Source organism: Mastomys coucha, unplaced genomic scaffold (genome assembly GCF_008632895.1).
Source record: "Mastomys coucha isolate ucsf_1 unplaced genomic scaffold, UCSF_Mcou_1 pScaffold21, whole genome shotgun sequence".
Taxonomy (NCBI): domain Eukaryota; kingdom Metazoa; phylum Chordata; class Mammalia; order Rodentia; family Muridae; genus Mastomys; species Mastomys coucha.
Window position 1 is genome coordinate 42483848 of NW_022196904.1, and position 67706 is coordinate 42551553.

General features: G+C 39.1%; 1 protein-coding gene and 1 long non-coding RNA gene across 3 annotated transcripts; one reads left to right on the forward strand and one right to left on the reverse strand.

The window, feature by feature from the left end:
• Window positions 1-16332: 16332 nt before the first annotated feature.
• LOC116102283 lies at window positions 16333-18873 on the reverse strand. Its single transcript, XR_004123051.1, has 2 exons — window positions 18710-18873; window positions 16333-18201 (listed from the first exon to the last, which is right to left on the reverse strand). It is a non-coding gene; the product is annotated as an uncharacterized LOC116102283 (long non-coding RNA).
• Window positions 17780-60580, forward strand: Slc17a6 (solute carrier family 17 member 6). 2 transcript variants are annotated; one of them, XM_031386795.1, is made up of 12 exons: window positions 17780-18683; window positions 21287-21539; window positions 22890-23008; window positions 41190-41304; window positions 42368-42455; window positions 45450-45536; window positions 48741-48883; window positions 52004-52153; window positions 55904-56036; window positions 57038-57148; window positions 57537-57664; window positions 58489-60580. In XM_031386795.1, exons 1-12 carry the CDS (start codon window positions 18598-18600, stop codon window positions 58822-58824), a joined length of 1749 nt encoding a protein of 582 aa, XP_031242655.1. In that variant the 5' UTR covers window positions 17780-18597; the 3' UTR covers window positions 58825-60580. The 2 variants fall into 2 exon arrangements, with proteins under 2 accessions (XP_031242655.1, XP_031242656.1); XM_031386796.1 differs by lacking the exon at window positions 17780-18683 and adding an exon at window positions 20331-20703.
• The last annotated feature ends 7126 nt before the right edge of the window (window positions 60581-67706 follow it).

Below are 67706 nucleotides of genomic sequence, written 5' to 3' on the forward strand. Positions count from 1 at the left end.
TTCTGCTGTGTCTTCTAAATGGAATCTGATTTGAGCCATAGAGAGATTCATACATTCATAAATACATACATACATGCATACATAGATAGATAGATAGATAGATAGATAGATAGATAGATAGATAGATAGAGATAGATAGATAGATAGATAGATAGATAGATAGATAGATAGATAGATAGATAGATAGATAACCAGAGTAAGCTGAGAGCTAGTGATGCCATAAACTGAATTATGGGTTATTTTTAACAATTTTCCCACATGCGTTGGTGTTTTGCATACATGTATATCTATATAAGAGTATCAGATCCCCTAGAACTGGAGTTAAAGGCAACTGTGATCTGCCATAAGGGTGCTGAGAATTGAACCCAGGTCCTGTGGAAGAGCAGCCAGTGCTCCTAACCACTGAGCAACCATTTCAGCTCTTATTTTTAACTTCTCAGTATGTCATTGGACTCTGAGAATACATTTGTTTCAGAGACAACTTCTAAAATGGCATGGTGACTGGAATCTCCATCATGTAATTTTAGATGGGAGGGGGGAAGTTAAATCATTAAAACACAATTTCCTGGTGTTTGTGTGTCATTCATTGCAGTAAGGGACACCTGAAAGCTTTTGTTTCAATTTCTTTAGAAAGAATCCTCCCAACAAACACACATCAACACACACTGTGCACCACCCGGTAAGTAACTTCATACAATAAACTTGAACATAATAATGCCCACTATGTTCAGATGTACAAGTCTGTGAGCTATGGCTAGAAAGTAGATGTTAGGCAAATACATGAAACGACAACCACAATTCATTTTTAAAGTTTTTAAATATAATGCAATTCTCTCAAAGCTAACATAGTAACTCTGGGGATTTTGTTGAGAAAATAATTTTGGCACAGCAGCCACAGTGTAGAGTGTAACACAAAAGTCTACATCTGAGTTCCCAACTTAATTCCCACTACAGAGAAAAGCAATAGTGTATATATATATATATATGTACATATATGTATATATGTACATATATATATATACATATATATACATATATGTACATATATATATATACATATATGTACATATATATATATACATATGTTGCTATCTTGTCCTGCTTGCTATGAAGGAGAAATAAAAATTGGTTTCTAGTTTAACTGGCTTCCAGAAACTACAAAACTAAGCAATTCCTTCACCTTAATAAAAAATGTGTACTCTTTGGACAACCCTCCTCATAAAACCCTCTTATTGCAGACATGGTATCCAAATCTATGAGGAGAGAGAGAGATGGCATAGATATAGCGGATGTGTGGTTCACAGTTTCAGTTTCAGTGTGCATGAGAGCTGCAGTTCACCTTCTCTTAGTCAATTACCCTTGTGGTTCTAATATTCTATGGAAAATGATGCTGCTGTATCAGCGTCAGAACTTTTTTTTTTTTTTTTTTTTTTTTTTTTTTTTTTTTTTGAGACAAGGTGTCCAGGTGTTTCTGTTTATCCCGGGTGTCCAAGCTGGCCTTGAACTCATAGAGATCCTCCAGCTTCCACCTCCGGAGTGCTTATATTAAAGGCGTGCACCACTATGCCTGCAGCGTATTCTTGGACTTGAACAACATAACTCTTATGGACTGGCAACTGCATTGCACAAGCCAGCTCCACTCCCCTTTGAAGTGTCTTGGCTGCGATCCCTAGGCTTACCTCATGTTCCAGGGTACAGCCTGCTCCTCCTTCCGCTACGATTCTCATTCTTTCACAGTTCATGCCTTGGAGCACTACATGTTATAACATCGGTTATACACAGGAATTGAGGATGAGTCAATATCTCGTCTGATCATCTGGACACACAGCTCGTTAGTGTGTCAAGGTGGATGGAGTCTTATGTAGGATCTTCCAATTCTCTACTAGTTCCCCCCAGCCAGGAAATCAGGGAGGTGCTGCCCTGCTTGATATGGAAATCTGTAAGGCTGTGGGTGAGGTGCTGTGCTTAAGAAGGGTTGTAAGGATTGAAAACTGAACAAGAAATGCAGCAGAGGTCCTCCAATGCACTGTCAGAACTGGAAATTAGGAACAAGCCCCACTAAGAAGTCTCCTGAGACTGTGTAAAGCCAAACTCGGAATTACTGCACTGAGAGACAAGCAAGATCCTGGTGTGGTCCACTTCATCTTCACCGAGTGAAGATTTCATCAAGGGATGAAATTCTCGGCTCCCAACCAAGACACGGATGAACTCTGGGTGAGTGAGGCAGAGGGCGGGCATCAGGATACATGTTGCCTGTGCTGAGGCCTAGGAGAAGAAACTTAAGACCCAGGGCCAGTCAATCTGACTTTCCCCTCCCTCTTCTCATTTTATCTCCATCCTCCACAGCTGTAAGCAGTGAGTTTTCCCTTTCTCCTGCTTTGCTTTTTCTAATCTTAATTCCACCTCAGCTTTCAGTGAACCAAGCTCCCTTCATTGTTCACTGGAAGCATTCTTTGGTGGCTCTGCTATATTCACCTCTTCATTTGTTAAGACTTGAATGTGTTTGCTAATGAAATAATGGCCTTATTGAGATAAAGAATATGTGCCACAGAAATTACCCACTTAAAGCCATTTGACTATTATAAAGACATCTGATTTAAAGATACATGGACACAATTTTGCATGAGCTCAATTTTTATTTCATTTCTTTGGAGTATATACTGGGAGGTGTGATTGCTCCTTTTTGAGATATATAGCTCAGTATGGCATCAGAGTTTTGATCTGCCTACCTCAGAATTCTGAATGCTATTATATCACATGCAAAGAAACTGAGTGTCAGATATGAGAAACCTTTCTTAAATCTGTAGTCCTAGTGAAGATGTAAATAATACCTATGCCTCCTCACAAGGTCCCAATGACAAACCAAAGTGTCATTTTACCAATGTTCATGCTATAGAATCTATGAGTTTCAAGTACAGGACATGGATGACCCTAGCAGCCATATTGGAAAGTCTTCAACAAACATGAATGATGCCCCTCCCCATTACATCATACATGGAGCATCTTTCTTTAGCCTTCTCTCATCTATATACTCTAGTATCTCCCTGAGCCACCCTACCCAGGCTATGTGCAATCAGTACTAAGTTCTGTCCATGTGTCTAGGACTGGTGGTTAGACACTCTCTAAGGTGAGGATCCAATGACTTTCTCCATTCTTCTGTAAGGGAAGGCCAACAGTCCACAGGATAGATGTGACTGACTCTTGCAAACCAACACAACCAATCTGATGAAGATAGTAAAGGTGATGCTGTTTTGTTGGAGGAGAGTGCTTCACAACTGTAACAATGGAACAATAGTGTTTTCCATTGCACACATGAGCTAATAGCAGCTGTGATCTGCACAAAATTGAGCTACCCAAAACCTACATGTAGATAGGGAAGGGGATCATGATCCAGCTGAAAGCTAATGGAGGAGGAAATCAGGTTTCTTGAAGGATGCCCCTAAAGGACTACCCATGTCTCCATTGATGGTTCTACATGCAAGCAAGTAAAGACAGCATGAAATGAACTCTAGCTGAGAGAGAGAGAGGGAGACAGAGAAAGGGAGAGAGAGACACACACACAGAGACACAGAGACAGAGAGAGACAGAGACACAGAGACAGAGATGCACAGAGAGACACACAGAGAGAGAACGCACATGGGGTTTGGAGTGGAAAGCATTGCAAAGGATAATGGAGGAATTGCAATATTTTCACCATCCTTTCTTCTTATGACTTTACAGTCTGAGTGTTTGCTTCATCCTTTACCAACTTTGTAGTGTATGAATCTTTCAATAAGGCTTCAGATACACAAATTAACTATTGCTGCTTTGGATAATGGTATACTAACATATGATAAACAAATACTATTTTTAAAAATTGCTCAACAATAGAACCAAGTAGCTATTCTCTAGAAGTAGCTTCCATGGCTGGAAATTCCATCCCTGTGATAATTATTTACAAAGGCTGTTCTCATAGATATGTGGTGTGTGTTTACCATCCTGAATTCTGACAAACACTACACAGTGAAGAGATGGGATACAGAAAGCCAGCTAAGAAAGAAGTAGACATACCAGCAAGAGACTGAATAGTGAAGGTGGCTCTAGTCCAAGTAATAAATAGGGGTCCCAGCAGACCCCTATTGCAAATAGATTATAGACAATAATCCCAAGAGAATAGGAGCTAGCAGGTAGACCATGACATCTACTTTACTGTTGCTACAGATGGATTTCAGGCTGAAGGAAACTTGGCCAGAAGCACTGTGCCCTGAGAACATCATCTTCCCTTGACAAAACATTCTTTCTTAGAACACAGAAGTCACCTTGCATTTTACAGAGTCACTGAACTGAAGGGAGGAAACAATAAAGTAAATAAAAAGACCTTCTAAAAGAATAAGTTGACAAGTAGGGCCAAGGCTCATTCCAAGTCACAGGCTACCCTGGGATGCCCTGCTTTTAGTCTGAGAACTTCATTTCATTTCTTTGTCATTGCCTACCCTTCACTATTGGTGCCAATTAACTGTTTTATTCTTTTATTCTTCATCCATTTCTTTAGTTCTTTACCCATCCTCTCCTGATCATCTAAGCCACTAAAACTTCAACCAACTAAAAACTGTCTTTTCCCCTATTTGGAAGAGGTTTTTAACAAGGTATTCTGACTGCTTTTTCTATGACCAGTTCTTCAGAGTTACAACATAATCAAGAAAGAAATGAAGTAATTCCCAAGTTCCAAGTAACGATGAGCTTTATAGAAAGCGAAAAAACTTCCCAGCAGGTTTTACACATCATTTTATGTCCAATGTTCACCTTGAATTGTATTCTCACATTTTATCCAGTAACTTCTATGACACATGAAAGGATTAGAAAGTTCTTCAAAACACAGAACAATTAGGAAAGATGTGCAAGGCAATGTGGAGTTTGCCTTCCTAGAAGCCATCAGTGACATCCTTGGCAGAAAAGTATGAAATTGATTACTACTGAGTGATGAAAAATGCAGGTCACATCATGGCTGCTTAACTTAAGCCAGCATGATTCAAGAGAGTTTAAAACCTCTTGGCGGTTTTCCTAAAACCATACTCAATGATGTAAAGCCAGACATTTATTTTCTTGGATTAAAAGAAGTCAGAGAAGGGCAATGCTTGGACATGTTCATTTCTTCAACGTTGTCTCTGTGTTGGTTGGCTTTTAGTCAATTGGGCACAAGCCAGGGCCATCTGAGAAGAGATTGCTTTAGTTGAGAAATGTACCCATTAAACTGGATGTAGCCTGGTCAGTGGGGCATTGTCTTGATTAGGGATTGATATGGGAGAGCCCGGTCCACTGCGGGTAGAATCATCCCTGGGTAGGCGACCCTGAGTTGTGTAAGAAATCAAAATGAGCAAGCCATAGAGAGAAAGTCAATGAGCAGTAGGCACTCCTTCATGCTTCTGCTCTCATTCATACCTCCAGGTTCCTTCATGACTAACTTCCCTCAGTGGTAAAGAATAACTGGAGGGCTGTAAGCCAAAATAAAGTCTTTCCTCTACAAGTTTCTTTGTAGAGTGATGATGATCTTTTACAGCAACAATGGAAACCAACTAAAACATCCAGAAATAGTACAGCTCATTGTTTCTTCTCACTTGCTTGTTGTCAGGCATATGCATTGATTTTCACCGTCCAGTTTTTATTTTGGTTTGGGGTTTTTTGTTTGTTTGTTTGTTTGTTTTTTATTATTTTATGTTATTTTGTTTTGTTTTTGAGAAGGGTTTTTCTATGTAGCTTTGGCTGTCCTGCAACTTTCTTTTTTGACCAGGCTGCCCTTGAACTCAGAGATCTGCCCACCTCTACCTCCAGTGTGCTGGGATTAAAGACATGTAACACCACCACCCAGTTCACCCTCTTTTTCTATCATTTGATGCCACATGTGACTATTCCAACTTCAGGAATCAAGAATGAACTGGGGGAGAAAGATAATGGATTGGTTAGAGGCATTTAGGTGGAAGCTACATGCTTAGACGTATTACTATCTGCCAACTCAAAAAAACTACTGAAAACATGGGAGTAAGACCAAAAGCTCAGCTTCTGGGACGAAATAGCCAATACAGCACAAACTGCAATAACTGTAATAATTAAAATTTTTTCTCACTGTCATCATGAAGCACTAAATCCAGGGACCTGTCTCCACTGTGCTATAGAGTTGGATATCGGATAATGTTATAGTGGCTTTTATATCTGAAGTGCATGTTGAAAGGGAACCTTCATTGTGAGTTATAAAGAGAAGCAATGGGGACCTTTAGGAGGCTTTTGGGCTCTGCCCTCATGAATGAGTTCATCAGTTCATGTGATTAATGGTTAGAAAGCCCTAACTTATCTATTGAACAGGTCTCTTCCCAGTTTCATCTCCTAGCCTGCTGTGCCATCAACACAGTCACGACTCTGCCTACAAGAAGGCAGCCTTTCAAATTTGGATCAGAACAAACTCTGTTTCTCACCTTCTGTGATAACATTTTCAAATGGAGAAAAAGTCAACTGAAATGCACCGAAGCTTGTTTACTATCAAACTTGCTTCAGGATATCACCCTACTTGTAGGTAACCAAATGTCCATGCCTCTCTGAGGTTACAGGGCTTTCTAGGGACATGACAGTTTTGATGGTAAAACAAGAATCGCCTCTGCAAAAACAAACAAACCAATAAACAAGCAGGATGAATCACAAGTCCCTTCTTACCACCACCAAGGAAGCACTACCATTTACCAGAGCTTAGCACCATATTTCTGGGCTTTTAACAACACTCCATCACCTTTTCCCTAAATACACTTACTCCTGTGTCTTTTTCATGAAGTATATTTGAAAGGTGGGCTTAGATAGGAAGACTTAATGATATGGTCCTGACTTCTCCCTAGGCAGTTCAAAAGGCCATGAATACCCAGATGCTTAATGAGCATTTTCTCCTAAGAAAGAGAGTACAGTGATGACTTTTCTTGCCATTTTCTGTTTGATGATCTTTCTCTGCAGTCTAGATTTCTTGAAAAGCACTTCTGCCCAACTCAGCCTAAGGAAGAGTCTCGAATGATGAGCTCTGCCTTAATGATGTTAGTCTCTACAGAACAAAAGAACTCACAAGAGAAGTGAGTTGAGAATGTCCCTGGAGGACTCCACCAACATGGTCAGCTGCAAGAACACATGTGAATTTTTATGTTTCCTACACAAGCATCGAGTCTTGTTTGCATGGGCACTTTTGTTGTTATTATTACTGGGTTTGTTTTTTTTTTTACTTGATTTGTGTCATTATCTGGGCAAAATAGACTAATCTCCCCTTTCTCAAACGCACCTGCTGAGACTTTCCCAGTATCTGAAGTGGAGTGCTTAGTATTTTGACTTGTGTCCCAATAGTGACACAAAAGACAACTTTCCATAATTCTATATATCACTATGTTCTGGACATCCACATTCAATGTCATATCACACGCAGGTGCTCTTACGTGGCAGAGATACTGTTCTAGAAAGTCATGCTTATACAGATCCACATGAGGTCATTCCTGCTCTCAACTCTGTAAACATCTTGAAAATGAACAAAAGGAAGGAAGCAGTCATAGTAAAAAAAGAAAGAAAAAAACTGTGACTAAAAACCAGAACCAGCTTTAGAGTGAGCAACCTGTTCCCGCCTGAGAGCACTGCTCCCCAGCCTGATATTCCAGGCTGTGTGGAGCAGAACAGATGCTAACCCTCTGAACCTGCTCAGCAGTCCCTTGGTGCTTTGCCCGCTATGAGTGCTGAGAAGACAGGATTAGACTATCACACTCAATTTTCATGTCTATATAAAGAATATTTATCTCTTCCCCAACTTATACAATCAGGAAAATGGACTTTGCAGTCATAGCAATGGACATGCATATATTTGGAAGTATGTAAATATGAATTTGAGCCTCAACAGTAGCAGGCACTCAGGGATCTAGAATGAGAGCCCTGAAGGAAATAATGACCTAAACATGAAAATATGAATGTATGGCAAGAACTGGTCCCCAGCCCCTTTTCTCTTTAACTTCCAGAAAGCTGCTTGCCTATAGTCTAATTCTCTCCATGAAAAGGACTGGAAGATTTGTATAGAGGGAAGCTAATCAATGAAAGCCAAAAGGCATTCACTTGCTGTTACCCACTGGGGCCCACCTGAAGGGCTTCAGGAACAATCTGGTTGACAAGTCTTATAGGCCAGCCTTGCCTTTATCAAAATGGACAAAACGAATAGCTAAAAATTATTAGATGTTTGATTTAAAAAAAAAATCCTGAAATAGTCTAAAATAATTCAACAAGGGGAGATCAGTGGAAGTGGAGGTCTAAGGATACATCTAAATTGTAGCAACAAATTTTAAATTTTTCACAAAAAGGAGAGAAGGTAGTACCTCCTTCAAACAAGAATACCATGGAGGTTCAAAGAGTAAGGAGGTCTTGAAATAGAAAGACATAGGCTTTAAAAATCAACGAGCCTGAAAAGAAAAGAGGAAAAATCAGGCTAAACACATCAGAAAGAAAATGATCATTTAAACTCAAGATCAATTTAGTGTGGCTGATATCCAACACACAGAACTTTAAGAAAGAATGGGGGACTCAGAGGAAAGGAAATTATAAAATAGATTGTGACGGTTTGTATATGCTTGGCCCAGGGAGTGGCACGACTAGAAGGTGTGGCCCTGTAGGAGTATGTGTGTCACTGTGGGTATGGGCTATAAGACCCTCATCCTAACTACCTGGGAGCAGTGTTCTGCTAGCAGCCTTCAAAGGAAGAGGTAGAACTCTCAGCTCCTCCTGCACCATGCCTGCCTGGATGCTGCCATGTTCCCATCTTGATGATAATGGACTGAACCTCTAAACTTTTAAACCAGTCCCAATTAAATGTTGTCCTTATAAGAGTTGCCTTGGTCATGGCATCTGTTCACAGCAGTAAAGCCGTAAGATATAAATTAATGAGAACATCTGAGATTTGAAGAACAGGAAGCAATTTGCCACAGAGAAAGAAGTAGAGACTCAAAAAGAAAATGATCCTTTTAATAGTTTTTTTTTTTCTTTTTGAGACAGGGTTTCTCTGTGTAGCCTTGGCTGTCCTGGAACTCACTCACTCTGTAGACCAGGCTGGCCTCAAACTCAGAAATCCATCTGCCTCTGCTTCCCAAGTGCTGGGATCAAAGACATGTGCCACCACTGCCTGGCAGCCAGCCTTTTAATAGTTTTATGAAACTGTAGAGTGTGTCATAAAATCTCAGGAATCAAAGTAGTGTGAGGTTACTACCAACAACGTAGTAGAAAGCAAAGGAAAAAGGCCATAATTACCAGGAAAATACTGAGCTTGGAATTCACAAACACAAGGAAACTAAGTGTGAAAGCAGAAAAATAATCAATTTTCAGATACACAAGTTCCCAATAATTTACCCTGCTCAATTTTCTGTTCCAGAATCTAGCAAAAATGTCATTAAGGAAAGTTGTAGTAAACAGGCTACAAAGAGTTGTTTTAAAAAAAAGAGGTGCATGATCTCCTAAGATTGGCAATGACTGGGACCCCAATTACGTAGTTGTGTACCCCAACTAATGAGTGTTTGATTTGTATTAAAGTATAAGAGAAGAGCATCCAGAGGAAAGTGTCTAGCGGCCCACATGGAGCTGAGAGCATCAAGTCTGACCACACTGGAGAAATTTTAATGTTCTATTGGAGGATGAGGGCACACAGAAATGGTATAAAACACCAGCAGAGCATGGCATGAAGCTCAGGGCAAAGGAAACACCATGACAACTAAGTGACCTGTCTTAGCAGTCAGGTGAGGTGGTGAGCAATGAGGACTTTGCAGGGCTAGAAATTTTAATTCTGCCATGGAATCATGTGACCTTGAGAGTAGTGTAGCATTAATTGTTCTAGTCAATAGAGTGTAGGACATAGAAAATGTGTGTATATAAAAAGAGGAAAAGACAAAGACAGAGGCAGAGAGAAGGGAGGGGCAGGGAGAGATTTAAGTGCATCTTTCAGAGGAGTGAGTACACAATCATCAAAAGTTTAAAACCAGCCAAACATAGCTATCATATAACTAACTTATGTGGTACTTATTTTATACTGTACACATAAACCTACACATATACGCAAACATATATTTACACATGCCTGTATACACAAAGACACACTTATATACCTGCATACATACACAAACATGCACATACACATATACAAACATACACATATACACACAAATATACATATACACAAGCACACACATATATACACATACATATAGACATATATATATATATACATATAGACAGAGATATGATACATATGCACAGACATAGACAATCATATACACATATACAAACACAAGCATACACATTTATATACATATATATATGTATATGCATACACCCAGAGAGACACAGACACACAAACACATGCACAAACATATACACACATGCATCTCTATACAAGCACAAACATAGAAACATATATCCATACATATGTACACATGAATACAGATACACACACACGCACACACACTCTCTTTTACACAAGGTGTAGCAGGTGTCTCTAGCTTAGTTCAAGTTAATAATAAAACTAACCAGTATAGTAATCTATCAAGATGACCTACAAGTAAGGAAAATCTAACTCAAATAGAATAAAATACTAATTAAAAGACACTCATTGTCTCTGTTCAGTTAAAGATCGCATTTCAGCATCTCTCTGCCTCTACTTCTGCATCATGAATGATTAACAGGGCTGTCATTCCTTATTAAAATTGTTCTTAAAAAAAAAAAATTGTTCTAGTGCATTGCCTGTTACTTCAGTCTTCAAAGCTGGCACATTTGTCTCATGGGCAGATAGTACCCTAGCAATGGCCCACCTTATTTATTGTGACTTATTGATGTGTATATTCGTGTTTTTAGGACAAAATCCTGCATAAAATCTTAGCATCCCTGGAAACTTGTTCAATCGTCATTTTCAAGTAACTTCACTTCTAAAGCCAAAGTAATCTTTTTATTGCCACTAGAGGGCAGCAGCTAGAGAAACATGACTATTGCTTATCTATTCAGAGACCTTGTTTTCTCGTTTCCAAGTATAGTTAGAGAATGCTTAAGCATGGTTTAATATTGTCTGTTCTATAATAAAACCATGTATGCGGATCTTTGGTTTGGGAAACATCATGATAATTATTATAAATTGGGATTGCTGCCCACCCTGTTTTTATAGTACATTCATTTATTTATTTTGATGACATGATTTTCTTTTGAGAATTTCATACATGAGTGCTATAATGACATCTTGTATGCCCCCTTCTCTCTGCCTTTGAACTCTTTATGTGTTCCCCCAACTTATTCTCAAATTCATGACCTCTTCTTTCATTATTGGGCTGTGTGTGTGTGTGTGTGTGTGTGTGTGTGTGTGTGTGTGTCCATGTATAGAAACTTCTGAGTCCATTTAGTGTTGCTCATATGCATGTATATATGTTTAGAGCTGGCCATTTGCGACTGCATAACCTATCAAGGCTCAGCATGGAGAGGACTCTTTCTCTCTTGTGTATCAGCCACTGATTTCCTATGGTTCTTCATCTAGGAGTGAGGCCTTCTGTAATTTACACATCCACACTTGCACGTCAACTAGTTTCCTTATTGTTCAGGTCTTGGCTTGATAGCCATATTGAAAGATTCATAGATGCAGGTTCCATGAAATGTATAGAAAATACTGACTCATAAGAGATGTCTTGGTGCTCTGACTCTAACCATCTTCCTGCCATCCTTCCACAGTGTTCCACTATATTGACTTGGGTGTAGGTGTCGAGTTACATTTGTTTCAGTTGCCCACTCTGTAGTCAGTTGCTGTCACAGAAATAATGCAAAATGCAAAATTATAGACTGTTGACTAACATGTGGAAGTTTCAGTAATGTTGGATAATTTCTTTCAGGGAAAATAGTGTCTGTCAGTATGTGATGCTGATACATAGTAGAGAAGAAAGAAGCACAATAATCCAGGACAGAAAAAGAACAAAATCATTATAGAATCTAGAGAGAAGAAAAAGCATGCCCAAAGCCCAGCACATCATTTTTTGTCATTCATTCTCTATATGAATCTGTGAAATACCATAAGTACCAAGCACAGTCGCACACACCTTTAATCCTAGTACTCAGGAAACAGAGGCAGGTAGACTTCTATGAGTTCAAATCTAGCCTGGTCTACATAGTGAATTTCTGACCAGCTAAGGCTATGGAATGTGACCCTTTCTCAAAAGAAGAAAGAATGAAAGAAAAAAAAGAGGGGGAGAGAAGAAAAGGAAAGGATAGGAAAGAAAAGAAAAGAAGAACCAGAAGGAAAGATCACAAGCCATGGTTACTTCTGCATTGGCTTCTTTAATAATGGGAATGTGTTTATTTTATATTCATATAGCTTGTACTACTTTTTAACTCTTATTTTTCACAAACCAATGCTTATGTGGGCAGAGCATAACTTTTCCTTTAAGAAGATACTTTTTATAGTTTCAAAGAGGCCAAACACAGAATAAGTTTTCTAGTTCTTTTTAGTCATAAATACAGATTGGGTACATACTAAAAGGTATGTAATTATATACATATGTTTTCATGTTTATAATATATAGCTGAGGCAAGAATGTATAATTTTTAAAGATTTATTTTTAATTATGTGTGTGTGTTTGTGCCTGTGTGTATATGCATGTGCATGCAGTATATATGCATGTGTATGCGGATTCCTGTAGAGACCAAAAGGTGATGTCAGATCACTAGGTGGTTGGTTGTGGAATGCCTAGTGTAGGTGCTGGGAACTGAGACCCTCTAAAGACATGCAAGGATTGTACTGAGCCATCCTTTCCAGCCCCAATAACATATACTTATTTAACACTCACAGCATACATACTTTTATTAAGGTATATGACAGAGAAATGAGAGGAGATTTTATATTAGACCATAAAACACAGCAGCAAAGTTGTATTCTTTACATGCAATCCAAAATGAATTATATCTTTTATTTCTGTCACTCAAAAAAATTGTATGGTGGTAATTTATTTGAAAAGTCTCTGAGGATAACACTGCAAAGTAAAATCAAATAAAGCTTAACTAAAAACTGTCCACTTAAAAACCCTTGATAAGAAAAGAGTCAAGACGAATCCTGGAGCTTACTTGGCCTAAACCTGAAAGATGTGTGGGGTTATTACAGTGAGCATTTACTTAAGCATCCAGACATAAATAAAGCCATACTATCTATCAGAAAGCATGGGAATACATTTCTCGCTTTGAGAATATGCACTTCTTGCCCTTCTCACTGAATTCACAAGGTTACTGTGGACCAGCAAAGGGTGAAGCCAAAGAGGAGCCAAAAGTCTACAACAAACAAAATGTTTTATTCTAGTTAGGTAGAGAATTGATAATTTTGATTTGTGATAGCAACACCCCCTAGGAAAAATATATGTATGACTTTCAGTATGATACCTATAATGCACGCACACACACACACATACACACACACACACACACATACACACACAGAAGTAAGACACACACACTGAGAGAGTGAGAGCAGACAGTGGCAAAGACACAAAGGAGGGAGGGAGGAAGGCAGGGAGGGAGCAGTCACACACACTGAGAGAGAGAGCAGTCTCTCTCTTCTCTCTCTCTCTCTCTCTCTCTCTCTCTCTCTCTCTCTCTCTCTCTCTCTCTCTCTCTCACACACACACACACACACACACACACACACACACACACACTCACACGCCAGCGTGTGCATTTGTTGGGGCAGGCAGACAGTCAGACACACACCCACAGAAATGTGTACACAATATGGAAAGAAGCTCAGCTTACAAGAGAATCATAAGTTAATCTACTGTGGAGTCATATTTGAAACAATACCCCTGTATGGCTAGCTGGCATTTCTAAACCTCAGCATAGTGAAATTTCTTTTGTATTCAAGTGAGATTCTTAAGCAATCAGTGAGTCTATAATAGAAATTTAGTAAACAATTTGACAATTACATACACATTGCCCACAAAAAAGACTTTACACTTTTAGGTATAGATTTTATTTTAACTGATACTAACAAGGAAAAGGGTAAGAATGAAAAAAACAAATAAACAAAAAAAAGCCAGTAGCTTAAGTTACATAATTAAGGGTTAAAATTCTTTGTAAACCTTCCACCAGAGGGCAACATTTGCAAGACATTTAAATAATCCTTCCAAGTATTTCCTCACATAAATATAAACTGGCTTCATTGCTGTAGGTAATCCCTTATATAAATATCAAGGTATCCATGCATATGGTTATTTGAGCAATTATATATAAAACATCTATCTAGTCATAAAAAAGCAGTAAGTATATATAAGTAGACAGAATTTTCAAAAAGAGACCTGCTTTCGGAAGCTTTTTTTTTCTGCTGCCCTCTCCTTATTCTATCATTAACATTAAGCTTAAATATTGAAAACACCTTAGTACTGAAGGAAATAAAAAGAAACGGTTCCCACGAATGGAAAATAAAAGCTGTGTGATTTCACAAATGTAAGACATGTTAGAAATAGCTTACTAGGAAGCTTTCTTTGTACCAATGAGGAAATGGAAATTTATTCATGTAAGGTCATTGAGCCTGTTATGACAGTGATACTATCTGAGCCAACCCCAAACCAGCTAATCTCAGCTACATCTTCCAAGATACTGGTCTTCAAAGTGCGATCTAGGCAACAATATGTCCTGGAAACTTGGTAAGTTTGCCTCTCCTGGGGCTCTGCCTGGACCTCTTGAATTATTTTCTATGTTATCAGGATCTCTGTCTTTGGGAAAGTCCTTCAACCTATTCTGCTTCCTCACCATCATTACCAAGTACAAAGTTTATTGCAATTTGTAAACCTCTTTCTTCTCTAGAAAATGGAAATGAACTGTCTCAGTTCAGAGAACTGCCAGGGATGAGGTCACCTGAGTGTGACTCATTCATAAGCTGTAATCTGTTATGCACATGAATTATGTGAATGAAACTATGTTAGGGAAAGGGGCCATGCTTTCAGAGGGAAAGCTGTCTAATGGTGGAAGAGAGGAATTGGATAAAATTAGATAGACTATTTATTTAGAGGGAAAAGGAGATTCTCCATAGAAATCAAGGCTTTTACAACTATGTCTAAGTCATTTTCATAATTATTGCCATATATTTGCCTAAAGATAAATCTAATGAATTTACTAGGACCCAAGGAGTTTGTAGTCTGTATTTAAGATTTTGGACCACATAAAGAAGACTGAAGAAAATCTATTGGGTTGGTTAAATAGGTGTGCTATGGTGAGACCAGCTACTCACATAGGCAGAGCCTTATGACACCACCAAGTCTCTGGGGGCTGAGTAGCAATTCTCATAATTTCCCGTGTTCACAACTTCCTTTCATTCATGACTATGCTTTATTGTGCCACTGATGGGAATGTTCTCCAAGTATCACAAGCTCTCTTTGTACAACCTACCACTTCTCCCCACTCTCTGGGCTGTCATCATTTTCTAGGCTTAAGTTTCTTTTAAAATATTAAATTACCTCCTAAAATGCTTCCTGAATACTTTTACACAGAGGTGGGGCTTCTTATCATGTCTAATTTCATCTACAATTATTTCTAAGGATATTTATGTGTATCTACCCTGTGACTTGTGAGATCTTTCAAGGGATTGTTTCCAGACCTAGTACATTTCTCGGCTCTAAACAAATATTTTTAGAGTGAGCAAATCAATATTAGCTCTTATTTCCATTCAGACACTCAGACTGTTACTGGGAAAGGGGGGAAAACTAGATAATATTTCTCAATGCAGATGAATGTAGTTATTTATTCTAAAAGCAATCTATTCGTGCCAGAGTACTATTACATGGAATACATATGAATGATGCAGCCATCTTGTTTTTCAGTGGTTTTGACTTCTAGTCAAACTGGAATGGAACTTAAGAAGAAATGCTTAGCAAAATCATTTTTGTATCATCATCATCTCAGGCTCAGATATTGAATGTAACTTCCAGTTTTACCTAAAGTTCCACAATGGAAAAAATCATGGATATTCCTAAGTGAATTCATTTTAGTAGCTTGAGTAGCTAAGGAAACCTGTGAAACCTGTATTTTAAAAAAATACCCTTGCCCCCCCCCCAAAACTCTCAGGGACTAAACCACCAACCAAAGAGTACATATGGGGGGATCCATAGTTCCAGCTGGATATGTAGCAGAGTATTGCCTTATCGGGCATCACTGGCAGGGGATGTGGAGGTCCTGTGGAGGCTGGATGACCCAGGGTAGGGGAATGCTAGGGCTCTGAGGCAGGATTAGGTGAGTAGGGGAGCACCCTCATGGAGGCAGGGGGAAGGGTGAGGGTCTAGGTGTTTTTTGGAGGAGAAATTTGGAAGGGAGATAACATTTGAAATTTAAATAAATAAAATAACCAATAAACAAATGCCCTTGTGAAACAACTCCTAAGGGGCTTGAAATTTTGTGATGAAACAATTTGATAAGTTTTTCCTTTATACCATATCTCCTATGGAAGTACATAATTTTGTGGCTTTCCAGGGATATTTTTGAAGATGGCTTCCTGGTTTTTAAAATATATCTTTAATATAATATATAACATTCACATAATGCATATGTCCCAAAATAATAGAAATATGCTCTTGGCAGTCCTGCTCAAGCATACTTCCTAATAAAATACAATCTTATAGGCACTGGATTTAACAATTGCAAAAAGGCTTTAGCTATTTGTGATTTTTTTTCATCTCTCTATTTTAGGAAATTTTTCCCACATATCATTTGAAATAGTCAGAGAACATTCTTATTTGATTTAGGATGTACCTCTGGGATGTAATCCACTAGGCCCTATGTAAAACCCACTCCCCCGGTTGGTTTAGCTAGCATCCAAGGTTTAACCTTGGGGATGTAGCTCAAGGCCAGTCTGTTTCATAAGCACTTGCCTGTACTGCATCTAAGAAGATTATGGTCCATGTGAAAGGCATTAATAATTCACATTAATTCAGCACAATCTAATTGTTTTGCTTAATGAAATAAGTTCACTGATGTTATATACAACTAAGATGGAAAACCTTGTGTGACCATCTCTCAAAGCAAACAAGCAACAACAGCAAAAATAACCTCCCTCTTGGGAAAAGGTGTCATAAGGGGGAAAAATAAGATTTAAGTGGAGTGTAAATATATTGAAATACATTTTTAAGACATTATCAATTACTCTTTACTAACAAGCTTAGTTATAGGTACAAATTTTACCTGTGATTAGAAATAATTCAGTATTGTGTTGTGCATTAGTTAATTAAAGAAGCCTAGAATTCCAAAGAATTCATATTAGACTGCCTGTCCTTTATTTGGAAAGTGCACTAATGCTACAGCTGTCATTTTATTTTCTCTCTGTCTCTCCTCCTCTGACCCACCTTTTTTTTTTTTTTTTTTTGTCTTCTTCCATTTCTCTCTCTGCATCTTTTCTTGTTCATCTTAGGGGTTGAATCAAACACACAAGCAACATTAGTATGCATCCCATAAACATATGCTTTATATCAGAGGGGAACCAGGTGTTCACCTGTATACCACACACCTACAGTAGAAGCTACTGCAGTGTTGCTTCCTCACCCTGCTGTCAGAGCTGGTATGCACATGCTGGGCAACGGGTGGCCAAGCAGAGTAACTTGTCAATGTTTAATAAAGCCCTCCTCCCTTGCAGAGCCAAATGCAGCTTTCCTCCTGAGAACTCTGCGGACGATGACATCTCCCCGCTTGGTTTCCATAGCATCCGTTCCTGAAGAGCCCTAGAAAGGCCCTTGGTCAGGGCGATCCGCCCAGCTCCCCCAGGAAGTTGGCCAGCTGGTTAGCCAAAAGCAGCATCCAAGGTTTCTCAGCTTCCTCTGTCCGTGGTGCTGAAATGATAAGCTGCGAAGCGCGCACGGAAGCGAGTGGTCAGGTTTTACGGAAGGTCTCCCCTGACGCTGCCTAAATCACAGCTGTGTGTCTGTTATTCACTCACGTTCTCAAAAAGCAGCTAACATTCACAGTCTTAATTCCACTCTGCCACTCTGCCGCAGAGCACAATTACGCCGGCGCGATGGGAGGAGACCATGTTAAGGCAGGAAGCTAACAGCAGCAGCTCACCTGAGGCCTGGGAAGCTCCCAAGGGAGCTACGAGCTCTGATCAGCAAAGTCACCATTTTAGACAGTAGGGTTCTTTTGCTTTTTCCCTTACACAAGAGTTCGATGACGTTTCTGGTCAATCTGATTAAAAGACAGCGGATTTGATTGCGATAAGACTTCAAAACCGGGAATTTACGTTGTTTTTCGGTGAAGTGACTTCTAGAACAGGGACACATCAGCACCCGCCCAAATACCACGGCACTGCGCGCGCCCTCGGCCACCGGATCCACCCCTTCCAATGAGACTTTGTGACTGTGTGTACCAATTCTCCTATTAGGAAACCCGTGGGCTGCATGCAGCTATTCTGTTGTACTCTCTCGCTCTCCCTCCCCTCTCCAACTCACAGCCTTGCTGGAAAGCTCACCTCTGCTGAGAAGAAAAAGCTCTACCTTAGCTGATTAAGACTATGCGCAGAACTCGCCTTTCATAGCCACTACAATTTAAATCTGGTAAGGCTGGACACCAGTCTTTACAAGAATGGAGTCGGTAAAACAAAGGATTTTGGCCCCGGGAAAAGAGGGGATAAAGAATTTTGCTGGAAAATCCCTCGGACAGATCTACAGGTAAGAGAAGGCACCAGCACGCTTACCTGGGGCTCACCATGGCAGAATCTGCAAAGCCATTTCTGTAAAGCTTGATTACTTAGAAAGATTGTAACATGGTGGAAAGTCCTTTTGTTGCTCATTGCTGAAGCTAAGGTTCCACTGGAAACCTGCTTATGAATGCAGGAATGTGGCACGAAAGGAACCTGTCTGGTGTGTGTGTGTGTGTGTGTGTGTGTGTGTGTGTGTGTGTGATTTTGTTTCATTACCTGGGGATTCTCATGTGTTCCAATTCAGCATTTTATCCCCCTTTGCAATTCCAAAACATTCGTTCAGTACTTGTTCATAAAGCCTGTCTTTTTTTTCTTATAAATTTCCCAAATAAAATACCTTTGATCCAAACAAGTGAATAACAAAAGCCAAAACCCTTTTTAAAAAATAAATTCCAAAGATTAATGACAGAAAAGCAATCTATACCTCAGCTGCAAAAACAAAGTGAAGAACTCTCTCTTGGGAAATTCTGTATTGAATGAAACAGGATCAAAATATATCAATAATTGATCATTGATCTTTCTCTTGAATCTAAGACATTGTATATGTATTTTTGCTTGCTATTTTTTTAGGAGTCCGTCTCTTGTGTAGGAAATGTCACAGTGATTTAAAAAAACAGAATAGTAAACTGCAAAATTACTTTAAAAGTAATAGAAAAAACTAATTGCTATCCTTCTTCTAATTGCTACACTAGGCATACTGTGCTTTGCATGCATTCAGGTCCTGACAGATGTATTATATCTTTTATTAATACTATTTTTTTGTCAATGATACATGCAAAATCAATTAGACAGCAAACAAAGTAGGAAAGTGGATATTGAACAAAAACATTCATTTTCACATTTGGAAACTGAAGCCTTGGCTATCCATGAGAGTTGTAAACAAGATGGCCAATGTACATATCTCTTTTTTTCAAGTTGCTTGGTGCTGGTGGGCTTCAGTAGGCACCATCACGCACTTCTGCGGCAAAGGATGCTGCAGCAAGCACCCTGCAGTCCTGCAGCTGCTTAGAGGCTGCTGTGAGGTGGGGGACTCAGGTGCACAGTTCAACTTTGCAAATCCAGGTATCTAAAGCCAAAGCAAAAATGATCAAATTGGTCATATGTCTTCCTTGTAAGAAAAAGGAAATCACTGCAGTGTTCCTGGTACTTCGGTTGTATGTCTGTGATAAACACACAAAGCATAGCCATACTTTAATGACCTTATCTGCAGTAGAATTTGAGAGAATTTGGAAGATAGATTCAAGTTTCTTGGCAGCCATATTCCATGCTATATACGCTTTAAATTGATGTTAAAATTCCATAGGCTTCGCCTGTGTGTGTGTGTGTGTAAGCAATTTGTGTGCCATTTAATGGTATGTACACGATTAATAGTAACTACAAGATGCATTGAGAAAATGTTTGTCTATTGTAAGTGAAGACACTGTTTAAATATCAAAAAATACCAGTCTTGTTGAAAGGTAGCTATTACCTTCTACCCTGTTCTTTTATAAAAATAGACATTTTATGGATGTGCTTATATGAGAACAGCACCACCATTTATCAAGTCCATTTGATTATTCCAAATCTCTTCTCCCTCCTCCCTCAAGGATGAAAGCCTAAAGGGAATTGATTGAGAAGAGTTAAATGTTATGATTTTAAAAATGAGATCTTCCTCTTAGTGGTACACACTGCCCTGTAGGTGCCCCTCGGTAAATCCAGGAATCTCATTTTCTGTGTCTGGAAATGGGCCGGCGAAATTTTTCAGTGTGCTGTAACTGAGATAGTAATGACGCAAGATTGTGAATGATTAATTATTCATGTTGTAGGAAGGAAGCTGAGTTGTCAGCCATATGCCTTTGTGTCTAACAGGAGTAAAGAGAGGAGAGATTGAGAGAGGGAGAAAGGGAGAATGGGAGAGAGAAAGAGAGAAAGAGAAAGAGAAATGAGGGAAGGAGTGTTTAAATGGCACCCCAATATAGAAGATAGAAGATTGGGAAGTGTTTGGCAGGGTAAGGAAAGACATTGCACTTTGCAGACTGGAGTCTAGTGAGGGGAAGGATCGAGATGGTGGTCTCCAAGCAGCTGCACCTGGGTAGAGTTGCCTCTTATCAAACTATGAGGTCCTTCTCAAGCCCTTGATAGACTTAGATAGGTGTTGGAAAAGACCCTCAGTAACCTGGAGTACAGCACCTAGGAATCAGAATGGCATCTTGCAGAAGGAATTCCTCTCCCAACACTGTCCCTCCCTCGCATCCTAATGACCCTAAAAGTTAGGTCCAGAGGACCTGTATGTAAATTGCGACATAGAGTGCCAGAACTGAGGTTCACTGAGTTAGGCCTGAGGGTAATAAGGTGAAGTCGCTGCTGCCTAGGGAGGAGGGTATAGAATTTCACATGATGTAAGAGGCCCTAAGTTCTATATTGCTCGCACTCTTTAACTCTTCCAAAAGAATGAGGTCAGGGCCCAACTCCCCAGAGTCTAAGAGCTGAGGAAATCAAATGCCTGGGCTTAAGGCATCTTTGTTCCCTACACCTCAGAAAGGGGGTGGGAGGTGCCTAACCATAGGCGTCCTTTCTCCTTAATCTGAACAGGGTACTGGAGAAGAAGCAGGACAACCGAGAGACCATCGAGCTGACAGAGGACGGCAAGCCCCTGGAGGTGCCCGAGAAGAAGGCTCCGCTATGCGACTGCACGTGCTTCGGCCTGCCGCGCCGCTACATCATAGCCATTATGAGCGGCCTCGGCTTCTGCATCTCCTTTGGCATCCGCTGTAACCTGGGCGTGGCCATCGTGGACATGGTCAACAATAGCACCATCCACCGCGGAGGCAAAGTTATCAAGGAGGTGGGCACTGACCTAGCTCTTATGGGTACTCCCTCTCTCGCAGCCACTCATCTGTCTAAGCTCAATTTTCCCACTGAAAGAGGAAGGCTTGCGTGCCCATCTAAGCCTTCCCCAGTCCTGTCATCCTAGAATGGACAACCAGACAGCTATTATCTCCCTTTCTCGTTCTGATCCCGCCTTTCCTCCTTCGTTGCAAGGCACAAAACAATGTCTGGCTCCCTAGACGTGTGTAAAGAATGACAGCTGAGAGCTAGCAAAGTCTGCTAAATCTAAAACGAAACCTTTTCCTTGTAGTAAAAGGGAGTAACATTCTACGCACACGCCCTGGATTCCTCCAGATCCTCCCGCCTTACCTGCACCTCTATGAAATGTCTTTAGTTATCAGAACAAACAAACAGAAAGCCCCGCAATCAAGTCAGTGTGTACATATCAGGTTTGACTAAGAGGCGTTTTAGAAGGCAGAGTTCCCAGGCTGGAAGAGAAGCTGTGGAGTAGGGAGTCAGCTTTCTCTAGAGCGCACGCTGCGGTAACTTTACAGAATGTGTTCCGCAGTGATGCCTCGTGGGCGAAGGTGAGCTGAAGGGCACAAAAATCTTTCTGGGGAATGTAGTAGAGCTGCTTGATTTGGTCACAGAATTTGGGAACACTCTGAAGAGCCGAACTGCCTTTCCTGAGCCTTCTGGGGCCCAAGAGACCCAGGAAAATTTCATTGCAAGAGAGAAAAATCGCATTCCCGGTTTCCTGGGCAAGGCAAAACTTGGTATTTTACAGTAACGTGCAGGTATTTGGCTCCCGTTTCTTGAGAGGCATATTCTGTGCTGTGGCCCAATGTGGTCTGGGTAGTAAGGCTTTGACATTTTATACAGCACCTAAACAGAACCTTAAACTGTGCACCCCACCACCACCACCATATAACTTCTCCAAACTCATGAGAGACTATCCCTAAACCTTTTTGTTCTATCCATTCAGATTTAAGGAAGACACCATTTCTAATGCCTGCAGCAGTTAAAAGAACCTTAACCAATATTCTTTTCCGAGAGTCCGAATTCTTAGACGTCGCTTCTAAAATTCCTCCAAGTGAGGTCCCAGGTTCGCTGACCGCAGTACAATCCGCAAGAAAGCCTGCGAACCCATACTTCATTATGAACTACAACACCCTTTTAAAGAGTCCCTCTTGTCAGAAGCAATTGTTATGAAACGAAAATTAAGGCCCTGGCCTCAGTATTGCAGTAAATATTCTGCGTGTTCAAAGGTCCCTGGCTCCCAGACCACTGAAAGTGACTTGTGTGCACTGACTGTGTCATACCTAACCCCTGACAGGTTGTTTGTGTTTTCCCTCTATTCTTATAGAAAGCCAAATTTAACTGGGACCCCGAGACCGTGGGGATGATTCACGGATCGTTCTTCTGGGGCTATATCATCACACAGATTCCGGGAGGATATATCGCGTCGCGGCTGGCTGCTAACCGGTAATCCTATGTGTGTGGTTGGGTCTCCCCGCTCTTGTTTGTGCCAGTTCTAGACCGCCCTGGGGAATTTGGAAATTCCCTGAAGGCGTTTCCTTGTCGCTGAGCACGCCTTTCAGGCCGCAGACCCGACTGCGGTGCCTTCAGTAGCAGAAAGGGCTCAGGTGCTCCAAGATTTGCTCAAAGGAGTCCGCCACTCTAGGCCATTCTAATCAAGCTTGTTAGAGAAGTGGCCCCTGTGCCTTCAAGTAGGGCGGGGAGTGGGGAGGGGAGTGTTGGTGTCTGTGTTGGATGCTGCGAAGATGGGGGAAGATGGGGTAGTGCTTTAAGATGCACAAGTCAGAAAGAAAGGGAGTGGCCAAATAGGGGTCTGGTGCTGCAGACCCACGATAGGACACGTCAAAGGCTAGCCCCTGAGCTAGCCCAGATGGTATTGTGAGCCTGAAGGATTTGTTTCTATGGACGCAGCGGGATCCAGGGCTCTCGGGGTGCGATTCCACCTGTTAATGAGCTCTGTGCTTAGCGGGCGGGGATGAGCTGAGCCGCTCAGCTGCGTCGCTCGGCCTCCGACCTCCAGTCCTGCCGCAGTGGCTGGAGCCGACGTCCTAGAGGCAGCTTTCTGGCGACACCCCTCCCCCAAGGTTGACATACAGAGACACCCCGAAGCATAAAGACTTGTGGGTGGCGATACTAAGGAAAAGGGCATGACTATCGAAGGACAAGAGACATTTCTGTTCGCTTCATTGAGTGAATTTTAATGAAAAATAAAATAAAAAAAGCTAACCCTAGTTCTTGGAATCTGAACCGAGGCTGAGCATTCGTCCCTCCCGACCCCACCACGGCTTACAAATCACAAATAAAGACTTGGGGCCTTTCTTCAGACTTTTGACGTGTAACTCCTCCCCTCCTCCGTTATGCCAGCAAACGTTTTTGAGACTAGAGGGCGACCGCTCCCTCAGGTCAGCTCCTAGGCCGGTTTTCAAGCTTTCTTCTTAGCGCTCACCTGCACCTTCTGGCCGTATACCCTGGCTTATCTTTGGGTCCTGCGGGGGCGAGGCTGACAGGTCTCCAGGCCTCTAAAAGAATTCTTGGAATTTTATCTTAGGCGTTTACATCGATGATTGGAGATTTCAGGGCAGCTGATCAAAATGTGTAGGGAAGCACAATAGATAGCTTAGGATATCTTTTGCGTATTATCTACGCCAAGGGGTGAGGGCTCCCAGCACTCGGACCCAGCAGATGCCTTTCTTCCATACAATAAAAGCCAGTTTTATGGAAGTGATAAGGACAAATTTAATATAAGGAGGCATTTTTTTTAAAAGAAAACATTAACTTCGTTGACACTTAGTGATTAAGAACACATAGCAACATTCTTAGTTTTCGAATCTCTAACAAATGGTTTCTTCCCCCCGAAAATTATTGCTTAAAAAAAGATACATTTTTCCAAAAGATACTTTAAGTAGACATATATAAAGTATTTTTAGAGGAGGGGAAAATTAACAGAGGATTCACCAACAAATAATTCCAAGTGATAGCGAAAATCTCAAGTCGATGTCATAATTATGCTAGTCTGGCCTTTAAGGGTTGTGATGGCTGAGCACTCCACTTGCCAAGAGTTAAACTGCTAACAGGGCTCCTGCCAGGAACAGAACACCAAGGACTGCAGTCTTACCTCTTTGTGACAGTGGGGAGTCAGAAAGACAGGTTTTCTTGATTTGTTTTTTAAGCTTATTGCAATTTTTGGTGTCCCGTTGAACAAGGATGAATGGCTGACTAGGTAGCTGGCTTGCTTTCTTCAAAGGAAAAAAATCTTCAAAGCTTTAGTATTCTAATTTGCACCCAATCCTTTTTACCTTTAAAAATATTTTCAAAAGAGACTCAATATCTCTAACCATGATATTTTAACTTCTACCAGACTGAGAAAGTTGATAAATGTATTAAAGTAATGTGAAAATTCAGATTTAGAGAGACACATATATCAGTTTTATAATATAAAAGCCTTTCTAAGCACATATTAGCTTCCTGTGAAAATACTTCAAAGTATGTGGACATTTTCTTTTCTGCTTATAAAAAAATCTTTCTTGCTCAGTAGGGGTGGGGGGAACGGGAACGGGACTATGCTAAGGAAAGATGACCAAAATTATAAATAATTCAGTCACCCAGAAGTGCTTGTTTTTTAGCATGTTTCAATGTTCAGCTGGTGCTAGAAAATGCACTTAGGATTTTGTCCCTGAAAGCTTCCTACACAGGAACACCTAAGACTCCTGTAGAATTGATTGATGAAACAATGAATATATCCTGTTATATTCTTTTTTCTAGAAATAGTAGACCACGCAAGGCAGGTCTCTGCCCTAGAGACTTGCCTGTCTGTTCATTCACAGCGGCTCCTCCTTGTAGGCTGAGATTTCCCTGGGGTGGAATCCAGGGACTTCTCTTCCGTCTTGCTGTGAGGAGGCTTCTCTGGACCGGCAATGTTTGCCATGGCTCTTGGGGAGGAAGGAGGTGTGGAGACAGTTCCTAGGGGGAGAAGAATCAGCTATGCTCTCTGCTGATTTCTCAATGGGAAATAAAAAAGCACATTGGACTTTCTTCACTTTCTTAGTAAGTCAAGACAGCTTCACTCTTGGTCAGGATTCAGACTCTGGATCATTTTATTAATCAAATTATAAGCGTTAATCTTTCCTGTTTCTTAAGAGGAGTTGCTGAGAGAGTCAGGAGGGAAAACATTCAAGTCACCAGAATGCTTCTTCTCCCCATTCCTTTGTTTTTCCTTAAGGAGTCATTAAGTATTATGGGAGGAAGACTTTAGTCACCTCTGTGGAGGAACATAAGATGGGATTTCAGAGGACCATTCCTTTTCAAATATGTATGTTCTAAGGTGGGGTCATATTTAAAACAGTGATAAAAACGTTGGAGCAGGTTAATTTTCTTTTAAGTAGTCCAGGACACATGAGACTCAGAGCAATTTAGATACCTACACATGTAGAGTTGCCCAGCAGTGTGCTTGCCCTGCATTTGGGCTACTGTAAGGGAACATGGCAAAAGTTTAATTACTGGGACATAATTGAATTGGGATTTTTGCAAGACACACATAAAGAAGGCCAAGGAAATGTAGTGGATTTATTTTCAATGTATAACAATGTAACTGTATGTGCCAATATAACTTAAACATCTGTTGCAAGTTCCTCTAGCTGCTCCTGTCCTTCTGATTTCTCAATGCATTATACCAACCAGCATGATCACAAAAACTATCTTAGCTTTCTCTTGGTCTAATGCCTTCATTTTCTAAGAGGTGTGAGCTGCAATAGTCTCATCTGTGCTTCTTTTGTTTGTTTGTTTGTTTGTTTGGATTTTCATGGTGACATTGCTACCATCTTGAATATTACCTGGCCATGATACATATTTGGCTAAAGAAATAAAACAAGAAGTTTTAGTCTCCAAAGCAAAACCTTAGGAGTTCAAAATCCCAAATATGTTACTTAATAACTTAGGGGCACAAAAATCTTACTTGCCTGGCCTTCTTGTCTAAAGCAAAGTGCCTACTTCATTTCGCTGTCCTGATAGCTACACAGAGGCTGAATATGGATATAAGGAAGTGTCTGGAACTATGTAATTGTTGGCTTATATCCTTTGTTATTGATATGACCCTAAATTTTAAAAATGAAAGAAATAATTTATGATCATGATCTTACCCATCTTAAAATTCACTTTTAGCAAGGTAAATGAATTATTTCCACTGTGATAGTAACATCCATGTTCATGTGTTGTGTTGTATTTCTGCTTTAAGAACTGATTTTTCCAAACTGATTATTTAGAATTAAGTTGTTGTTCACTAAAATTATACAAACCTCATTTGAAAACTTTAAAATTGTTATTTTTAAAATGGAAGTTTTGGTCAAGCATGCAGAGAGTGGTGGGGATCTGGTGTGTGTTAGCTTTGAGCTCTAGCCTGGTAAACGTACTGGAGAAATTAAAACTCAAGGTTGGACTTCTGTGCTGAAAACTGTAGTCATTTCTCCCTGTTTTTATCCTCTAGCTAATAACGAGCATCACAGTACATCATTTTGTTTTTATCTTTCTTTTTTTTTCAGGCTTAATTCTTGTCTTAATAACTGACTTTTGCTTGAGGAAAAGAGTTTTTAATTTTTAAAATGTTCATTTGGTTAAGAGATTGTGCGCCATACTTATTTGCAGCATAGTCTTCTTCAAAAGGAGCCCTGTTAAAGCTGGACTGGTGTCCTCTGCCCTAACTCTCCCACCTCACAGACAGATACTACCTGATACACAAACTCAGAGAGGTGGTGGCATTCCCTAGGTTGCAAAGGAACCTCATCTAGAGCTCAGGCTCCTATAGTGGAGGACTAAGAGCTAATTCTAAAAGAGTGTAATATTCTACATACCACCGTGTGCTCCACTGTGAAGTTCACTTACAGCAGCAGGCTGAGCCATCTGCTCCTTGAATGAAGGTCTCTAATCTGCCTGTCATGCCTCAAATCCAGGGGATAAATCCATGAATTAGGCATCACAAGCCCAAGGGACCATTAGATTTGTCTTTTTGCTCTTTGAGAAGAAGAAACACACTGTATGTGTGTGTGTGTTTCTGTGTCTGTGTGTATATCTGTGTTTATATGTGTCTGTCTATGTCTCTCTATGGGTTTCTAGTCTCTGACTCTCTGTCTTTCTGTCTCTGTGTCCTTTCTGCATCTCTTCCTGACTCTCTCTCTCTCTCTCTCTCTCTCTCTCTCTCTCTCTCTCTCTCTGTGTGTGTGTGTGTGTGTGTGTAGTGTTTGAGTCTTAGATTCTAAACTCATTTGCAGCAGTGTGATTCTGTTCTTTTCTTTCAAGAGATGGACTTCATGCTTGACAATGACTCAGAAGATGGTTGAAGTTGTCCTGCAGAAAAGTGGCATTTAGTTCTTTTCCTCCCCATTCATGCCCTTGTCTGTCTGGGTTCCTGGAAGATTGCAGAATGACTGCAAGAAATTTAGACCTTTTATATGCAAAACAGAAAGAATCCTTTCTTGGGATTCTAATATAACTCAATTTGTTTTCCTCATGTAAAATATACAGTAATATCTACCTAAAACTGAAACACCCAAATCCATGCTTTAAAACTCTTTTCTAATGTGGATTTTTCTTTATAAAAGTAAAATACTTTAGGTAAATTGTTTGGCTTCCCTGATCATAAAAAAAAAATATTTGGTTAGTTTGATTTTTAGAAAGAGAAGAATGACATTTTTAGCATTAACAACTACATGTTGTCTCAGATCTAAACTGAACAATTTGTTAGTTCTTTTTGCTTCTAAGAAATCAATCACAAAGGTGTGTTAATATATTCAATTAATATATCAAAATGGTATCTGGAAATGAGCTCCAGGTTTCTGACACCAAACATAAACACTCACTGTAACCTATATATCTATCTATATATGCATCTACTGGGATCTATCTTTGTTCTTTCTCTCTGCCATTTCTGTCTTTCACCCATCTATCTATTACCTATGATCGATCTATTAATATCAATGTACCATATGTCTATGACCTATCTGTTTCTCCCTTTCTCCATGTCTACTTACCGTTTCATCACCTCCAGATGCAGTTTCTTAGCCCTCAGTGAGAAATATTTTCAATCTCTTCTGCATGAGAAAATGTTTCATATTCCAAGCATAAAGCTTGCTGCAGGGAAGGGACCACCATCCTCGGTTGTGGAAGTGATTTCTAGGTATCCAGTCTTTGAGAACCAGAGGTTGCCTTTTCTATTCCATTCACTTAGTAGCCTATCAAACATCTAGCTGCTTTGCCATTGTGGGCCCAATAGGTTAGGTATCTGGGGTAATGGAACCCTTTTATTATTTTTTCTAACAAAAGAAAATACCCTTTACCGCAGGATGACTGATGAAAAGATAGGCTGGAGGGGGAGGAGTCTCTAAGGACCAGCTCGAGCTTTGCTGACAGAGGCTTTTTTTTCTTTCCTGATTCTATAAACCCCTCACCCCCTCCCAGCTCTGGTTTCTACATCATCATTCTGCCAGTGCACTGCAGTTCTGGGTGGGGGTAGCAGGAAAGGTTTTTCAAAATGTCAGGTAGGCAGCTGGTAGGATAATTCTCCTGCTGCCTTATGCCACCATTGGGCCAGTCTAATTTCTCTGTCGTGAGTGATGAAGTCATTTTTACAACTTAATGATGTACCAAGGGACTCAGAGGACTGCCTCCAGCCTGTGCAATTCTTTTTTTTTTTTTTTTTTTTTTTTTTTTTTTTTTTTTTTTTTAATATGGGACAGGCATCAGATGTGACAAAGGGATGTGCCTGGGCCTTGATTTGATTAGATTAAATAGATTAAAACTGCCTGAATCAGTCTATTCTTGCAAACTCTGCAGGAGGGGATTAGTCCCACACCTGCAGTGAGAACAAGAGTCTCCTCTTTAAGTGACAAGCCTTGCCCAAATGGCAGCAAGTTGATTGACTTAGGGAAGACGGATGTCCTCTGCATGGGTGACAAGCCACCAGCTTCTGTCTGCAGGGCAAATATTTCTGGGGTGCAGGTAATTCTCCAGGGTGTTGGGGTCCGGAGATTACAGAAATGTGCATAACTGAAAATTTTACATCTCCCTGCTGGCAATCGCAAGGCATGTTAATTATGCATGGGTACATCTATGGTGTATTGTCTGCATATCCCAATGTTTCCATCCTCCTGAGAACATTATTCACAAGCCAGTCCTGCACATGACTATGGAATGTATGATCATTTCATGAATAAGAGAAAGTGGAACATGGGGGAAGGGCTTGGAGGAGTTGGGGGATGAGGAGGAATATGATCAGAATGCTTGGTATGAAATTCTCAAAAATTAATGTTTTTTAGAAAAGAGCAAGAACATCAGTGTGTGTGTGTGGTGTGTGTGTATGTGTACGTGTGTGTGTGTTGTATGTGTGTTTGTGTCTGTGTGGGGGGGCACTTGTGCATTTATGTTCACATGCTTACCTTGAAAGTGAAAAACAATAGAAATTATTCCTTCATTTAAAAAAATCCAAAGGGTTCATTTGGTCTCTGTTATTTGAGCTAAGGAAACAATGAGGAAATCAAATTTAACTCATTTTCATATCATTTATTTTTTTTGAAAAACAACTTCAATAAACAAATGCACATCATTTATGTCAAGTTTCTCATCTTGTTCTTGAAAAATTAAGGGCTATATGTTTCTAATGCTTTTGCAGAGCAAAGAAAATAGTACATTCTTTAGTTCATTGTTGAAATGTGTACTTCATTTGGAAGCTTTTATTTATAGTTTAGATATTCCAGCATATACATAAATATATGATAGTAACATAAATAGATTTTTACAATGCTATGGAGAATGAGTTTTACAATTCAAAAAATTAACTAAATTGACATTCATTTTGGATAAATTTTCTCACTTTAAAAAATACTTATGCTTATTCTTCACCTTTACAGAAGAAAAAAGCCTGACCTTAAATTAATTTCTTTACTAAAACGGGACTACCTAGCAAAACGAAAAGGAGAATTAAAATATTTTATATAAATCCAAATCCAAAGATTAATTTTGTAAATGTGTAATTAGCTAATGAAATTACCTTAGAACTCTTCTGTATCACAAATTCATTAAAATATTTTCAGATAAACTACCTTGTTTTCATGTTATTATATACATGGATCTATGGAAAAACATTTAAAGTACACCTTAAAGAAATGATAAAACACCAGGATTGTGTAAGTTGGTATATAAACACCACAAGTCCATGCCTAAGCCTGAGGATGCTCAGTGGTAAACAATGTAAACAATGAAGAAAGAAAGGGACTTCTCAATCTTCACAGTGTATTAGAAAATATAAATAAGAACCTACATTTTAGGAACCTAACGGGAAGAAGAGAGCGAGGGGAGTCTCAGAAGTTGGAAGCACTTACTGTGCCTGCATGCAGAGTGCCTGGTTCCCAGCACCTAGTCTGTGCACATCAAGATGGCCTGTAATTCCAAGGCTTTTTCTACCTCTAAGGGCTCCTGCACAGATGTCATGTACATAAATCTATCTTTAAAAACAATCTAACTTTTAGCCAAAACCAAGCTGACGGGAAGTCAGTCCCTCTGAGTAGAAGCACAGTAACCTTGCAAAGCAGAAGGAAATGTGCTTGCCCAAGTAACTTTCCAGTTATGTGACTGGCTATTTACCAGTGGGATTTACCTTCTATGCAGAAAGGTTGTAGGAGGGTAAGAAGGGAAAAGAATGTTGTTTACAAAACACCTTTATAGTTGTTATGCTTCTCCCCCAGAGGAGCATATAAGATTAGAGGCAAACAAGTGTACACCTAACACTACTGTCTGTGTTCTTACTTTCCTTCCCCACATGGCCTGCTATGCTGAGAATCTTCACACTTCCCTTGCTCATGAAAGAAAGGAACAAAGCTAGTCAGTGGCTCAAGCCTTTAATCCCAGCACTCAGGAAGATCTCTGAGTTGGAAAACAGCCTTGTCTAAGAAGAGAGTTCCAAGATGGCCAGGGCTATTCTGAGAAACTGTGTCTCAAAAGAAAACAAACAAACAAACAAACAATTTAAGCACTTTAGGGGCATCTTTCTAAGGAGACCAAATGGAAATCCAAGTGTGTGGTGGGGTGAGAGAGAGAGAGAGAAAGAAAGAGAGAGAGAGACAGAGAGACAGAGAGACAGAGAGACAGAGAGAGAGAAGGTGAGAGAGAGAAAAAGTGAGAGAGGAATAAATAAAGGAATAAGATAGGTGAGGGTTACAGGGAGCTCTCCATTTTCTAATATCATTACTTATTTCTCATCCCGTATCTTTGAGGGACACCATGAGGCACAGATTAAGAGTCTAATGGATCTTAATCAATCCAGTGTTACTTAATGGGAGATAGTATTCCCAATACATTTGTTTCATGCACTTTAAGCTTCTAGAACCTCAGTATGACATGAAACCACTGTGTATTTGCAGTCATAAAAATAACATTATCTAGTGGGGTAACATTGTTATGGAAAGAACAGGTGGAGGAGTGATAATTCTTTGAACATTCTATCTGAGGTTAAGGCACTTTTATGTTAGTGATTATATTCATAACTATTCACTGTGATGCAAGCACAGTCCATAACCTGTTCATTTCATCTTCACGGTACTTTCATGGAGTTTTAATATTGACATTTACAGGTGGAAAAGGTGAGACCAAGAAATGTAAGTGATGATCACTCGCCCAAGGGCATGCTCTTGAGGAACGAAGTTTGTATATGAATTATTTCACTGTCACTATCAAATTTATGTTCTTTTAAAAGAGATATGTTTTTGTTTGTTTATGTGGTCATGTGAACACTCGTGCCTACATAGGTTAGAAATGCTATCGGATTCTCAAAAACTGGAGTTATGGTGCTTGTGAGCACCAAGATAGCTGCTGGGTACTGAACTCAGGTCCTCTGGAAAAGTAGCAAGTGCTCTGTACCATTGAGTTGTATCTCCATATCCTTTCTTAATTGGCACAATGTCATGTCATATAAACGCCCTTGAGCAAAACAGGTTTGCTATTTAGCCATTCTGAACAGCAGCATCAGCAAAAGCAGCCTGAAAATTTTGGTTCTTGATCCTTATGTTAACTTTGCATCTGGAAAATGCTTGCTGCATGAAGCAGGAAAGATCTGTGTTTGATTCTCAGAGTCCATATGAAAATGCTAGGTGTAGCCTAGCCTACATGGTGAGTTACAGGCTGTTTCTGTCTCATGAAGCATGATGTCTCCTGCATCAAGGACATCCAAATTTGTCCTTAACAACATACATCTGCATGCACAGGGGCTCACAGGGATACAAACACACACAAACATGACATCTTTCATTGCAGCGTGTGCATCTGTTTTCTCTTGCTTCTGCCCTCTGTGAAGAAAGAAAGCCCTGTACTGTAGATCTTCCACTATATGGCCTCCTTTATGTGATGACTTGGGAAATCCCTGATATTGCTAAACCAGTGCATCTCAGGACAGAGCAAGCAGGATCACTGGAGTTGTGAGAAATACAGTTCTCAGTTCACACATTTCCACAGAGTCTGGAACTCTGAGCCTCAGAATCTATTATAGTCAGCTTTTCACTCATCCTTGGTGTAGTGTAGACTCCACAGTGCTAACCTGTTTTGTGGTTTGCAACTTTCTTTCCCACTCAGCTCTACAGCGGCCATTTCTTTATTGACACCTATATCTGCTTGACAAAATTATTGGCTCCCCCGATAATGACTTCAAGATGTTTTTAGAACTATTGCAGGGAAGGTTCTCCGTGTGTGTGTGTGTGTGTGTGTGTGTGTGTGTGTGTGTGTGTGTCAGGGGCTGGGGGATGTGGAGTGGAGAGTTGTTGTATGTGGGAGGGCATAAGATACTCTCTTATCCTACTCTCCACCACCTGCTATCATCTATCACTCAATATGGCTATTGTTTTTCAAAGGTTTTGCTAATTTCTCTGGGCTTCTGTCAATTGTGCGTATTAGTGCACTATTGCTGCTCTTATGATACAATTGAGTTTAGTGCTGGACTATCTGAATTGTACAGCCAGACCCAGTGAGTATTAGTCATTATTCTCAGTTTTCTGTCTTTATTAGCTTGGGAGCTGTTGAGGCTTCCTATATATTGGCTACACCATTTGGGCAAGAATGATAGAAGCAGCAGCTTTCTTAAAAAAAATAAAATAAATAAAAAATAAAACAAAAAGCCTGATTGATTATTTGCAGAGGAGTGTACCATGGGTCACATGTGAAAAATCAGATCACAACTTATGAACTTCGGTACTCTCTTTCCACCATGGTCCTCTCAGGAGTTAAAGTCAGGTCCTCACACACATAGCAAGTGCCTTTACCCTCTGAACCATCTCTATAGCCCTAGTAGTAGCATTTTTTTCTTTATTGTTTTTTAGATATTTTCTTTATTTACATGTCACATGATATCTCCTTTCCCAGTTTCCCCTCTGAAGAAAAGAAAAACATAAAATAACAATAAACAAAAACAAACACACACAAAAAATAACCCTGTTCCCTCCCCCTCCCCCTGCTCACCAACCCACCCTCTCCTGATTACTGGCCCTGGCATTCCTCTACACTGGGGCATAGAACTTTCACAGGGTCAAGGGACTCTGCTCCCATTGATGACTAACTAGGCCATCCTCTGCTACATATGCAGCTGGAGCCATTAGTCCCATTATGTGTACTCTTTGGTTGGTGGTTTAGTCTCTGGATGCTCTGAGGGTACTAGTTAGTTCATATTGTTGTTCGTCCTAAGGGGGCTGCAAACCCTTCAGCTCTTTGGGTCCTTTCTCTAGCTCCTTCATTGGGGACCCTGTACTCAGTCCAATGGATGTCTGTGAGCCTCTACTTCTGTATTAGTAGGGTACTGTCAGAATCTCTCAGGAGACAGCTATATCAGGCTCCTGTGAGCCAGTACTTGCCAACATCCACAATAGTGTCTGGATTTGATGAGTGAATATGGGAAGGAATCCCAGGTAGGGCAGTCTCTGGATTGTCCTTCCTTCAATCTGTGCTCCATAGTTAGTCTCTACAACTCCTTCCATGGGTATTATGTTCCCCCTTTTAAGAAGGAGCAAAGTATCCACACTTTGATCTTCCTTCTTCTTGAGTTTCTTGTGGTTTGTGGATTGTACATTGTGTATTCCGATCTTCTGGGCTAATATCCACTTATCAGAGAGTGCATACCATGTGTGTTCTTTTGTGAGTGGGTTACCTCACTCAGGATGATATTCTCCAGATCCATCCATTTCCCTAAGAATTTCATAAATTCATTGTTTTTAATAGCTGAGTAGTACTCCATTGTGTAGATCTACCACATTTTATGTATCCATTCCTCTGTTGAGGGATATCTGGGTTGTTTCCATTTGAGGCTATTATAAATGAGGCTGCAATGAACATAGTGGAGCATGTGTCCTTATTATATGTTAGAGGATCTTCTGGGTATATGCCCAGGAGTGGTATAGTTGGGTCTTCTGGTAGTACTATGTCCAATTTCCAGATGAACTGCCAAACTGATTTCCAAAGTGGTTGTACCCGCTTGCAATCCCACCAGAAATGAAGGAGTGTTCCTCTTTCTCCATAACCTCACCAGCATCAGCTGTCACCTAAGTTTTGATCCTAGCCATTCTGACTGGTGTGAGGTGGAATCTCAGGGTTGTTTTGATTTGCATTTCCCTGATGACTAAGGATGTTGAACATTTCTTTAGGTGCTTCACAGCCATTCGGTATTCATCAGTTGAGAATTCTTTGTTTAGCTCTGTACCCTATTTTTAATAGGGTTATTTGGTTCTCTGGAGTTCTTTGAGTTCTTTGTATATATTGGGTATTAGCCCTCTATCAGATATAGGATTGGTAAAGATCTTTTCCCAATCTGTTGGTTGCCATTTTGTCCTATTGACAGTGTCTTTTTTTTTCATGGTTGAGGTCCACAACAGGAAGAACTGGTTTTTTTTTAAGACTTATTTATTATTATATGTAAATACACTGTAGTTGTCTTCAGACGCACCAGAAAAGGGCATCAGATCTCATTACGGATGGTTGTAAGCCACCATGTGGTTGCTGGGATTTGAACTCAGGACCTTCAGAAGCGCAGTCAGTGCTCTTACCCGCTGAGCCATCTTTCCAGCCCCAACAGTGTCTTCTGCCTTACAGAAGCTTTGTAATTTTATGAGGTCCCATTTGTCAATTCTTGATCTTAGAGCATAAGCTATTGGTGTACTGTTCAGGAAATTTCCCCCTGTGCCCATGTGCTTGATGCTCTTCCCCACTTTCTATTAGCTTCAGTGTATCTGGTTTTATGTGGAGGTCCTTGATCCACTTGGACTTGAGCTTTGTACAAGAAGATAAGAATGAATCGATTTGCATTCTTCTGAATGCTAACCTCCAGTTGAGCCAGCACCATTTGTTGAAAATGCTGTCTTTTTTTCCACTGGATGGTTTTAGCTCCTTTGTCAAAGATCAAGTGACCATAGGTGTGTGGGTTCATTTCTGGGTCTTCAATTCTATTCCATTAATCTACTTGCCTATCATTGTACCAGTACCATGCAGTTTTTTTTTTTTTAATTGTAATTGCTCTGTAGTACAGCTTAAGGTCTGGGATGGTGATTCCACCAGAGGATTTTTTATTGTTAAGAATAGTTTTCACTATCCTAGGTTTTTTGTTGTTCCAGATAAATTTGCAAATTGCTCTTTCTAAGTCTGTGAAGAATTGAGTTGGAATTTTGATGGGGATTGTATTGAATCTGTAGATTACTTTTGGCAAGATAGCCATTTTCACTATATTAATCCTGCCAATCCATGAGCATGGGAGACCTTTCCATCTTCTGAGACCTTCTTCAATTTCCTTCTTCAGAGACTTGAAGTTCTTGTCAAACATATCTTTACTTGCTTAGTTAGAGTCACACTAAGGTATTTTATATTATCTGTGACTATTGTGAAGGGTGTTGTTTCCCTAATTTCTTTCTCAGCCTTTTATCCTTTGTATAGAGGAAGGCCACTGATTTCCTTGAGTTAATTTTATATCCAGATACTTTGCCAAAGTTGTTTATCAGATTTAGGAGCTCTCTGGTGGAATTTTTGGGGTCACTTAAGTATACTATCATATCATCAGCAAATAGTGATAATTTGACTTCTTCCTTTCCAATTTGCATCCCTTTGATCTCCTTTTGTTGTCTAATTGCTCTGGCTAGGACTTCAAGTACAATATTGAATAGGTAGGGAGAGAGTGGGTACCCTTGTCTAGTCCCTGATTTTAGTAGGATTTCTTCAAGTTTAATGCCATTGCAATGGTTACATGATAATCTACAGCTGATTTACACATGCTCTTCGATAACTGACTGGCTCATATTGATGTATACATTTTTGTATAGCAGACACCTGACTTTCATTCTGAACAGCCCTAGAAGCCACATTAGCACACTGATTCCGCACTTTCCTTGTATAAGCTCACAGTCCTTAAGTGCTTAGGATGTGCTCAGAACACTTCTGTTCTGTGTGCTTTTATATAACAACCCGCAGATCTATACCACTGAACCTACTAGCATTCCTGGTTTAAAGACAGTGTATCAGGCACAGGACTTTTCACAAGCTAGTTTAGATCTCTTGTTGGCAATGATAAAGGGGACTTTAGAACCCAGATCATGTAGGTTTGGGTTGAAGCTATCATTGTTCTTAACTATGACCTGGTGCTGTTGCTTTTATTTTACTCACTGTATATTTCCTTTATAATTTTTTTAATATGGTTGCTGAATACATGTTAATTTCACAAGTACATTGTCATAGCTATGAATCTCTATACAAGCATCCATTGTGCTTTGATACTGTTCAGCATGCCTTCTACTCTCTGCCTTCTGTTATCTGTGGCTCCTCCTCCTCACTCTTCTGTACATTTATTTTTATTTCTTCAGAGTCCTTTGTACAGCATACTTAGATCTTATTTATCCTTTCCTGCCAACTCCTTTCCAGATCCATTACCCATCCAGATTTCTGGGCTTTTCTTTTTTTTCACTCCAACTCATTAAGTGCAACTTGTGCTGCTGATCATATACCCAAGTATATGTGGCCCCCTGCTGGAGTGTGGCCAACCTAATAGGGGCCACATTTTCAGAGAAAACTGACTCTCCCTCTCCAGCAGCTACCAAATGCCAGTATCTCTTCAGTTAAGACAGGGGGTTCATGACCAACCCCACCCCCATGCTGAAATTTTGTCTATCTTGAGTTTGCACAGATCTTTTGCATGTTGTCACACTTGCAATTAGTTCTATATGTGCAATTACCCTGCTGTTTCTGGAAAACATAACTTTCTTGTAGTCACCTACTATAACACATCTTTAAAATTTTTGTTTTCATATAGTCAAAACCCTGGATCAGTTGCTTGCTTCTCCCATGCCTGCCTTTCTTCTCTTAATTTTCCTGCAAGTGACATGATTTTGGTTTTCTTTATGGCTGAGTAACATTCCACTACATAAAGATCATATTTTTTTCACATTCTTTTGGTTGATGAGCAGGTAGACTAAGTCTGAATCTTGGCTACTTTTAATAGTTATGATAAATAAGTGTTTGCAGGTGTCACTTTTGTGTGCTGCCATCATTTCCTTCAGGTCAGGAGTGGTATAAGGTTCAATTCTTGTGATAGGCAAGGACTCAGAAGCCAGAAGGTAATCAGCTTAGCTGTCATAGAATTATTAAGTGATAGAGACAGAACATTACAAACATTATGTACCATATTATGCCAGTATTAATTCCTTCCCCCTACTATCATTGGGTTTGGTCATTTCCTTCTGTGAAGTGCAAATCTGATCATTTTTGACCTACTGGGCCATAGATCTCCTACCCTTTAAGTTTAGCAAACTGTATACTCATTTCACCTTAATCATCAAACAAGATGATTAAGCTTCTGTATAAGCATCCTGAGCTATATCATTTTGTGATGTGAGAACCTTGAGCACTTCCCAAGCCTCTGCCTTATCCATGTTCTTCAAGCATCTTCATTCATCATCTGTTCCATTTTTCTTGGTTCTCTAATACCCTACATTACATGACCATTCATCTTCAACAATGCCCTGTTTTCTGGTCTAGCTATGTATACAATAGTGATGTTTCAGTTAAAGGTAGATTACATCCTGTTAGATTACGTTGACTAGATATTTAGCCATTCTTCATCGGTGCAGACATGCTATGTGTTTGTAGGATGATGTGCCAAATCATGCAGTTCACAGATGTCATCTACTAAGCCAGGCACCACACAATACATATATAATACATTAGGTACAGTTGCCCATATTGCAACCACTTCCAGTTTTGAACTCTTGTGGTTCATTCCTCTGTTGTAAAATTTCTTTTATCTTTGATGTATTCATCTCCAAGACCTGGATCAAAGGCTTTTCTGTGAATACTTGGCTTCCTGGTCAACCTCAGTAGGCTGCTCTGTCCACTTGTATTTCTGTTATGCTTTGAAAAAAAATGCTGTTTCTGGACTTCTCATTTTTTTCTCTCTCCCCTTCCTGGTGTACTATGGGCCATCTTCATGCTTTTTTGGATACTGGTAGTATCCTAATAGGAGAAGAGCAAGAGTCTAATTTTAAATCTCAGCTCTGTTACTTGCTGTTTTCTTAACCAGTCTTTCTGAGGTAGTTTCCTTATTTGTAAAACAAGAAGATGAAAAGAAAGTCTAACACAGGGAGATAGTTTCTTGGATGATTAGCTGAATTCAAGTGGTTGGAGGTATAGTAAGTGCTCAGAAAATCTTCCTTCCCCATCTGAGCACAGTATTCCAGCTTCACAAACATTTGGAGTCAGTGTTCATAGGTGAACTGTGAACAGAAAAGCTTAACAGTCCTGGTGGTATAGCAAGAAAAAGCATAAAGGCATTTTCATAGGGTAAGAATCCTGCTGCTTCAAAATTTAATTTCTCTGGTACTCATTTGTATAAAAATTGTATAAAATGAAATAAGATCCTTATTTCATTTACTTTCAAGCTTTATGCAAAGTTCTACAGACTTCATTCCTATCAGTTAGAATAAAGTCGATGTGTTTTCAGAAGCAATGGTAATGCTTGGAATGATCGTTGGGAGAATTAATAGCTTAGAAGCATTCATAAATTGTCATAAAGTGGACTCTCCAGTAAAGTACACAGACAAGGGTCACATTTTTATGTATGGTATGTGGCAATTAATACTTGTGCTGATGGGTCCTTTAGTGGTTGTGAAGTAACAGCCTATGAGATCTGAGCATGATTTCCCTCAAATAAACCTTCTTCATAGTTAGCTATGGTTGTGGTTGTGGTCGGTGATCAACAAATAGTTCATCTCTGATTTCACTGTGGGGCTGATTTTGTCCCCTAAGTGATATTTGGTAATTGCTGCAGGCATTTTCTGTTGGGGTTGAGAGAGAGAATACTATTGATATCTGTTGAGTAAAGTTCAAGGATGGAACTAAACATCATTTCATGCACAAGCCAGCACTCTATGACTGAGAATTATCGCTACAAAATGCCAGTGGTTCAGCAACCCAAACTCAAAGGAATGAAACACGTAAAACTTCACCCCTTTTCATCTAATTTAATGACAGCACCATCCTAAAAAACTCTTTCTAACAGAAAGAAGCTGGTGGCAGGAAAATACATTCCTAGAAAGCAAATTTAATCCAAATTATTTCCACAATTACTACAAGAAGACACATGTGTTGGACAAACCAGATAACATAGTTTATCCTCCTTTAATCTTAGCACATCATGTCATCTCTGATTCCAAATGGAACATGCCTACTTAGCAGTCATGTCAGGGCAAAGAGGGCACACAGTGTTTATATGTGGTGGGCCAAACTATCTCCAGTGGGGAAGAAAGAGAAACAGATGTGGCTACTGACCTTTCAAGAAAATTATTTGTCCCAATCTTTGACTGACACGAAGGAAGTTGCTCCTATTCAGCCCTTCATGAATTAATTTATTAAATTTCAGTAGCAGGCTAATAATCATTCTGTGCCCTTCAGAAATTCAAGTTGTTAACTGTGATATTTAATACATCTCTGGAAAAATTGGAACATCTACGATGCTCCCAATCCCAACTGAACTGAACAAAGTATGACTTAATAACACTTTGAGTTGGATCCTTGGGAATGATCTGTTCCTAAAATAGACCTCTCTACAAGGGATTGGTTCTGCCATTTCCATTGAGGATGTGTTTTATTCATTAGTATAAAAATCATGGAAGCTTTCAAAAATGGTTAAATTAAATAAGAATTGTACTTGCAAAAAGAAATCTTTAACATCTTTCTTCCAATTCTTTCTTTTTTCTTAAGTTTTTGTGGATACATGATCTTGTGTGTGTACTTCAGACAAAATCTGTCCACCTCTGTATCCCACAATGAAGAACAAAACTGGGAATTAACATTGGTACACTCAGTAACAAAAACATATTCTGTGAGATCTACCTCTGTGATATCTGGAGCATTTTGGCGCATTCTTTTGTTTATTGCACAGCAAATAATGTATAATTTTTAGGTAATTCAAGGATGCATTTATTACAGTTAGATGATCCATATACAAATTATTTTATTTTTTTAGGAGGAAAATATCTACTTTAAAACTGTTTTTTCTTGACCACTTAAATTGACCTGAGGAGCTTTGAGTGGTCTGAGTCACATTGACTCACATTTTCCCATCTCTGTCTTCCAGGGTCTTTGGGGCTGCGATACTGCTCACATCTACCCTCAATATGCTGATCCCATCTGCAGCTAGAGTGCATTATGGATGTGTCATCTTTGTTAGGATATTGCAAGGACTTGTGGAGGTAGGAACTACAGGGTGGCATCAGTTCAGGTTTGGGTGCAACCGAAAGCTGCATGTTTACTTTTGTCTTTATGGATAAGTAGATATTAACTGTATTATATAATGCTCAAATAAAAAATGAAGCATAGGAAATGTAAGGTGATCAATGTATTTGGTCATCAAACTCAGGGCTCCATTCATGCATGCTAGACAAGCAAGTGTTTCCAAACCACTGAGCTATATCCCTTGGACTTGAACGTATTTTTTAAAAGATTAATCTTTAAATTATTTTTCAGTTATATATAGGTGTTTATTTCTGCATGTGTGTATGTTCATGTGAGTGCAGGTACCAAAGGAGGCCAGAGGCATTGAATCCCCTGGAGCTGGAGTAATAGACAAATTGTAGATAGGCGAAGAGAACCAAACTTGGCTTCAACTTAACTGCTAAGCCATCTCTCCATCCCTCTTGAGAGGCTTATCTTAAGTTTCTGTTTTTCTTTAACACACTGGAATGTTTAGCATACTCTTAGCCATGTGGTTATATAATTAGATCTTGATGTAGTAGCCAGAAGATTTTGAAAGACTGCCATTTAAAAACCCAAGTTTGACCAATGAACAGTCCTGTCTCTACATGAAGTATGACACAATAGACAAATAATGTGAATATAGAAACATTAAGAGGAGTCTTTATTTCAAAATGGAAAACAATATGGTAGAACCAGAATTATAGAAAGGGCTAGTTATTTTTAATGTCTACTTCTAGATGGCTGAACTCCTATTTTAAGTCCTTGTATTTGGTAATCACTCAATGCAGTGCCTTACAAAAAGGTGTCCAGATTTCACAAAATGTTTAGACTCACAGGTAAACTGATTACCAGATAGTCTTATCTTTCACGTTAATAAGAAGAAAATTAGGATGAGAGAAAACCCTGATGGGTGAGAACATCTGAAGAGACTGTGTGTAGAGCTTTTCAACTGGGATTCCATGGGTTCAGTAAGAGTCATTATGTTAGAAACAGGTTCAGTGGAGGGGATGTGCTAGTGGCTTTGCATCCTAAGTGCCTTTGTCTGTCTTCCCACCACAGGGTGTCACCTACCCAGCCTGCCATGGGATATGGAGCAAGTGGGCCCCTCCCTTGGAGAGGAGTAGGTTGGCTACCACCTCTTTTTGTGGTGAGTATTATGTTTCAGTGCTGCTGTGGTGGGCAAATGGCTAGGGAAGACACGGGTAATAACTCAAAGTTTGATAAATGCATTTACAAAGTATCTGGTTTGAGACCACTATTTTAATTTTAATTGGCATTTAAACCCGCTTTTCTTTATGTTTTGCATTATTTTGGGAGTTGAACCACTCTCAAATATGTTTACTGGTGCTTTTATCTATTTTTTATTATTATTTTATTATTTTTTTTAATTTTTTTTAATTTTTATTAGATATTTTCTTTATTTACATGTAAATTTCTCCTTTCCCAGCTATTTTTTTTTATTATTATTTTTGACATAGCAATGTAGCATGGTCTAGCCTGAAACTCCCTATATACATCATGCTGGCCTCAAACTCACAGAGATATTCCTGCCTCTGCCTCTTGAGTGCTGAGATTAAAGGCCTGTAGCACCATGACTGGCAACTTTAAAAAATTTTTTTGAGTCCCAAATAGGCAAGAAAAGTCCCACCACTAAATCTTATCAAGAGACAGTACAAATTCACTTTAACATTCAATGCTGTTGTAAAAGTCCACCAATAATAAATTATCAGCAATGTTATTATCTATAGGTGTTAAATTTATAAATATTAAGTTTATACGAAAAGCTCTAAATATTGCAGTTTTTGTCTCTGAATCTGAGATACTCTTTTCACAAACATTTTAAAATGAAAATAGAAAGGCAAAGGTGAAACATGCCTTCCTAAAAAAGATTTATTTATTTCCTTATATTTTGTAATAGAAAAGTTTAGGCAATTGTTTATTTTTTATAAAAATTTTTATCAGATATTTTCTTCATTTACATTTCAAATGTTAGCTCCTTTCCTGGTTTCCCCTCTAAAATCCCCCTATCTCATACCCTCTGCTTCTATAAGGGTATTCCCCCAACCATCCACCAACTCCCACTTCCCTGTCCTAGCATTAATCTACACTGGGGCATTGAGGCTTCACAGGACCAAAGGTCTCTCTTCTCATTGTTGTCCAACAAGGCCAGCCTCTGCTGCATATGCGGCTGGAGCCATGGGCTGCTCTATGTGTACTCTTTGGTTGGTGATTTAGTCCCTGGGAGCACTGAGGGGTCTGGTTGGTTGATATTGTTGTTCTTCCTATGGGGTTGCAAACCCCTTCAGCTCCTTTAGCCCTTTATCTAACTCCTCCATTGGGGACCCCATGCTCAGTCTAATGGTTGGCTGCCAGCATGCACCTCTATTTGGTCAGGCTCTGACAAATGATCTTAGAAGACAGCTATATCAGGCTCCTGTCAGCAAGCACTTCTTGGCTTCCATAAATAGTGTTTGGGTTTGGTAACTGTATATGGGATGGATCCCCAGGTGGGGCAGTCTCTGGATGGCCTTTCCTTTAGTCTCTGCTCTACACTTTATCTCTGTGTATTCTCCTGTGGGTATTTTGCTCCTCCTTCTGAGAAGGATGGAAGTATCCACACTTTGGTCTTCCTTCTTCTTGAGCTTCATATGGTCTGTGAATTGTGTCTTGAGTATTCTGAGCTTTGGGGCTAATATCAATTATCAGTGAGCACATATCATGAAGACCCAGAAATGAACCCACACACCTATGGTCACTTGATTTTTGACAAAGGAACTAAAGCCACCAGTAGAAAAGAATAAGACAGCATTTTCAACAAATGATACTGGTTCAACTGGAGGTCAGCATGTAGAAGAATACAAATCTATCCATTCTTATCTCCTTGTACAAAGCTCAAGTCCAAGTGGATCAAGGACCCTCACATAAAACCACATACACTGAAACTAGCAGAAGAGAAAGTGGAGAAGAGCCTCGAACACATGGGGCACAGGGGAAAATTTCCTGAACAGAACATCAATGGCTTATGCTCTAAGATCAAGAATTGACAAATAGGACTTCACAAAATTGCAAAGCTTCTATTTCCTTACTTTTATCTTATCTGTTTGAGTGTTTGCTGCAAGTATGTTAGTGTATCATTTGTGTGCTCAGTGTCCTCTCCATTAGTCAGGGTTCTCTAGGGTCACAGAACTTATCGAATGTTTCTCTATGAAAGGAAATTATTAGAATGACTTACAGTTTGCAATCCAACTTGCCCAACAATGAGCAATTGTGAATGAGAAGTCCAAGAACCTAGTAGTTGCTCAGTCCCATGAGGCTAGGTGTTTCAGCTCACCTTCTAGATAAGCTGGAATCCTGAAGAAGTAGGCTCCAACAGATGTGCTGGCAAGTAAGTGCAAAACAGACAAAGAAGTCTTCCTTCTTCTATTGTCCTTATGGAGGCCTCCTGTAGAAAGTGTTTCTCAGATTAACGGTGTATATCACCACACCTGGATGTAAGTTGTTCTTTACTTAGAACTTGCTCTGTCCCAGACTGGCCTTGAACTCAGAAATATGCTTGCTTCTGTCTCCTGGTGTCAACCACCTTGCCTGGGCCTAAACTTTTCATGGCTACTCTCCCTCAAGATCTGGATCAAAAGCAGGTGTCTTCCAGCCTCAAGATCTGGATCACAGGTGTGCCCTCCATTCCAGGATTGTAGTGCATTCCAGAAATAGTCATGCTGACAATTAGGAACATTCACCACACCCTTGAAAGCCAGAAAAGAACATCAAAGCCCTTGGAATTGGAGTTATGGATAGTTGTGAGTGATTATGTGTGTTCTGAGAATAGAACAGGTGTCCTCTGCAAGAGCAATAAGCGTTCTTCCATCTCTGCAGCCCATACCATTGCTATAGTTTGTCAAATCACTGTTATGTCCTGCTGCCTAGGTTTGATTCTTAGTATGGTCCTGTGGTTTTATTTAAGGATGTAGGGTGAACATATGTTTGATGGAGTGGTGTGTGTATGTGTGTGTGTGTGTGTGTGTGTGTGTATGTGTGTGTGCATGCAGCTGTTGTATGTGTTTGTGTGAGCCAATTGTAGAGTATCTGAGGAAAAACCAACTATGGCTCTCACTTACTCTCCTCCTTCATTTTCCCCCTCCAGGTTCCTATGCTGGAGCAGTCATTGCAATGCCCTTAGCTGGTATTCTCGTGCAGTACACTGGATGGTCTTCAGTATTTTATGTGTATGGTAGGTCACATTTATTTACAATAGAGTTATGCATAGACTAAGATAAATATGGTAGCATATAGCACAATTATTTCCTTACTTTCTCATCTTAAAAAAATTATGGTATGAAATTACTATTCCTTCATTGCCATTTCTTGCCTTAAAGAGCAACAATGTTGCTTATGGAGACTTTGCAATGCTATAGTAAGTGATATGCTTCTGACAGTGAGGAGAATAAGGGGCTCCTGATTAAAGGATGCTGGAGATGAAAAAGCTAGTCCCAACTCACCTCACTTTTCTGTATTTTTATTGGCCATTTTTCTGACTTTACCTCCTCAAGCTGAGTGAGTGTGCGGGCAGGAGGACAGTTGTCCTGCTAATTCATCTGTCAATTTTGATACAGTATCAATAATAATCAGTCACAGAAGCAGAAGCAGAGGTTAAAGTCCACTGAGCTCTGCATTGAAATAAAGATGAAATCCTACAGCAAATATGTTAATAAGAAGCTGAATGCTTTCCAGATTGCCTTGAAGGTTCCCCTTTCAAGGTGTCTAATATTGTCTTTGGGTGTGGGCACAAGCATCTGGAGAATTAGATTAAGCACATGGTGCTGCAGAGCAGTGTCTGGCTGCCTAGAAGTTTGGCCACATTCATTTGTTCTTACTTTGAAATATTCATAACATGGCAAGTGCATCTTCCCAGAGAATTCTGACAAATGCTGCTTTTAAATAAGGGTTCTTTAAGTAGTGAAGAGCCCATTAACAGATTTTTGGACCAGTGAATGTTCTACACTGCAATCCATATATGTTTTGTCATATCTCTGCCTATCTGTGTCTCTCTATCTCTGTCCTGTCTCTCTCTGTCTCTCTTTCTCTCTGTATGAGTGGGAATGCATTGCATTCATGCCATGGTATGTATAGAGAGGACAGAGGACAACTTGTGGGAGTCAGTTCTCTCTTTCCACCATCTGGGTTCTGAGAATGGAACTCAGGTTTGACACAAAGTGTCCTTACCTGCTGAGCTATCTCAGAAGATTTCTAGAGAGAATTTGAAAAATCAGATTTTAAGTCCTGATTTTCCATTCAGTTTTCACAAGAGTCTGTGATTCTCCACAGTTTGTACTTAGCATGGCTAGTTGCTACCCTGATTTTGGCTTAGTTTATTACTTACTTGAAGATTTGATGGAACTCTTACACTCATACACACATCTCAAATATTAACTGCTTCTAGAAAAAGAAAGAAAGAAAGATAGGGCATGGAGTTGGGTGAGAGAGAAGGTGGGGATGATCTGGAAGGAGTTGGGGGAGTAGAAACTGTGATCAGATAGTATAAAAAATTATTTTCAATAGGAATATATTTTAATGAGAAAAGGAATGATAATTTAAATAAGTCATATGTCTTCTTGAATATCATTTAATACTTATCATTTACTCTGAATCAAAGGCTATGTAGTAGATATTTGAAAAAAATCATACAAAGCATTTTTGCTTGTTGTCTACAGCAAAACTGGATCTTGAATAGCATATTCAGTTTTTGTTTTAAAAATTAATGTGATGAAATTTAGACAGTAGAGTAAATGGAAGAAGAAAGTAAAAGCTACAAAATACCAGGTTGGCACAGGGCCCAGTTTATGGTAGTGATGGACAAAGCGGTACAGAATATGTTTAATAAGTTCAGCTAGTGAGCATGATGAATAGTTAGAGGCATCAGAGGCACTCTGCTAATCTTCACCAGATTATAGAATTCTCTGTTATCAGGTGCTCAGAGTGTGACCCCCACTTCTCTGTACAATGTAAACATCTCTCCTTTTCCTCCTTTTTTTGTCAAGAACTTAAAAATCAGTTACTTTTCAAATGGGCCTTGTATTATACTCTGAAATCCCAGCACTTAGGAAGCTAAGACAAGAAGACTCTGATTTAGAGGTCATGCATGCTAGGTCCTATAACAGGAACTTGCATCAAAAACAAAAGTTTTCTTCATTTTGTTGTGGAGGTTTGGAGTGACTCTATTGCTCATTGAATCATACAACCAACAGCACAGTTAGGATTTAAGTTTATGAAAACCCTGCCTATATGTGTGTGTGTGTGTGTGTGTGTGTGCACGCGCGTGCATGCGTGCACGCTCGTGTGTTTGTGTGTGTGTGTATGTGTGTTTGTGTGTTTCACATAACATCTGGCCTCAAATCACATGTTTCTTTCCATGTTCTGTAATTAAAGGGAAGACAGCACATCAGCAACTATGTATGGTGTTAAGGAAGTTGTCTTAGAAAGTAAATAGACAAACATGAAGTATTAGTGAGCTCAGAAGCATTTAGATTGTTACCCGAGGGATGAAGGGAAGAGTCTGAAAGAAAAATACAAAGGCCTGCTAGCAGTGGTGAAAGCAGAATAAATCACATGGAATTCCTCCTCCTGTCGGGCTTACAGATTTATAATGCACTGCAAGAATATGTGTTCATGGCGGGAATGATAAAGATGAGGACTGGAAGGGAGAGAAGACAGTTTGTGGCCTAGGGATGTAGCTTCTGTCAGTCCCCAAGGATGAACAACAAAGTCTGAGCTAGGATACATAGTGTATAGTCACATCACATAAAGGTGCTTCAATGTTAATTGTTTGTCAAATACAGTCGTTTAGACTAACAAACTCTTTTATTTTACTGAAAAATGTTGAAGGTCTTTAGAAGTACTAGTCAGAGATGGGAGCACATATTTCTCACTCTCTGGAAATTTAAACCACATATATATATATATATATATATATATATATACACACACATATATATATATACATATGTATATATATATATATATATATATGTTGAAAGTCAGCAAATAATAAACGTATTCATCCTTCATTCCATGGAATTCTCTAAACATAGGAATGTGGTCTTTTCAGTATTCTCCTGTTGTATGGGATTGTGTCTGATCTGGAACAGCTCAAGAATGGAATATGAGATATTGTAACTAAATTTCCAACTGATATCATTCAGTAGCAGGTTGTAAGTTTTCTGTATATGAGTGATTCTCACTTAGAGTCACAGATACAAACCATGGCATCAGTCTTTAAGAAATCTGATGTCCAGAGGCTGAGGACAGGAAGCGGTGAGTTAAGTCAGTGCCCACACCACATCAAATGATTCTCATTGAAATTATTATGTGTCTTCAACCTTTCTCTGTTAACTGTATTTCTGATCAGTTTGGTCTCCTTATTAATCCTTTCTTGCAGGAAGCTTTGGCATGGTCTGGTACATGTTCTGGCTTCTGGTGTCTTATGAGAGCCCTGCAAAGCATCCTACCATTACAGATGAGGAACGTAGGTACATAGAAGAGAGCATTGGAGAGAGCGCAAATCTCTTAGGTGCAATGGAAGTAAGTATTTCATTATTGTGTCTATACCTATTTTTATTGTTCATCTTACCTTCCTGGACTAACTGTATACAGTGTTACAGGTCCTTATTAAACAAAAGTAGTCTGGCACTAATCTTTCTCTAATCCTTTCTCTTTCTCTCTTTCTCTTTCTCTCTCTCTCTCTCTCTCTCTCTTTCTCTCTCTCTCTCCTCTCCTCCCTTCCCTCTTTCAATCCATTCTCCATAGCCTCCACTGGGAATAATTGCTACCTTCTTTTCTAAGAAAAAAATAAATGGATTAGGCAATGGTTCTCAACCTATAGGTTGTGACCCCCTTGGCAAATCTCTATCTCCCAAAATATTTACATTACTATTTATAATGGTAACAAAATACAGTCATGAAGTAGCAACAAAAGTAATGTTATAGTTAAGGGGATCGCTACAAATGAGAAACTGTATTAAAGGGTCATAGCACTAGGAAGGTTGAGAACCACTGAGCACTGAATTAGAGGAGCAGCAAGTCTCTGGCTTTCCACTTCCTGTATCCCATTGTCTTTTAAAAGCATTGTACCTTTCTTCCTACAAGGTTCCATATGTTCATGTTACTTCAAAGTAAATTTAAAACATATAAAATCAAATGGAAGTAGAACTTGTATTTCAAGTTCTTTTGAGCATTTTTTGGACCAAATTCTGTATACAACAAAGCAGGCAGCATAGTCTCAGATTGTTTTTATCTGAACACCACTAATACAATCAACAATGGTTCTCTGACATCAGCTGCATTGCACCAAAAATATGTGGCCAGGGAATTCCCACAGAAGGCAGACAAAATACCCCAGAGAAAGAACTACAAATTGAAGAAGAGTACTCTGTACCAGGAATACTAGCCCAGTATGCTTTTTAAAGAAGCCAAGAGGTATGCAAGTTCAGGCATACAAAAAGAATGTAATGTATTTTTGACCAGCAGCAAGGGATCAACACACAGTGATTATGCGAAGGTTTAATGAATGTGTCTCAGGGATGAGATCCATTTCTTTCAGTTTGGAAGAAATATCCTGGCCTAATTCAAGGCCTGAGCTTGAACTATAGCCTCCTAGGAAGACATGAAGTAGAGGCCACAGATGGGACACTGTATTCCTCAGGATCCAGAAAAGTCCTACACAGGTACAACCAGAGTTGACATCTTGTCCTGTTTACTTTTGTTCTTCTGGACAGTTTCAAAATTTGACCCAGGAATGTGTCATATTCTCTTCGGTCAAGATCTATCAGACGTGATACAATCAGCAGTGACTCTCAGACACTGCCTAACTCATGGCCACATTCAAATTTCTAATACGCAGGCTACCTTCTAATACCTGTGGGAAGTACCATATGTTCATCTATTTTAGTTGCTTGGTTTGAGTGGATCCAGTGAAAGATTGCAGGTTACAGTCTCCTGTATGACTTAGATCTTTTATGTTGTTGTCCAAGGAATTATTTTAAACATTATACACACACACACACACACACACACACACAGTCACATTTCCTGAAACAACCGAATGAACAGAACACTGTCAGATTGTCTAACATCTATTTGTAACTCCTGGTGATTTTTAAAGGCATAAAGTAAGAGAGTTAGGAGCAGGAGAGATGACTCAGTAGTTAAAAAAGGTTATTCATTGTTCTTCCAGAGAACTCAGGTTCAATTCCCAACACTCACATGACAGCTCACAACCATCTGTAACTCCAATTCCAGAGGGTCTGATGCCCTCTTCTGGCACCTGTGGGCAACAGGCACACATATGGTACACAAACATACACTGAAGCAAAATATGCATGCATACAAGATAAAATAAATAGATCTTATAAGCACTGACAGCTTTCTCTTCCTGTTGTGGAAGTGCTTTATCACATGAAGAGTGTAGTTCTCAGGGAAGATAACTCTGACATGAGCAAAGCCATATTCTCCCAGCAGGAAAAAAGTTGCTTTTTCTTAATAACTCAGTTATGTCTCTTCCATGCACAGAGGTATCACAGTGCGTGCATTCCTGTCTTTGGGCATTTTTATTTATCTGTGAAGTATTTTCATCATTTGGGACACGTAGGATGAAAAAGAAAACTCTTATCCCTTGGAGCTTACCTATTCCACTCTCACAATACAAGTTTTTACCAAAAGCTAGTGATGAATATGTTATTCATATGGGTTTTTCTCTTTTTTTGGTATCACATATATTTTTGATAACCACTACGTGATTTCTTATTATTCTACATTTGAAGCGATTTTTGCGACTCTAAAAACAGAAAGTTTCATAGCAACAATCACGGGACCCAACACTCAGCAGGAATGACTAAATCTGTGTTGGGAAGTTTTGCTTTCTATTTGGATCATGTGAGGGACACCTTAAAACACTGATTGAGGATATTTTAGAAGACTATCTCTTTGGCAGGTGTATTTTGGTCTTCAATATAAGGTGATTAAGAAAGTATTTGTGACTATGATAAGTAGTTTGAGATCTAAAATATTAAAGTGTAGGAGGTTTACATTGTAACATGTTATAATCACAGCAATTTTCTCCAGGCACTTTTTGGTTTTGTTTTGAAAAGACTCAAATGGAAATAGCTGGTACTGATGTCCTAGGCAGTACTCAGCATCATAGGACTATTTCAGGAACTTGTACCTCAGTGTCATAAAATATATTGGTCTTCACTAACTGTCAAGGGAATTCACAGAGAGATGATGGCTTGCTTAGCCGACTTCAGAGAGGTGGGCAATAACCTGTTCTTATTTTCTTTTTGTTGTTCACGTACACTGAACTTTCAACACTTTAGATATCAGAAAGCCATTCATTTGGCAGCATTTTGCTGGGGGTTGGGGAAAGTTGCTTTAAACTCTTAGAAATTAGAACACATGGTTTTGGAATTTATTTTCTATGTACATGCATTTGCATATTAAAAAAACTAGACTAAATCAGAGGGATAGATTGGTATTTTGTTTCATCTTTTAATGATTATTCACACACCTAAGGTTAAGAGGGATGCTGTAGCTACCAATTAATTATCTCATACTAGTTAGTGTTCCATCCTATGAGCATGAAAACAGATAGCACCGATTTCAGTCAGAAAATGCTGAATCAGAGTAATTCTCATTTGGGGCTTTCAGAAATTCAAGACCCCATGGAGGAAGTTTTTCACATCCATGCCCGTCTATGCGATAATTGTTGCAAACTTCTGCAGGAGCTGGACTTTTTATTTACTACTCATCAGTCAACCAGCTTATTTTGAGGAGGTTTTTGGATTTGAAATCAGCAAGGTATGTACAAATCCACCTTATTAAAATACTTGAAAATGTTTGTACTTAAATGAATAATCCTTACTTTAGCCAAAAGTTTGTCTTCTAAACTTCATGATTTACTGCCAGGAAGTGTGTGTGTGTTTCCCTATCCTACTCTATTCTGTTGCCACTAGAAATATCTCTCTAGTTCTGGGGATCCAAGCAAAAAGAATCTTGTATCTGCCTTCAAATAACTTCCATCTCGATGGGTCTGAACATCGATGCGATGTTTTCCCCACAGACAGATGCCTTAGTCCAAGGCAAGTTAAGTGCTAGCAAGAAAGGTCACCCATCCTAATGGAATTGTGTTGGGGCCACTATCAACCTCCTCTCCTTATGTGTTTTCAGAGACCTGTCCAATTGAAAGATATACTTAGCAAATCCAAAGTCTAAAAATGTCCTTGTGCTTTGTTCATCCAATTTACTCTAACAAGCATTTGCTGAGTCTATTATAGGACACTTTGTGTTATTTGATAATGAAACATGACTTCTCTCCCCCCCCCCCCGAAATGTTTGCAGCTTTGTAGTAGCAGACAGAACTCTTGTGTTACGAATTCACATACACAAGGTGTGAGAGGCATATGTTAGTAGACACAGAAATAAAAACATTTCCAGATTTCCTATAAGGAGAACTTGACTTTAATTACTCCTTTTGTATAAGGGTACAGGAAGGCTTTTTTTTTTTTTCATATTCATGAATAATCTCATCTGGTAGACCAGATGGGCAGTTAGCATCATTTCTGTTTGGCTGAGAGTAAAACAGCACTGAGGGTAATTATTGAAATCACCTAATGCTATACTAACTACAAGCTTAGGACATGGATACTCCATTTCTGTTTCCCATTAGTGTCATACATCAGATGACCTGTATGTCTCCTCACACACTTAGCAGGTCGGTGTTGAGTGCCAGCTCTGAGCTCTCTGCTGAGTCTCAAATCCATTTATCTTTGCTGGCAATGCTCTTGCCGCTTCTCCTTGTGTTGTTACATAAGTCCAGCTGGGCTGGGCCGTTCATATTGTGTCTCTACTTGAAAGGCTATCTGAGAGCTAGGCTAGAGAAAGCCTGAGCCTGGCAGTGGCTGGCCTAAGAGCTCTTTTGAAGCAGCTGTTTCTAAGGAAACAGTTCCTCTCACAGAGAAGAATGGCTACTGTAGACCAGCCTCTTTTCCCTGGAGCTGATCAAACATTACAGGGCAGCCTGGAGACCTCTGAGAGTATCACACCTCTCAACAAAGACTGTTGGAGGTGTGAGTCCATTTTCATAATCTAGGACAAATGTGACACGCAAAGGCTATTAATAAAGCCAGGACTTGTTGGGGTAGGGAGAGGTGCCAACTGATGATAATGAAGTGATCTTCCTGGTCTTGTGTCTCCAATTAACTGAAAATGTTAAATAAAATCAAGGGTAGTTTGCAAAAACTAAATGAACTTACACATGGGTAGATTAATTCACCTGCTATTTTAAAGTGAAAATTGTGGATACATTCACATGGACTGAAGATTTTTATTATGCTGATCAAAATTGTTTCAAATTCTCTAACTTTCCTGAAAAAAAATTGGAGGAAGGCATGATAGGAAATCCAGGTGTGTCTAGGTCATGTGGCTTTGAACCTAAGCTTTATTGAATTGTATTTATTGTATTGGCCTACAACTTGGGGTTTATTTTTGAATAATTATCACCTTTAGTTTTATTATCTATATGTGAGAACTGTAATATTATCATTTAGAAGTGAAGCAGATACTATACAAATAAAATTCTTACATAGAGGGTGACTTTCCAAAACCTCATTAAGCTAGATATTGCATAGATGGAACCACTCAGGTAATGCCTTATTCTTTACTCCAAGTGTGCTTATGTAGCATATAACCACACACACACACACAGTTACATAAATAGAACCTAATGTATGCATATACATAAGTGAACTATATTAGTTTTCTCTCTCTCTCTCTCTCTCTCTCTCTCTCTCTCTCTCTCTCTCTCTCTGTGTGTGTGTGTGTGTGTGTGTGTGTGTATGTCCCTATGCTAGTATGTAAAGACTTTCAGCTCCTTTGAGAATGCCAAATCAGGGCAAAGTCAATTCTAGGATTTTAACGAGCACCTTTAAACCTCGGAATATAGGGTTTAAAATGAGAGGAGACATTTGTTTCCTTTGAGCTCTTTAGTTAGAGAGGCTATGCTTCCTGCTCTGTTTCCTGACAATTTCAAAATGTGGTTTAGATAGAGTTGTATCCAACTGTGACCAGAGAGACACACAAGAGGGATAACTAGTGTCAGAGAGCCTGGCATTACAAAGAAGAATGGGTTATAGGTTCTTAATAGCCAACTCACCCTCCGAAAACTTTAAAAACAATGAACCTACTAAAGACGATCCTAGAGGGGGTGGGTTGGTCAGATAATGTGTGCACTAATTATTCATAATAAGTTACCAGAGCTGAAAAGAACTACACAAAGACAATTTTCAGGAACTTTTGCCTAAGAAAATAGAAGATTCCATACTTCCAAGTGCTGAAGCAGGGACCAAAATGTACCTGTTAGCATTGCTGTTCCTGACACTGATGAAAGAGTAATAAATAACAGTTTTTATCTTTGCTCTTTGCTGACACAAAATGATAAAGATATTCACTCAAATGAATAGTAAGTAGCTGGGGCTGCCCAGGGTAAGACTTTTTTCAGATGTAAAACACTTTAAGTGGACACAGGAAATGCCACCCTCAAGCAGGGAGTCTGCATTTATAAAATGAAAGGATGGCATGGGACTCTGGAAAAAACTTTATGTGTGTTTCAGGATGTGTTCTCCTCAGCATCTTCCAGGTTTACACTGAATTTTGATGGATATCTACTGTGATCAAGATGTTATTCTCAAACCAGTAATACTTGGCATACACTCAGTTTGCCTTATATTTTTATTTATGCCATATTTACTGAATATCCACTTATAAGCAAACAAGAACACAGTGTCCTATTTAAATCTCCTTTTCTTTCTTAGATGGTGGCATAGTTTTTAAGTACAGCCTTTGAGTGTTGATAGAACTGTTTAAAACTTGTTGTTAATAATTAACTGTTAAAAATTATATTGAAGGTATGCTAGATTTGAGATGTTCCTAATTTCTATGAAATCAGTTTAGAGGATGCATACCTTGGTATGGCAATGTGACCACATTTGGTGACAAATGACTCAAACTGAAGAATTTGTGAGCAATTCACTTAACATAAATGAAACCTATGCTATAAAATTTAGAAGAGATGTCTTAAATTTAAACATGTAGTCTTTCACCTTCTCAAGAAAATAGAAATTTAAATGCACCCTTTTGAAGGGCAAAGGCATTTTTTCCTCGAAGATCTCCACTCCTCCCCCGCACACCACCTTCTTCCTCTCACTAATGATGCATTTATGCAAACATGCTTAAAAATATGAACTGGAAAAACCAGTGTGACTCACTCACTGACAAGATTCAGGATGGTTGATTCATAAACTTAAAGCACACTGAATCATAATGTAGCAATAACAAATTTTTCTTCTGTGAAAATAAAAAAAAATGTATCAAAGTAAATTTACTTAGCTTTCATGGTTTGTTCTGTAGTCGTTATTGCTTGTTCTAGGAGAGCTAGTGTTTACTTGGAGACAGTGTTTTGCCATAGGAGTGGATGAAGACAGCTACAGAAAGGGAGGGTCATTCGATTGTCTGCATCTCTTATTCTCCACTACTTTTCTTCTCTTTTGTCAGGTTGGCATGTTGTCTGCGGTCCCTCACCTTGTCATGACAATCATTGTGCCTATCGGGGGACAAATTGCAGATTTTCTAAGGAGCAAGCAAATTCTTTCAACAACTACCGTGAGAAAGATTATGAATTGTGGGGGTAAGTGCATGTGGACTGGTAAGCTATGTTGCTGTTGTGGGGTCCTGTGATCCACATACATGAATATGATTTTCTCTGTGTGCCATACTTCTTCATGCCAGATAGACATGCACCTTCATAGTTTATTTCAAACCATTTTCCCATGGCCAAGATTTTCAAAACTCATTATAGTTGTATATATTGTAACTAAACCTCTAAGAACTAAAACTTTAGGTCAATTTGGATTTGGAAGTACATAATAGAAGCTGCAATAATCTGTGGCATAAATTATTAACACTATGTCTCTCCAAGGTAGACTATCCAAATTGGCATGAGTAAGAATTGTTAGTATTCTTGTTTCACTAGTAATTTTATTCTTGAGTTTAGTCTGTACTTAGGTCTGTACAGGTTTTCTGCATATTGACACAGTGACAGGGTTCATATCTGTAGCTGCCCTTCTGTGTCTAGAAGAAACTCCTTGTAGTCATCTTCTGCCTCCATCTCTTAATCTTAAGCTTCTCTGCCTACAGAGATAAGTTAATAAGTAGGTTTACTAATGTCATTAAGAGCTAGTTTAATAGTATGGTGATTTAGCAGAGTTAATAGTAGAAGGTTCTTGGCCCAATAATAGTTGTTAATCATATTACATTTATGGCTCTATTGCACTGCAAGGGGGCACACATCAGGTCCCACCCCAACTAAGAAGATAGTGCCGTTGATAGCCACTGATAGAGGGAGAGTCAATTTTATTAAAGAGTATAACTCTTAGTAAGTTGACCATTCTCCAGTGGAAGGCCACATACCTAATAATATATGGGCACCACAAATTTGACTTGATAAGCTAACACACATATACACACATAAGTGGGTGGATAAAAATGTGGTGGATAGTTTTAGAAAGATTGGGGGAGAAGATGAATATGATAAAAACACATTGTAAGAAAATCTCAAAGAACTAATAAAAGAATTTTTATAAAAGATTATAAATTTTCTGTGATACTCTCCTATGTTTGCCTTCAAAGGTTTTGGCATGGAAGCCACGCTGCTTCTGGTTGTTGGCTACTCTCATACTAGAGGGGTGGCCATCTCCTTCTTGGTGCTTGCCGTGGGGTTCAGTGGATTTGCTATCTCTGGTAAGGCACTTCCTTTTTTGTCTTTCTCTACTACATCTTGATCTTTGCTAGTAATTATCTATGTGCTGGACCACACTTATAAAATTTAGAAACATCATTTAGATTTCTTACTGTTCACCTGTCTCCACACTTACCTTTTCTTTCTTTATTATACTTGGCCCATTTGTTAAGAGAATGTTTGCAGTGAGTCAGGTTAAGTATTGGAAAAGAAAATGCACATCCTTTCCTTTCCACGGTGTCCTTGAATGGAGTTGTGAAAAGCTGACTGTTAAGCATATAGTATGTACTCAGTATCTTTTGGGAAGATGTGATCTGATGTTCTGTAACCAAGTACTTGCTTCTTAGAAGTTTGTGTTGCCTTGAGCCAAAGCTTCTGTGTATATTTCAGGTTTCAATGTTAACCACTTGGATATTGCTCCAAGATATGCAAGTATCTTAATGGGCATTTCAAATGGCGTTGGCACGCTGTCGGGGATGGTCTGCCCTATCATTGTTGGTGCAATGACGAAGAACAAGGTAGGGGCAAGAATGTTTCCATAGTTAAAGATTCTCTATTATAGCTGGAACATAGCTTTTGTGTTCTTTTGGGGGTAGTGTTCCCTCCACTTTTAAGTAGGAAGGACAAATGAAGCGCAGAGGGACAGATCTCTATAGTAGCTCTGTTATGATCCACATCCCCAACCATTAAGCAAGCTGTTTCTCAGCTCTTCCAATATCTACCATTTATTTATTTATTTATTTAGACTTGTTAATTATCCAAGCAAGAGCCTTATACAAATACAGGGTCTTTTATGATGTCCCTGTTGTGACAAGACTATCACCCCGAAGCTCTGCATACCTTTCCCCTATGTTATAAAATAGGTAAACAGCTTTCCTTAGCTTTATTTGTCAACCTCAATTCAGATTCCAAGGTAGTTTTATGAGGAAGGCTATTGTTGTCTTGAGGACAAATGGGAATGAAGAAAATGAATGAGAAAGGCAAACCAATGGTGAGCTGGCTGAGATGGTACATGTCTGTCACTCAGGGTCTGAGGAGAAAGAGTCAGGAGAATTCTCAGTTCAAGACCAGCAAGCCGCTCAGTTACAAATCTGGAAAACAATTAATAAACATAAAAAGGAATATTCTTAAACTCTGCAGACTATAGGTATATTTAAAATGTTATTTTCAAACCTTTATCTTAAAAGGTAAAATAATAAAGCATGTAGTTTTATTTTAAAGTATTCTCATGACTGGATATTGCCAAAGATTGCGCCTTGTGAAAAGCACGCTGGCAGAGGACTCGCAGGGTGGCTTTGTGGTTTGGGAATTTGCTCTTACCGATTTACTTTTCTCACCACAGTCCCGAGAAGAATGGCAGTATGTCTTCCTCATTGCTGCACTCGTCCACTATGGTGGGGTCATATTTTATGCAATATTTGCCTCAGGAGAGAAACAACCTTGGGCAGACCCTGAGGAAACAAGCGAAGAAAAATGTGGCTTCATTCACGAAGATGAACTGGATGAAGAAACAGGGGACATCACTCAGAATTACATAAATTATGGTACCACCAAATCTTACGGTGCCACCTCACAAGAGAATGGAGGCTGGCCTAACGGCTGGGAGAAAAAGGAAGAATTTGTGCAAGAAGGTGCACAAGATGCATACACCTATAAGGACCAAGATGACTATTCATAACAATGCTAGTTGCTGGATTCATTTGTAGTGTTTGTGAATCAATTAATTGTGATTGCACAAAATAATTTTAAAAATGTGGTGTGAACATGTAAACATATCAACCAAGCAAGTCTTGCTGTTCAAAAAAAAAAATCTGAATTCAAAACTGACCATGAGATTTCCATCAAGTGCAATCTGTGGCGGTTGTCACGTTATGCCGTTTCCATTCAGGCCATTTGTCCTTTCATTTGTGATTTAAAGGTTTCCTGTAGAAATAAGTAGGTATTTGTTGGACCCATCACCGTGTTAGAGAGCACAACTGCAACAGTTGGCACATGTCATCCTACAGAAGTTAGGAAGCCAAAGCTACTGGATCATGCAAACTGCACTTACTCATTTATTACACTGGACTGCAAACTATCCCAGGGAAATCCTGTCTAGAGACATAGTGGAACAGGAAGATGGCTAGATCGGGTATTGACTATAATCATTATGTGTATATCATGGAGTGGCTATATCTTTTAATTGAAGAACTATATTGTGTAGTTAGCAAATTGTACTGAATTATTACTAGGAGTGCACAGTGTGTGATATTTTGTGATCTTCCAAAAGCTTATCTTGCAGTGTTTTGTGAAATGCTTGGGCACAAACACTTATTTTTATGAACGAGAGCTTGCAAAGGGAGGCGTATGCTCCATGCTCTCCCATTCACTACCTGACAGTATCAAACCCTTCACATTTCAGTAAAATCCAACTTTCATGTAACATAGCACATAACTTTTTTTGCAAAAAGAAATATAAGAAGAAATAGACTTCAATGTATTTTTTATTACAACTTTGTACTGGTTGTAACTTACATTAGGAAAAAATGATTAATATATGTATAATCATAAAGAATCTAATAAAATTTACTATGAAGATATAGCCCTTAAAATGCAATATTAACAACAAAATAAATAGAAAATTTAGATAATCTTCCTTGATAACTAGAGCCTATATGAAACTCATGCCACAAAGCTATATATAATATGAAGATAAACAATAGAGATTCTATATGTAGACAATTTTATTACCTAATGTCCCATATAAGAGATATTTGTCTTGAGTATATAGTACAAAATATATTAAAATTATATCTACATTCATGTATATCTTATACATATCCACTCACACAAACATTAACAAATACTTTTCACACAGAACCAAAAACAAGCATACACCTAATGTTGGGTTTGGGGATTGCAATTTCTACTTTCATAGAGTCATAGAATTTTAGATGGAAAAAAAAGCATTTTGCTCGTCATTTCTTAATATAATTCAACAGGAACTGCAACATTTGTGTACCAAGCAATAAGTGCAAGGCATAAAACCTCCTGTTTGTAAATTATCCCCATGTTGCTGTGGTAGCAGTGATTTCTTTCTTTTAAAAAAGTTAATATCGGAGCTCTTTATAATGTTTCGCACTGATAAGAATGCACATCCCAATTTAACACAAAGTGTCACCTGCTGTGTTTACCTGTCTGTTTTGGATATTTGATCTGTCCAGTGTCCTGTGCTCTTGAGTGGAGGCGCTGCTACTGCAAATATAAAACGTGAAGTTTGTTTCTAAATGCAAAGCACTCCTGACCTTGAGAAACTAAAGTCCCTCTATGCTTTGTGTCTCAAAGTACTATTATGTGACCGTAACCTTTGCTGTGCTGAGTAAAAAGATGTGAACTGTCATTTTGTTGCTGCAAAGCAAGTGTTAATAAATCGTTCTATTTACCCTTTTGTAAAATCAGTACATTATTTCGGTGTTGTTTGGATTGTAGCTTTAACATTAGGTAGCTTACAGGCATTCCAATGGTGCCAAAGATAGGCTCAACAGTAACAGACTTGCTAGTTAGTGCCTTGGAATTTAACACTCTTCTTTAGATGGAAGACCTGATTCTGTAGAGAGAGTTTAAGCTCAGAAATGAGACTATGGGTCAAACTCTATCTTTCAGAAGCTGTGTCAACACAACTGCTGCTAAATTTAAAGCAAAATTCAGAAATAAACCCTCAGTTCAACCCTGCCACCTCATTTTCATTGGCCATGGAGCCTGGACTAGGTACTACTGCAGTCACTTTCAAGTGACTGTCCCTGACATTATGTGAACCCACAGTGGCTCTCTAAAGCAGATATCCATGCATTCCTGGTTTAGAAAGAATAAACAAAGAGAGGCTTGGGAAGTCTAATTTTACAAAAATAAATTACAGCTACGCTGTTAAATAAATGTGTTAGGAAACCTATTGAACAGTGAGCAAGACATCTGGTGGAGTATGTATATGACCTGAAAAGCAGCCAGAGCTCAGAGTCTGTATTTTACAGATGTGAAAACATAAGCCTGTGCTATGACTCATAATCTGTATAGCACCTAGTGAGAGTCAGGTGGGAGTCAGGGAGCTGGAGAGATGCTTCAGTGCCTAAGAGCACAGCATGCTTTGCCAGAGGACCAGAGTGCTGTTTTAGGGATTCGCATTGTGTGGCCCACAATTGCCTGCAATCCAGGGAATGTGGCAACCTCTTCTGGAATCTGTAGGCACTGCTCCCACATGTCAAGTATGTTTGCCCCCCCCATACATGTACACATAAAATCTTAATTACATATTTAGAATCTGTGTGTAAAATGAACATAAAATCAGATTCCTGATACTGGACTGCTCAAAGGACTTGTGTGATGTCTTAGTTGACACTGCTGTCTAATAACTGAGGACACTGGGGATCTGCAGGGAGGATCAGACTTGGTCAAGGCAACACAGCTATTGCTAGAAATTTTTAGTTTTGAAATAAATTATAATTAGGTGAGCCATGATTTTTATCCAGATTTTCTTTGAACAAATTAATTAAATAGGTATTTGTCAGTTCAAATATCTGAAAAACCATCAACTTTAGTTACATGTGAAGGAATATAGATGCCCTCCATCATCATCATCCTCATCCTCATCTTCATCCTCATCCTTATCCTTATCCTCATCCTCATCCTCATCTGCCTGAGAAGACAGATACCAGATCCAGCCTAATGCTGTCTCTTTATACCTCAAAGACAGCCAGCATCATACACTCACCGAATCCCTTTGCACAGACTTTGCATTTTCTCTAATTATATTGTTTCAGTGCTGTCTTCAGCTAATTGGCACCAATGTCCCTTGTGTTTCTCTCATCATGGTCAGACAGTCCCTGGCTTCCTTTCTACTCCTCCTCCGCATCATGACGTACATCTGCTACTTTACATGTCTTACCTACTTTCCCATATCTTCCCTTGTTTTGTTCTCATATTTATTTCTAAAACTGAAAGGCTGTTGTTGTTGTTAGTATTTCTATTTCCTAAGTAAGAAAACATTACTATGGTTGGTACTTACCTTCCTGAAGATTCTTCACAATAGACTCCAGACTGGTCCTACAAGAACTTCCTTTTACCATTCAAGTCCATGTGTTCCCATTTTTATGATAAAGCCATTGCAAGGCCAGAAGCCCCCTTATGCAAAAGTCATTGCTAAAAAGTAGTTATTCAAGCTTATAAATTCTAGTCTTTGGGAATCTGAGGTAGGAGGGTTGTTTTAAGTCTGAGGTCCTAGTTTTCTGAGCTGAGTCAAGAAATAGGCTCTACCCCATTCAAGGAATCCTACAACAGAAGGAGAGAATTGAATCCCTCAACTTACTTTCTGGCATCTGCACATGTACCAGTATATAAGTCAAAAATATGACTGATGCCAAATAATAAATATTTACTAAGCCATCATTCACACTGTACAGGAAGAAGACAAAGTAGTAACTTACCGATATTCGTAATTGCATCTGCCGAGAAGGAAGACAGGACATGAATCAAAATTTAACTTTGGCAATTTTTATTGGTTCTACAGTAAACATAACACAGTATCAGTATTTGTTCTGGGAATTCTCATGAAGATTTCAATTATATTTTTCTTAACTAAGAATTGTATAAATAAGAATTATCTAGATAGATATGACATTTTACTCTCAAAAAACAACCCTTATTACTCTCCAGTCATTTTCCTTATTTATTTTTATCTGAGTTGCCAGTGGAGACATTGTCATGTTCCTCAAGGACACTTGACACTTTTCTAAATCTAAAAAAATTAATGCAATCACTCTTGGGAAATGCTTTTGTTAATAAAGTCAAAGCAAAGGAGATATTGCACACATTTCTAAAATCCTTCAGCACAAAGCCAACCAATGCATGCACAAGGCAATGTCACTAGTGAAGCTATCATTCCAGCAGACCTCATCATGTCTGAAGATTGCTCTGCAAAGAATTGAAATTAAAGAGATAGCTATGATGATATTATAGACCCAAATCTATTATCAGACTACAGTGTATGAGTTAGTATGTAGTGTGTTTTAATCACAGCACCCAGTAGGCAAAGACAGGCAAATCACTGAATTCTAGCCTAGCAAGAGCTACATGAGGAGACCTTTATCATAACAACAATCAACTAACTAATCAATTAAATTAGTCCATCAACATTAATGTAAAAATACAGTGGCTCTCAACTCTAATTGCAATGGATTAACAGAGAAAATAAAAATAGTTTTTCTGTGAAACTCAATATGTTTTTCTTGTTTTACATATTTTGATATGAGTCATGTTAGGTTGCTTGGACTCAGGTCAAGTTTTTTTTACTATAAAAAACTTGAATGGTCTTAATGCCTTTTAAAAATGTTTACAAAAAATTTTGTAAACTATTCTCAGTTACATTTATTTCATTCTGTTGTTTCTGATAAATTAATGAGGTTCTCAAGCTAATTGTTACAGTTATTCTCAGAATTTTATGGAAGCTGAACCTATATGTTTATTTTCTGCCTACATTCTTATTACAGTGAAAACTTTTGCCACCCATTTTTTTATCTCTAATGGATGGGCATCACAGAAGAAAGGCATCTTTGTCCTGTTAGTCTATTTTGTGTGGTTCTTATTTCTAATTCAGCTGAGGAAATAAATCATCGTACAACAATGTTTCAATGAAGAATTCATAAAGCCATTTCCTCGCTGATGTCCTGCAATGGGGTGGGGGGAGGAATGCAGTCATGACAAAATACAGGTGTATGTTCTAATGACAGGATATAAGTAACTAGGATGGTTAGAACATTTCCTGAGCACTATCAAACAGTGAAATAAGAAGCTGATTGAGAATTGGGGCCAGAAGAGGAAAGTGGCTGCTTGAGAAACTAACTCAGGGATGTGCTATGCAGAATTCACATCAAAGTGAGTGAGCTAGTTAGCCTGGTACGGCTTGCCAGCAAGCAAACATCAGAGAAGATAGCAGGTGCAGAAGAACCAGGATGGAGAGTATTGGTGTGCATTTTAATATTTTCAATGTTAAAATTACATAAAGACATGGGGATCAATTGATAAGTAGAAAAAAAGCAGATCTACTAAGCTTTAACATAGAACACTAACACATCATGCCAGAGCCGTACACTGTCTAGTCTGTTCCTGGCTCCATTCAAGCATTGCTGTCTCTAGTTCCATTTGAAATGTGACAATTATAGAGAATGATTAGGAATTTTTCTCGTCTCTAGAGAAGTCTAATATACTGGACTCCAGAGAACCAAATAACCCTATTAAAAATGAGGAACAGAGCTAAACATAGAATTCTCAACTGAGGAAACTTGAATGGCTGAGAAGCACCTAAAGAAATACTCAACATTGTTAGTCATCAGGGAAATGCAAATCAAAACAACCCTGAGAATCCACCTCACACCAGTCAGAATGGCTAAGATCAAAAACTCAGGTGACAGCAGATGCTGGCAAGGATGTGGAGAAAGAGGAACACTCCTTCATTGTTGGAGGGATTGCAAGCTGGTACAACCACTCTGGAAATCAGCCTGGTGGTTCCTCAGAAGATTGGACATAGTACTACCTGAGGACTGAGCTATACCACTCCTAGGCATCTACCCAGAAGATGCTTCAACATGTAATAAGGATACATGCTCCACTATGTTCATAGCAAACATAATAATAGCCAGAAGCTGGAAAAAAAAAACCAGATGTCCCTCAACAGAGGAATTGATACAGAAAGTGTGATACGTTTACACAATGGAGTACTACTCAGCTATTAAAATCAATGAATTCATGAAATTCTTAGGCAAAAAGATGGAACTACAAAATATCATCCGGAGTGAGGTAACCCAATCACAAAAGAACACACATGATATGCACTCACTGGTAAGTGTATATTAGCCCAAACACTCACAGTACCCAAGATTTAATTCCAGACCACATGAAGCTCAAGAAGAAGACCAAAGTGTGGATACTTCATCCTTCTTAGAAGGGGAAACAAAATACCCATGGGAGGAGATACAAAGTATGGAGGAGAGAATGAAAGTAAAGCCATCCAGAAACTGCCCCACCTGGGGATCCATCTCATACTGCCACCAAACCCAGACATTATTGTGGATGCCAAGAAGTGTTTGCTGACAGGAGCCTGATATAGTTGCCTCCTGAGAGGATCTGCTAGTGCCTGACAAATATAGAGATGGATGCTTGCAACCATCCATTGGACTGAGCACAGGGTGCCCAATGGAGAAGCTAAAGAAAGGACCCAAGGGGCTGAAGGAGTTTTGTAGCCCCATAGGAGAAACAACTATATGAACCAACCAGAAGCCCCCAGAGCTCCCAGGGACTAAACCACCAACCAAAGAGTACACATGGAGGGGACCCATGGCTCTAGCCACATATGTAGCAGAGGATGGCCTTGTCAGGCATCAATGTGAGGAGAGGTCCTTGGTCCTGTGAAGGCTCGATGCCCCAGTGTAGTGGAATGCCAGGATATGGAAGCAGAAGTGGGTGGGTTGGTGAGCAGGGGTACAGGGGATGGGATAGGTAATTTTCAGAGGGGAAAACCAGGAAAGGAAATACCATTTGAAATGTAAATAAAGAAAATATATAATAAAAATTTTTTTAAAGAAGTATAATATAGAAGAAAGTAAACTAGGGCAGGAATAGAATCTGCCGTAGCAAACAGAGGGCAGATTTGTAAATTCAGAGTCTTATACTTGGACAACAAACTCTCCATATCCTGGAAAACTATAAACACTTCTTATACAACTATACTATTAAATGCTTTTTACACCTTCTATGGTCTCTTCACAGCAAATACCAATGAGATATTTCTTTTACTAACATGTAAAAGACACAAGTTGTTAGTGGTTCCACACCCAAGGCCTGATATAGTTCAGAAACTTAACAAATACTTAATAGAAAGAATGTGTAGAGGCATCATAGCTATCCTGAATGGGGAATTTGTGTTCATGACAGAGGCCTGAGGAAGATAGACAGTGTGGAGCTAAATCTGGAGGTAGAGCAGGTCCCTGGACACCAAGTAGGTGAAGGAGAGGCAGCAATCAAGAGGTGACATTAATAGCATGTGGTGTGCTAACTACAATGTGTTTGGAGAATAATCAGTCCAAATGCTCTTAGAGGCAGGTAAGAAGCTTGACAGGATAAGCCTGTCATGTAGTCCTTTAGATATAGGATTTAAAGTTATAATAGTTTATAGAACCAAGATTGTCAGATGTAGGATAATGTTATTCACAGATGTGGTGACAGACTATAGGTAGATGTTGTTGTTTATTTTTTAAAAAACTACCAAGAAAACCAGAATAGAGCATATGGTGCCCAGTAGCGGTCCTCCCAAGTGTATCATGTTTTCTCAGCTGATTGCTTTCTCTCCTCTGGAGAGAACATGGCTCCTTATGATTGAGGTAGAAACCCATATAGAAACTACACATCACAGGAAAGCTCTCAAGTTCAACACCTCTCTCTGTCACATTGCTATATTGGGATGGGGGAGAAAATACGGATTTTTTTTCCAGAGGGGAAACCAGGAAAGGGGAGAACATTTGAAATGTAAATAAAGAAAATATCTAATAAAAAAGGGAAAAAGTAGGTATTTGAAACTATAATCCCGGAATAGCACTAATGCAAATACAAGGTTCTTGGATACATTTTTTGTTTGTTTGTTTGTTTTGGTTTTTTACCTATATATTACATAAACCCCAAGACACAATCACAAGCAGTATGCTAAGCAGCAAATTTGCTAAAGCTAAAAATTACATCTATGTATCTTCTTAATGTTTTCAGCAAGAAATTTTCACAATTGACAGGATTGGAGTAGTGTACACTCCCAAATCTACAACATGCCTGCAAAGGCGTAAGCTAGATCTCATGAGTCATGTTGGGCCAATCTTTAATCTTATTCACTGAGACACAGTATCTCAGTTAAACACAGAGCTCATTCATATGGCTAGTCCTGCTAGTCAGCTTGCTCTGGTGGTCTCCTAATTCTGCATTCTGAGGCTAGAATTATAGCTGTGCTGCAAAGCCCATGCAGCACTTACGGGGATGTCTAGTGATCTGAACTATGGTCAACACACTTTCATGAGAAGCATTTAGCTACTGAACATCTCCTTAGCCCTTACAACTGAATCTTAGTGCAGAATTACCCTGTGAAATTTCTGTGTCTACACATGGCTTTCTTCTTATAGAGACACAAATTGTATTTGAGTATGATCTGACTCTACTCTACTATGACCTCATACTGGCTAATTATTTCCTACAATGACCACGTCTCCATTCTAAAGCAATAATTCTTCAACATAAGAATTTCTGGGAGACATAGTGTAACACGTTTAACTTATAACAACGTTGCTATGGTCTCAGAAATCATCAGGCTCTCAGTTTTTAAATTTATTGTTATTATTATTATTATTATTATTATTATGTCTTATTAATTTATGTTCACAAAGCAGCTATGCTTTTTAAAAGGGACTGTTTGCTTTATTTTATTTTATTTTATTTTTTTATTTTTTTTATTTTAGATATTTTCTTTATTTACATGCAAATTTCTCCTTTCCCAGT

What these genes read in the sequence shown, in the direction of transcription:
- Slc17a6 (XM_031386795.1), top strand. Translation starts at nt 18,598, where the DNA reads ATGGAGTCGGTAAAACAAAGGATTTTGGCCCCGGGAAAAGAGGGGATA. An exon ending in GGCTACCACCTCTTTTTGTG is followed by an intron (nt 42,456 to 45,449) that starts GTGAGTATTATG and finishes TTCCCCCTCCAG; the next exon opens with GTTCCTATGCTGGAGCAGTC. An exon ending in GTGCAATGACGAAGAACAAG is followed by an intron (nt 57,665 to 58,488) that starts GTAGGGGCAAGA and finishes TTCTCACCACAG; the next exon opens with TCCCGAGAAGAATGGCAGTA.